Source organism: Neospora caninum, chromosome VIII (assembly GCF_000208865.1).
Source record: "Neospora caninum Liverpool complete genome, chromosome VIII".
NCBI classification, from domain to species: Eukaryota; Apicomplexa; class Conoidasida; order Eucoccidiorida; family Sarcocystidae; genus Neospora; species Neospora caninum.
Window position 1 is genome coordinate 4573056 of NC_018395.1, and position 68816 is coordinate 4641871.

At 55.1% G+C, this 68816-nt stretch overlaps 6 protein-coding genes across 6 annotated transcripts; 4 read left to right on the forward strand and 2 right to left on the reverse strand.

The window, feature by feature from the left end:
* Window positions 1-1089: 1089 nt before the first annotated feature.
* NCLIV_035790 (conserved hypothetical protein) lies at window positions 1090-24975 on the forward strand (the record flags this gene model as incomplete). The annotated part of the gene is made up of 15 exons (XM_003883781.1): window positions 1090-1338; window positions 1876-8827; window positions 9748-9786; window positions 10747-11255; window positions 14505-17273; window positions 17631-17754; window positions 18294-18364; window positions 18895-19014; window positions 19721-19873; window positions 20710-20773; window positions 21147-21700; window positions 22457-22552; window positions 23643-23786; window positions 24225-24305; window positions 24937-24975. The coding sequence occupies 15 exons, from the start codon at window positions 1090-1092 to the stop codon at window positions 24973-24975; spliced, it is 11964 nt and encodes a 3987-aa protein (XP_003883830.1).
* A 1314-nt stretch (window positions 24976-26289) lies between these two features.
* NCLIV_035800 (conserved hypothetical protein) lies at window positions 26290-31372 on the reverse strand (the record flags this gene model as incomplete). Its single annotated transcript, XM_003883782.1, has 9 exons — window positions 26290-26486; window positions 26874-27000; window positions 27223-27587; window positions 27921-27968; window positions 28622-28752; window positions 29250-29345; window positions 29880-30467; window positions 30911-30941; window positions 31249-31372. The coding sequence occupies 9 exons, from the start codon at window positions 31370-31372 to the stop codon at window positions 26290-26292; spliced, it is 1707 nt and encodes a 568-aa protein (XP_003883831.1).
* A 4450-nt stretch (window positions 31373-35822) lies between these two features.
* On the forward strand, window positions 35823-42721 carry NCLIV_035810 (hypothetical protein; the record flags this gene model as incomplete). The annotated part of the gene is made up of 4 exons (XM_003883783.1): window positions 35823-36611; window positions 40203-40840; window positions 41698-41815; window positions 42467-42721. The coding sequence occupies 4 exons, from the start codon at window positions 35823-35825 to the stop codon at window positions 42719-42721; spliced, it is 1800 nt and encodes a 599-aa protein (XP_003883832.1).
* A 6275-nt stretch (window positions 42722-48996) lies between these two features.
* On the forward strand, window positions 48997-55766 carry NCLIV_035820 (hypothetical protein; the record flags this gene model as incomplete). Its single annotated transcript, XM_003883784.1, has 7 exons — window positions 48997-51432; window positions 51923-52171; window positions 52748-52858; window positions 53258-53797; window positions 54419-54516; window positions 54972-55072; window positions 55408-55766. 7 exons carry the CDS (start codon window positions 48997-48999, stop codon window positions 55764-55766), a joined length of 3894 nt encoding a protein of 1297 aa, XP_003883833.1.
* A 1917-nt stretch (window positions 55767-57683) lies between these two features.
* Window positions 57684-58891, reverse strand: NCLIV_035830 (conserved hypothetical protein; the record flags this gene model as incomplete). The annotated part of the gene is made up of 2 exons (XM_003883785.1): window positions 57684-58717; window positions 58843-58891. 2 exons carry the CDS (start codon window positions 58889-58891, stop codon window positions 57684-57686), a joined length of 1083 nt encoding a protein of 360 aa, XP_003883834.1.
* Window positions 58892-63870: 4979 nt separating this feature from the next.
* Window positions 63871-68766, forward strand: NCLIV_035840 (conserved hypothetical protein; the record flags this gene model as incomplete). The annotated part of the gene is made up of 6 exons (XM_003883786.1): window positions 63871-64386; window positions 64580-64654; window positions 64988-65083; window positions 65619-65801; window positions 66106-66231; window positions 66511-68766. 6 exons carry the CDS (start codon window positions 63871-63873, stop codon window positions 68764-68766), a joined length of 3252 nt encoding a protein of 1083 aa, XP_003883835.1.
* Window positions 68767-68816: the final 50 nt, after the last annotated feature.

The following is a 68816-nucleotide window of genomic DNA, read 5'->3' on the forward strand; positions in this document are numbered from 1 at the left end:
GCGAAGGAAAACTCTCTTGCCAGCGACTCGTCCGTGGAAGAAACCGAGACAGGACGAACCGAAGCGACTTCTGTAGTGACACAGCTGACGGCTCGTCCACAAATTCCACCAGAGCCGGCAGCTACGGGAGTGTCTCGTCTCGCCGCTTCCGGCTCCGCATACGGAAACAGCGGAGGAAGGAAGAAGACGTGCCTAGAGGCTCTGGAGGAACAGAAAGCTGGGACACTACCGCAGGGAAGCGAGGATCCGGATCTGTGGATACAGGCGGGGCACACCGGACCAACGGAAGACCCTCCACCTCTGTCTCCCACAGACCACTTGCGCGGGGTTGCCGCCAGGCAGTGCCAAGAGCCGATAGAAGTTGGGAGCTTTGTAGACGGCGACACGGAGACAGAACCGGCACTTCCAGGCGCCGTCCCTCTCCGGACAGCTCCTAAACACCCTGAAGGAGAGGCCGAAAGGATTGCGTCACAGGCGTCAGCAACGATTCGCAAAAACCTTCGACCTCTGGACGGGACCAGTCTAAAAGACGACACAGTCAGCGAGAACCGGGGCGGAGGAGACAGGGCCTTCGGCGCCACCTTCACTGAGAAAAAAGGAGACAGCGATGAAACGCGCGAGCACCGGATAGTGACAGAACTGGGGAAGAAGGGACAGAAGGAAGAAGCCAGGAATTGTAATGAACCAAACTCAATTTCAAGACAAGCAGCCTGCCGGAGAGAGAAGAGACTTCTTGAAGTCCACACATCACAGAGCTCAGGAGGCAAGGCGAGAAAACAACCGGCTTCAGAAAAAGGAGGACAGGGAGACTGCGGTGAAGGGGAACGGCTGAAAAGGAACGCGAGAGAGGCGCTGCAGGGGGCAACGCCTCTGGAGGCCAGGCCGACAGCTGGAGGCACGGTAGGTGGACATCCCGAAGGAGAGAAGAGGGCTACCACCAGCGAGGCAGAACATGACGAATACGAAGGCGCATCGAAGAAAGCCGTTTGCAGTTCGACAGGGACACAGAGCAGTGAAGAGACTGCGACTGGCCAGAAAGGCGAAAGCAACTGCAAGACCCGTCAATCGTCTCCGCAGCCCCGTCCCACAATGCACGAGGTTTTTGTCGCTGACTGTGTATTCGACAAATTCCACCTCGACAGAGTGGAGAACGACACAGGGGAAGATGGAGAAGACTCCGGAGGTGAGGCGAGACTGAGGGAAACGGACGGTGACAAAGGGGAACCGATGGACGCGGAGAACAGCGACAGCTGCCTGCGGGCTGAAGACTGCATGCATCCGGCCACCAACCTCCTTTCGTCTGCGGTCCAGGCCTTCTGGCTCGGCATCGCCAGGGAGGTGCGTCCCAGAAGAAGCCTTGAGTCCCACCCCAGGAAATGGGGGTTGCGGACACTTCACCGAAATGCCTACCTCTCCAGCATTATTAGTTCCTCGCTATCGAAGCTGAAGAAGTCTGTGCAAACACTGATTGCAGTTCTCTTGCTTTCTCCCGTTCCTCTGTCGTTCTTATCTCTGTTCAGCCTTCATTATCGTACAGGATCTTCGCACGCTTCACCTGCCTTCTTCTCTCTGCCTCCGCGCTTTCTAACCCCTCGTGTGTCTTCGCTTCACCCCATAGCTGTCTCTACTCTCTCAACCCTACCGTCTGTTTCTTCTTTGTGCTCGCGGTTCATGCTTTCTCTTGCTGTTTCTCGCTCTACCCATTTCCTGCGTTTTCTTCTTGCGTCATTCTCAGCGACGCGCTTCTATCTGTGTTACCTCTTGTTTCGTGGTGTCTCGTTTTTCCTCGTTGCGCTGAGCCTGGGGCCGTGGTGGCTTGTGCCTGGCTTTTCACTAATCCTTCGCCCTCGTTCGCCATTCGTTGTTCCCTTTCAGGTTGCCCCACATGCAATCCCTCCTTCCCTGCTGCCGCTGTGTTTGCGATTACCATCTGCCTATCTCTCCTTTTCGTCTTCTGCCTCCAAAAAGTATCGCGGACGAGCCACAAACGCCCTTCCGTTCTCTCTCGTCGACCAGAAAAAGAAACTGAGCCGGAGGCTGTCGCGGATATCCTTTCGATCTCTTCTCCCAGTGCCTGCTCACCTCAAGGAGTACCCCCCAGCAGAGCTACACCTCGCACCGTGTGTCCGAGGTTCTCTTGCATCACGTTTTGCTTCCAAAGATCGAGCTGCGAAATGCACAGCTCGAGATCAAGGATATCACCTTCCTTCGTCCGACTCCTCGTCTGCTTCCTCGTCGGTGTCGTTTCCGACTTCCACTTCCTCTCTCTTCTCCAACGCCTCGTCTCCTGTGGTTTTGCCTTCTTCTTCTAGGCCTTTCACGACAACCGCGGGGCATTCTCACCGTCCATCTGCACAGACAGCAGAATCTGCAGCTCTTCTTGCTTCTCCTGGCCGGCCGCTAGAAATCGAGAACAAAGGAACCGTCCAGCCACCGGCGCTTCACTCGGAGTCGGAGACCTTGCATGGAGAAGGGCGGACCGAGAGAGAGATCCGGATACGGGAAGGAGACAGAATGGCGGGGCATGAATCCGGTCGGAAGGACAGAGGCACGAAAGGCAAAAGCGAAGGCGAAAACGGCGAAGACGGACCGCAGACGCATGGACAAGGGAGCCTTGAGGTGCGCGACGCTCCCGCACGTTTCGACCTTGACACACAGACGGAGAAGGAAGCAGCGTGCGCAGGAAGAGGTCAGAGAGGAGACGGAGAGAGGGGAACAGACAGAGAAAAGGAAAACAAAGAGAAGCCAGGAGCGACAGATCAAGACCAGCAGAGAGAGGACGAGGTAGGTGACGAACGGAGACGCAGGAGAGGAGAGAGAGAAGACCACGTGCGGCCGAGGGCCGCTCACCAAGGAGAAGAAAGAGACTCTAGTGGAGACAGGAAACGGCTTCACTGGTCATCACCGGTTGCAGGTACGGATCTCGAAAACCTGCCGGGGAAGCCGTCTGAGCTTTCCTCCTGCAGTACCGAAGCGCTTCATCTTTCCTCGTTGGTGGGCACTTGCGAGCACGAAGCACAGAGCGAAAACGAGGAGAGCCGGAAACCTGGCTCCACGCATTCTTTTGCCTCTCTTGTTCCTTTCGCTTCGTCGCGTTTCCCCTCGTCTCCGCCTCGAGCTTTGCCCGCCTCCGATGCTGCTCGCGCGTGTGCAGAGTCGCCGTTGTCGTCTCGTCGCGCGTCTTCCTGTCTTTCCTCTTCCTCCCGTTCTGCTGCCTCATCGTCCTCGTTCATGTCGTTTGCTCCTTTGGATCTTTCCGGTGCCTCGCCAGCCTTGCCGTCAAGTGGACAGAGTCCTCGAGCTACAGCTGTGCCTTCCGGATCCCCTGCTGCGCTGGGCGAGGCAGCGGCGGACCTCGCGCTGATTCCAGGCGACCACTCCCCCAGGCCTGCTACGAGGGGAAGCGGCGACTCATGGAGGCTCTGTTCTTCCGCGCCACACTGTGCTGAGAACCGAAACAGCCTCCAGACAGGTCTCTCCCGAGAAACCGCCACAACCAAGATGGATACAAAAGAAGAGACAACACAGCTCGTGTGTCCATCGTCGTCGTGTCAGGAGACGCACGACCAGGGAGACGCCAATTTTGCAGAGCCAGAGAGAACCGAGAGGGATCTTCAGAAGCAGGCTTCGCAGCCCTCTCCTTTAGCGGATTTCCTTCGACTTTCGACAGCAGACTGCGGAGTGCACTGCTTCAGCTATTACCTCCGTGGCGGCGTCTCTGCGAGCTTGCCCCTCATGTTGGGCGTGCGCGAGCGGCTGTGGTGTGCGGACGCGTGTGTCTCTCCCGTTTATAAGCCGCCTGCTGCGGCGGCCGCCGCGCCACCGCAAACAGGCGGGAGAGAGGCTCCTGCCACAGACTGTCGCGGTGAGGCTGCACTGGGGCTTAACGGAGACAGTTGCGTTCCGTCTCCGGAGACAGGCGCCGATCCCGACCTACTGGGAGGCGACCATCACCGCGTTCTCGAGCCGTCCCGAGGCGGTTTCGACGAGCCGTCTCGCACGAGGGAGAGAAGTGCTCAACGGGACGCGGGACCGGCAGACGGCTCGAGGACGCAGTCTTCTTCGCCTTCGCAACCTGCCGCCTTTTCGTCTTTGCGCACAGTGCCTCCTTGCCTTCCTCTAGGTGGCCCCCCGTCACAAATCAAGCATGAAGACGACTCTGAGCCTGGAGCGAAGACTGCCGGTGTGCGGCCTCCGGAGCGCGGTAAAGCCGATTGTGGGTTGGTCCGTTTCGCGCCTTTCCAGAAGGAACAAACGGAAGGGCGTTTTTGTTCGCCCCCGCCTTGCGCACTCGCGCCTGCTCAGTTTGAGTGTATACAGGCCGACCACCCGACGATAGGATACGAAGGAGAGAGGAAGAGACCGGTGGAAGGAGCGCACAGCGAACGCGCAGACGCCCCCGCGCAAAGACTGCGGGCTCCTGAACAGGTGCGTTGCCTCGTGGGCGACACAGAGCACGCGTCGGACCCCATGGCGCCTGCGGATGTGAAGACGGGAGGAGACGATGGCCATGCCTCTGGGCACTTTTCACCCTCTCGGAATGGTGCTTCCTCTGTTGTCTCCTCCGGTGCCCCGGCTTCTTCGGTTGCACAACCACTTCCGTCTTCAGCCTCTTTTTCCACGTCTGCAATTGCCTCCTCTGCAACTTGCCCTCTTCCTCCCTATTTTCCGCCTGCCTCGTCGTCCGACACGTCCCCCCTTTTGAATTATGTCTCCCCTATCGCGCCTGCGTCCACGCGTCTTCCGCCTTCTCACACTTCCTTCCTGCCGCCATCCTCTCCTTTCTCTCTCAGGCCTCCTACCCCTTCCGCTGTCCACTCTTCCTCTGTCCCTCCTCCCCCTGTCTACCCTTCTTCCTTTCTCCCGGCATCCTCTGCGCCGCACTCTTCTTGCTGTTCTTCCACCTCTTCTGGCTCTTCCTTGTCGCGCGCCTCCTCCTCGCAGCTGCCTTCAAGGGAGGCTGCCCTAGCCGAGAGGTTAGGGAGCGTGGCGGGCACGCGGCGCCTCTTTGATCTCGCGACGACGCACTCCCAGGCGGGGCGCGCGCATGCGAAGAAGCCGTCTTTGGGGAAGCGGGCGCGCGGGTGCGTCGATCGAGCGAGATGCCTTGAGGACAGGAAACTGAGGCACGAAGAAATGAAGAGGCAGGAGCGGAGACGCAGACGCCAAAAACGCGAAAGATCCACATCGGCCTTCCGCTGCCATACGTACTTGGGCGACGAGCTCCGCCGCAACTGCCGCGCGCTTCTCCGGCGGCGGCTCATCGACGAATTCTTTGCCCGGATCGAACGCGAACGCGAACGGGCGTTTTCGCGTTTCGCGATCGCCTCTGGAATTGCGCAAAATAGAAGAGTCGACCGAGAGAAGGCACGCAGTCCCTCAATCCGCAACGGCCGCAACGGCGTTTCCTGTCCTTCGCGTTCCTGTTCCACTCGACACTCCGCTTGTCGTGCCTCTCTTTCGACAAGCTGGAGCCAAACAGCCTCTGAGCCTCAATCCTGCGGCGCGTCCTCGCCCTCGCCACCGACGCAGACAAACCTACGAAAGTCGACAGCACAGAAAAACGAGGAGAGCGTGGTGCTCTGCACATGCCACGAGGAAGAGGATGGGACGCCTCCTCTAAGGGCGGAAACGGATCCAGCCTTCGTCTCGAGGCAGCGCCGCGCAGACGCCGACAAGAAGTGGGCGGCAGACGTGGCGGAAACTGAGAGCGACAGCGAGCGCCGCGCCGCGGGGCGCTCTTGGGGCTCGGGCGGCGAAAGGAGAATGAACGCGCCGGCGGAGAGAGAGAACCTCGAACAGATGCTCACCGGAAAGAGGCCTCAGGCTCAGCCGGAGGCTGCAGCCAGATCAGCAGAGAAGGCCACGGTCGGGCAGGAAAGGAGAGACAGGTGCCCTCAGGGGTTTACGAAAAATCGCGCAGCCCACGGGGTCTCGGCGCCGCCGCGGATTCGCCTCTGTGACTACTGGCTGAGTTTTGACTGGTCCCTCGCGCCGACGACTCTGGGGAAAGGAGACGACAAAGAGACGAAACGTGCAACCGCTCAGGTCAGAGAAACGTCTCCGGGTGTACGGAGAGAGAAGAGACAACGCGACGAAGAGAGCGGGTTAAGGGCGAGGCTGGTTAAATGTAAACGGAGAGTTCCTATAGGGGCCAGCGAACGATCGGAAGATGACGGGTCGACGAAGGGAGACCAGGGAGACAGCAGCGGGGAGGAACCGGATACCGAGGCGAAAGACCGAGGACCGGAAGAAGAGTTTCAGGGAGAGGAGAGAAGAGATGGGAAAAGGAGCGCATATTGTGTGGCTGTGAGGCAGAAGGTCGGAGCTCTTGGCTGGAGTAGAAAGACCGTGGAGGCGGACGAGGGAGAGAAGGACAGGCGAGAAACAGAAGCAAGGCTGGACTTTGAAGAGGCCGGGAAAACGGAAGAAGGTGAACAACACACGAGGAGGGAGACACATCACACCGACCTAGACACCTGTCCCCAAAGGGGAGACGGGGAAGTCGACAGACCACCTGCGGGAGAAAGGAACTTAGGAGAGGCGCACACACTTTGCAGCAGAGAGAAGACAGAACTCTCGGTACAGCGACAGGGAGACAATGGAGAAGGTGGGGAAACCGAGGAAAAAAAAGAGGAAGGAAAGGAGACGAAAAAGCGCCGTGGTGCTTCGCCGGAAAACCCAAGAGCCTTGCTGAGCATGGCAACTCCTCGTCCGCCACCAGAACGAAGAATGGCAGCCTCCCAGCAAGGGGGACAAGGGGATACCGACTGGGAAGCAGTCGAGAGTGAGCGAGAAGAAACGGAATGTGAAAACAGAGACAAAGAAGGCGGATGGGAAACCGAAGGCCGCCAGATCAAGACCGCCGAAGGCCGAGGGCAACATGGGACAGAAGGCCAAGCACCGAAGCCTAGCGAAGAGGAGCAATGCATCAGGCGGGTTACGTTATTGGAGGAAGCGGGACGAGGACGAACAGCAGACAGAGGAGAAGAGAGAGATCCAGACCAGGAAGAGAACACAGCCCCTCCGCAAACTCGGCTTCGTTCTGCTGACGAGTCAGTACTGACATCTCCGAAAGATCGAGCAAAAAGGAGAAAGCTGGGGCCCAATTTCATCGAGGGAAGGAAGAACGAGAAAGAGAGATTGGGAGACGGGCATGGCCGTTTCGGCCTCGACCGGACACAGGGAGAGGGCGGCGTTTGTGTTTCCCGCCGTGACCGGGATCAGCTGGAATGTGAAGAAGCCGAGAGAAAGAAGCGTGGAGACAGCCCTCGACTTCTGGAAAAAGAGGAGGAAACTCGAATCGAAATTCCGACTTGGGACAGGACCGAGGCCCTCGCAAGGCCAGGCGAAGACCCGGCGGTAGGAAACGTCTCTAGCGGGAGCAGAGCAGCCTTGAAAACAGAAGAAAGTGTAGAGATGAATATTGAAGCAGGGGAGCTAGAGCGAGGCTTCGATACGAAAGCGGAAGAAGGAATGCCGTTGCCGAGTCGGTCTCAGCGCGGCTCAGAGAACGGCTTTCTCCCGACTGCCGCCTGTTCTCGAGATTCTCTCCCTTTCTCGCACATGGCGTCTTCGGCCCTCGACTGCTTCTTCTCTTTCTTCTCTCTCGCTCCCGACATCGGTTGTCTGTCTGGTTCCCCAGAAGAGGGCGCAGGACGCCGCAGAGACAAAGCAGCCGGTTTTTCAGACGCGCGGGGGACGGGACTCCGGCGCCCGTCCTGGTGTTCGGCCCTGCAGTCTGCGTCTTCTTCCTCACTGCCTTCTTCCTTGTCTCTCCCCTGTTGCAGCGGCTCTGCGCCGTTGCCAGAGGAGACGATGCCAGCCTCACTCTCCCACAAAGAGGAAGACGCGCTCGAGGCGAGAGAGGAGAGGAGGCAGCAGGGAGAAGCGCACCGTGCTGCGATTCCCGAGCGCGGAGGTCGACGGAGCGACACGGGCAAAAGGGAGTTGACGGAGAGTCTGCGCAGTGGAGAGGATGAGGCATCCACAGAAGAAGGCGGAAGGCCGGGACGCGAGGAGGGAGAGCGAAAGAACCGAGACCGAGAATCAAAGACGGACCCCTGGGGAACAACGGAAGGCCATGCGTCTGAGCGACGGTCTCGGGAAGGCTTTACGAGCTCGGGACAAGGGAGCGAGGGGTGGACCGAAGGATCTTGGAAAGCAGCAGCGGAGGGTTGTGAAATGCGCCAGGAGGGGAGAACCCACAATGGAGACGAAAGAGCGCGAGAGACAAGGCAAGATCAAGAAGGAAAGGGAAGGCGACGAATCGTGTGCGCGAGCGGAAGCAGCGACGAAGCAAGGCATACCGAAAGAGACGTTGGAACTAGCCTCGTTGATAGCGCAATCCGTCAGTCACTTTTGTGGGGTGTCCTGTTCGCTTCTGGGTTCGAAGAGCGGCGGGCTGCAGAAGAAAAGAAAAGATTCACGGCGGCGCGTTTCGCCGGGCCAGAAGGCGCACTCGTGCGTCTCGATCGGCGATGTCCTCGTTTGGTTTCCTTCGCTTACAAAGCCGCCGAAACGCGTCGGAGGAGAGTTCGGAACCTCCTCGACAGGGGCGTGCAGGTGCTGGAACGCGAGATGGATCACCTGTATGACGCGACAAGCCCTAGGGTCAGAGACAGTGAAGCAGAAAAGGAAACGACCAGAGAGGCAGAAAAAAGAGTGAACCGAAACCAGAAAGAGGGAGAAGAAGGAAACGAACACAGGGAACGCGCAGACGCGGAAGACAGAGGCGTGTCGACGGAGAGAAACATAGAGGAGCACGAACAGCCGGAAAGCGAGGCAGGAGAAGGGACACGGGCGCAAGATGCTTCATTGCCAGGTGGTAAGGAAGCTTCAGGCAGTTCTGGGTAAAACGCCTCTTAAGTTTGCACCCGCTCAAAGGGCCTTTCCTGTATCGTCCTTTCTCGTCTGAGCCTCTCGCTTGGGCCATCCGTGTCGTGCGCCTTGCTCTCTCCCCCGTTCCCCGTCCGTTTTCCTCGCTGTGCCGTCTTCCATCTTTTCTCTCTCCCTGCGTTTCATCCTTCCGTTTCCCGGCGTGTTCTCGAGTATTGCTCCGTGGCCTCGCTCCTACGCTTTGGCATCCGCGACTTTAGGGCGCCCTTCGTGAGCTCCCTCCAGTTCGCTGCGCTTGCCACTTTGCGTCCTTCGTCCTCGTCTTTCTGCGGTTCCCCCTTGCCTGTGTTTTCTCAGCTTCTCGCTCGTGCGCGTCTCGCTTCCTCGTTTGTAGGATCCTTCCTCGCTCGCTCTACCTTGCTTGTTTCTGGACGTTTTCCCCCTCCAGCTGCGTTGTCTTTTCGCCTTCCGCTCTGCTTTCCTTTTCGCTTCCGTCTTTGTTTTCCTGACGTTTCAGCTGCAACTGCGCGACATACCTCTGGTGGATGGCTGGTCCCTTAGCCGTTCGCGGGCGGAGTATCGCAAATCATGCCTTGCGTCCCCCTTTCGTTCGTGTCTTAGGTGCTGTTCTAGTCGGGCGCGTGTCCTTAGAATGCCTGCTCTGCCTTGGCACCCCGGCACAGCGTCGAGCGCCTCGGCTGCCGGGTTGTTTTTTTAACGTCAGAAAAATTCATGTAAACCCGCAAACATTCTCGAGACTTTCGCAGTCGGCTCCACCACGTTATGAGCCCAAAGCGTTTGTTCTGCCGGTTCCCTCTCTTCCTCTTGACAACGGGTCGAGTCTCCGCTCCCCAGTTCTGCCTGAGACTTCGCCGCATTCGTTGATTCCTTTGGGTGGTTTGCATGCAGGCCAGGCCAGAAACGGGGAGTCTCCCGTGGAAATGCCCAGTGCGTTCTGCGCAGTGGAGTCGCGTTTTCCTGCATGTTCTTCGCTTTCCTCTCCACTCCCTGATGGCATAGCCACAGGGACACGCGCGGTTCCTCACGCAGGGCAAGCCCAGCGCGTGGGAGTTCTGTCGGATGTCAAAGCGTCCTTCACTCTTTCCCCGGCGTCAGTTCCGCTCTCTGCTCTCGCGTCTTCGACGCCGACTTGTGCTGCCGTGACCTCAACGACGCTCGCTTTGGCCTCGTCCCCTGCAGGCGCGGCCGTTCCCTCGTCTGCAGCAAACGGGATCTCGACGCCAGGAGTCCAAACAGAAGAAAAGGAAGAGATGGAACGCCGAAGGGAAACCGCGCTGCAGGAAGAGAACGCCCAAACAGAAGAGAGCGATGGGAAACTGCGAGACGCTTTCCCGCCGCATGCAAAGTGTGACGCGAAGCATACCATCGCAGCCGACGCAGAAAGACCTAAAAGAAACATCTGGCCGCACTGTCCTGCCCCGGGGGGAAGACCGCTCGAAGCCTCTCTTTCGAACGAGAGCGGGAACCCCGTCGCCCCCATCTCTTCTGGGCCTGAGCAGTCTTCTCCCTTTTTCTGTGTACCGGCGTTGCGGCCAGCACCGGGGGAGACAAAGATAAAATCTCCTCTGGACGCGACTTCAGCCGCAAGACTCTCCCACCCCGCAGGCAATTTGCTGTGTAGCTCGCCTCCCCCTTTCGGATCCTTCGCGCCTCCGCCAAATTTCGTCTCGCCGCCAAGGGCGCTCGAACAGCCGACTTGTGGCGCTTCCTCTTCTGATCCACGCCTCGAGAGTCCTCAGGGTGTACCGCCTTTCTCAGGTCGGAAACCTGTCTCCCCGCAGACTGCCTGTTCTTCGCCTTCGTGGACTCCAGCTGCGTCTCTTTCCAGTGCTTCTGTGTCGTGTCGTGCTCTTTGTGCACGCTCGCTCGCCTCCGCTTTCCCCGCAGAGATCTGCGCTCGTTTCGAAAATGGTCTCCACCCCCCTCGGGCGAGCGATGTGCCGCGGGAGGGGACAGGCACCGAGTGCGAGCCTGAAAGCAGACGCCATCGCGGATTCCTCCAGTTGGAGGAAGGAGACGATCGACGAGAACAGGACGGGGAAGAAGGCGCGAAGGGCGAGAGGAGTGCCCGGGGCGGCCGGCACGCGGGAAGGTTGAGAGAGCAAAGGCCGGAAGACAGCAACGGTTGCGGAATCGGAGACGGAGACACCTGTGGAGAAGGCGGAGCCGAGAATCACAAACAACAAGAGACACAAGACGACGGGGGAGACGAACAGCGCACACGCCAAATAGGGGAGTTCGAGGAAGGCACAGCCAGATTCCTCCCAGCTTTCGAGGCCTCGGAGAGTCGCCACACGCCCAGCGAATCTTCCGGCCAGGCGGTGTCGACCGGCAGCACGGTGACTGGACGGCAGCGCTGTGGGTCAGAAGAAGAGAACGAAGACAACACTCTGGGGGTAGGCACCGCAGACGCAACGCGTCTCACACACGTTCTTCCCTCGCGGCGCGGGGACAGCAGAGCGTCGGGTCCTCTTCCGTTGTGTTCTGCCGACGCCGAGCGCAGCTCTGTGAGATTAGAATCCGTCTCTTCGGCTCGTCCTGCGCCATCGTTTCCTGCCTTGCCTTCCTCCACCTCTTCAGTGTGTAGCTCAGGGACGCTTCAGCTGATTCATGGGGTTAGTGAGGGCGGGGGGAAATCGGAAGGTACACGAGACCTAGGAGAGGTCTTCGCTTCACAAGCGGCTCCTGAGCAGTCGATTTCCCCCTTGCCTGTCGGGCATGTGACGCTGCAAACAAACTTCCAGCCTAGTTCGCTCGGCCTGTCTGCGATGGAAGGATGTGCCTCGGTCAACGCGACTTGGCCAGAACACAGAGGCGGCAGCTGTGTAGAGAAGGCACTTTTTGCTGACAAAAAAACAGGGGTCGGCCAAGATAGAGTTGAGTCCTTTTGTGGTCAGCCGTCTTCACCTCTACCCGACGTTGCTTGTTGTGGAGAGAACACATTTCCCAGAGACGAAGAGAAAGAAACCGCAGTGGAGGACCTGGCACCTTGGGCGCCTGTATCGGCCCCGACCGCGAACCCCGTGGCGATCGCTTCTTCCAGACGTATTCCCCTGTAGCGAGAGGGGAGGGAAAAGGCCGGGAAAAGGAGTAGTTCTGCATCGCTCGTTTTGCACCCGAACGACTAGGCGAAGTGAAGGGAAAACATTCTTTCCCTTCCGAGAAGCGCCACACTGCGGAGAGCGTTGCTTGCAGCCCACAAGATGCGTAGACAACAGACGCTTCAAGAAAGAGTCGGACCTCCCCCGCTTCCAGCGGATTCCCTGCTCAAACGAACTGTCCCCACAAACCCCTAGTTTCACGTAGTGCTCAAGGAAAGAAGTGTGTAGCCTTTTCCAAGCCCGACTCGGAAGCGGCGGTGTTGTCGCGTCAATTTTGATTCACAAAGCAGATGGACTCGCCGTGTTCCGAGCACCGCGGCAATTTTCACCTGAACAGGGGGAACGGGCCTTTTCTAACCAGGTACTCCCACCCAAACTTCTCGGTGGGGAGATGGGATATGCCGCTCCTATGAGGAAGCGGGGAGACGTCTACATTATTCTCATAAAATCTCATAATCCGGCCTTACAGACACACGGTGTCCTGGAACGCGTGTGGGGGACAAGTCACCTTTTTCTGTTTTTTTGGTCTCCGTATAAGGTATGTACAGACACGTGTCCACTAGGATGCGCTGTGGAAGGGATTTGCATCATGGTTCGGGAACAGAGAAAGCGAGCAAAACGACACCGCAACCTAAACGAGAAATTAATCCAGGTGGACCCTGTCTTCCGCGCCCGAGGAAGTGCCCGCAGACACACAGGAAACGAGGCAGTCTCGACCAGCGGGACAACGCAGGAGATTCGTGTAAATAGACGTGAGTTTTGCCAACCTCATTTGTGTGCCTTGTTGGGAAAGCCGATCTCAGGCAGCTGCACAAACGTAACCGGCAGCATAGACCGTTTACATGGAAATCGACGACAATACGGGGAAGAACTGAGACAGTACGGACTTACGTATCTGGGGAAGACGACGTATATGCAATTATACATATATATATATATACATACATATATATTGTAAGCGTCGAGCAGAACCCGCGCGCATAGAGAGAAGGTGATGCGGCACGGGGGGGGGGGCTATGGAAATTCACGGGCTTTCTCTGCCCCGCCATCCAGATGCGGGCTGTTTCCTAAGAGTGCTTTATACTTTTTCTCGTCTTTTCAGCCCCATATTTCCCGCCCCTACCCTTTCCCCCCCCCCCTACTGTCTCTCACTCTCGAATCGTCCTTTTCCGCCTAGTTAAAAGGTCGGACTTTCGCGCTCCCAGAGAAGTCCAGAGAACCTCTCAAGAAGTGACCTCGTATTCCTTGCGAAACCAGTCGCGCGAGTGTCCGACTTGCGTGTTCGCAGGAACCGCTTTTTCTTTGCAAACGGTCCTGGAAAACAATTTCGCACCTCGCGTGCTTTTTTTGAGAGCGAGGACCCATTTGTTTCGCAAAATCGGAAAACCTAGCTTTTTCCCGCATCGCGCTCGCCGCTGACGCCTCTGTAGAGTTTGCGACACGCCCGGCTAACTATGGTATTCTCGTTTTGTGGTTGGAGGGCGGGACTTGCTCTTTGCTTCCCGCGACTACGTGGAGCGAAAAAAGCGTTTTTCGCCTCTCCCAAAACGGGGCGGAGTCTCGCGTCCTTCGTTCTTCAGTGAAGAAAATCCGTTCCGGGGAAAGCCGAGCGAGAGTCGCATTTTCGAAAATCCGCTTTCGCGCGTGTCTTCGTCTCCCGCCTCCCAACCCCCGCGCCGTTCCGCGCATATCGCGTTGATGCGAACTCAACTTGACTCTTCGTTTGCACAAGGCCACGTTGCCGGTTAAAAGCGCAGTTTGACCAGTCCTTTTCTCCAGACCAAGAGCTCGAGAAAGCCATCCGCGTTTTTACTGGCGCCAGAGTTTCGCAGTTTCCTTCTTTTTAATCCCATTTTTGCTTCACTTCGCGTTTCAAAGTGCCGACCCCGCCGCCCCAGCTGTCCTCGCGGTGTCTTGTGAGCAGCCAACGGGGCGCGTTTTGCAGTGCCGGTCCTCTCTCGACGCGTTTCGTTTTTTTGCTGCCGGTTTTCTCTAATCCCCAAGCTTTTTTTAGTCGAGGGCAGCACACATTTTTTCATCTCTCCGTTTCCACTGATACATGCAGCCAGCAGGTACACGACCAACCGCCAACCATACGCGCAAATGCCCTGGTATACAGATGCGTAGGCGCATATATATATATATATATATATATATATCAATATATATATATATATATCACGTATGCTTACACGTGCCTATATATACGTCGGCGCATGCTTTTTTCTCAATGCCGAGTTGGCTCTGTGCCTAAATCCCTTTGCTTCTGCTTCTCTCTTCAGTCCAGCTTCTGGGTTCCTACCGCATGTGCGTCGGTCCTGTCGACTGTCCTGAGCGCCCCCAGCAGAGAAACGCGACAATGCCACGTGTCTGCCGCAGTGGAGATCTCATCTCTGCAAAGTTCTTTCTTGTGAGAAGCGACGCACAAAGGCCGTGAAAGCATATCGAGAAGAGGGGTAGCCTGGTGAGGACAAACGCCCCAACTCAACACGCACAGAGCACCCTCAAATGGCGAGCATGGCCCTGTCGCTCTCCCCTGGGCAGGGGCGCTCGTCCCCCGCAAATTCCCGCTCTTCGCCTTCTGTGACCTACCGCTTTCCCAGCTTAGAAACGGCTGTCGGGATGGCTGCCGAGGCTGCTTCCGGTGAAAAAAAGGAGACAGGACACACGCGCGCGCTGACCGCCGAGAGCAAAGCACTGCGAACAGGGGTCGAAGGAGACGGCTCTTTCTTTGAATCCGACGCCATGGACGAACGACCGAATCTGAAAAAGCTCCTCCCGGAGGAACCTTACTCAGGCGGCGCTCTCGATCGGCGCCTTCTCAATTTCCCCGGAAAATTTCGCACTCTTCGAGACCAGGGAATGGCAGAAGAGGAAGAAGATGGCGACGAATATGAAGAGGAAGATGACGAAGAGGAAGACGAGGACGGTGATGAAGAGGAAGACGAGGACGATGATGAAGAGGAAGATGACGAAGAGGATGGTGATGAGGAGGAAGACGAGGACGAAGAAGAGGGAGAGCAGAGAGGAGATAGAGGCCAACCGGGTGACGGGATGTCGATGTTTGAACAGCTTTCGCTATTGCACGGGGTGGACGAGAGCGCAGATGGAACGGTTTTCAACGCAATGAGTTGGATGTGTAAGACGAGGAGTCTTCATTCCTCGTCCCTCTCCTCTTCTCTTTCGCCTTCTGGTCCGTCCGTCTCGCCTCTAGTGCCGGCTGCAGACAGCCGCTCTGGCTCGTTGAGTCGTCAAAGCACCATGGCAGACGCGGCTCCGGTCCCTGGACCGCCGAAGGGCCTTGAAACCCCAAACCCGCCTCCGACCGCGGTCGCGGAGACAGACACGTCTCTGTCGCAGCTAGCCACGCAGGAAGGAGACCCCAGCATCGGCGCCAGCATCGGGAGTCTCCTTCCGTCGGAATTCTCGGCTGGTTCGTCAGCCTTTTCCCACGCTTCCTGTCTCCCGTCGTCCTTTCTCTCCGTGTGCCCGCCGCCGTCTCGCGTCTCTTTCTCGGCGTCCGCTGCTTCGGTCTCGCCTACGGCTTTGGGGCTGCTGCCGGGTCTTCCAGCGCCTTGGCAGCGTGAAGGGAAGGGAGAGTCTGGCGGACCGCCCGCCTGTCCAGAAGCAGATGGAGACGATCCAGAGGAGACAGAGGAGGCAGGAGAGAGCGCGACAGTGCGGCCTCACTGTCAGTCGTTTCCGGTCCACACGGGCGACCCCCGGATGCAGTTCTTCCTGGCCTCTGGCGCCTCGCTCGAACGCACCGCCCCCACCACGTGTGCCGGAGAAACGGGGATCGTTGCGCAGCGTCATAGAGAAGACTCTGCGAAAAGGGGGGAAGCAGGAGGCGTGGACGCGGCTGAGGAAATCGAAAGAGTGGACGAGAGCGACGAATCCGCTGTCGACAGGGGGGCTGAAGGACCGCAGAGTCTCAAGGACGGCAGCGAAAAAGAACGGGCTTTGGACAGGAGAGAAGGCGACGCGGCGGAAAGGGAACCAGGGAGAGAAGGGCGGGACGTTCGCGAAGAGTGGATTGCCCAGCTGCTCGAAACGTATGGGGACGGAACAGCCGGGACGCCGCCCCTCACAAATGCCTCTCGCTCTTCTTCCTTCCCTCCCACGTCGGGTTTTCCTTCTTCGGCATCGATCGCAGCGGCGTTCCCAGGCCAAACTTTACCGATTCTTCCGGCGCCTTCAAACGCCGAGGGCACTGAGGCCGCAGACCCAGCAGCCTGGAGAGACAGCAGCACGGATTCCACATGGCTTCCCCTCCACACCGGCGCGCTCCCCTCCTCGGCTCCCGGCCTTTCTTTGTCCCCTTCATCCTCTTCCTCGGCGGCAGCTGACTCGTTTTTAAAGTCCTCTCCGCAGCCTAGCGCTGATTCTGCGCACCTTCGGGACCGGAGCATTGGCTCTGAGGACAGCGGCGCGAGGGAGCCGGCGGAGGGAGAGAGAGACTGTCTCTCGCAAGACAAAGCTCGAGGTGCGCAGGAGAGTTTCTCGCTCGGCGAACACGGCGCTCTCGGCGAAGGACCCCACGTCTCCCCAGAAGAAAGTGCCTGCCTGGCGGAAGGAAGCGGAGTTGCGCTCAGCGCCTCGTGCGCGAGCGAAGGCCGAAGTTTTTGCACCGTAGCGCATGCGTCTGTCGAGCCAGAGGACGCTTTGCAGTCTCCTTGCCGGGATCCGGAGGCGCCGGAAAGGCCCTACACTGAGTCGTGCGGTGAAGACGTCGGCCTGGCGCAGGCGCCGCTGATGCGGAGCGGCGAAAGCGGAGAAACAGAGATGCGAATCGGAGAAGAGGAAGCGATCTGGGAGGCCAAAGAAGCGGGGGAAGGCACAGCAGAGCCGCAAAGGGATGACGCAGGCGAAGAAGGAGAAGCCGCTCCAGGAGGAAGCTTCGCGAAAGTCTGGCAAGACTGGACGGTCACGAGTCGACTCGTGTTTGGAGCGCGCCGCCTCGCGGTGTATCGACAGCGCGTCATTTCGGCGACTCTCGCTTCCGAGGTCTCGCTTTCTGACGCGAGCAAAGCGGGCGGCGACGCGCGAGGAAATGCGTCTTCTTCGGGACACGCCAGCGCGGAGCAAGAACAGGACGCGCAGAGCGCCCCACTGCGAGGCGCAGCGGCGGAGGAGAGACCAGACAGCCATCGAGGCGCAGAAAGCACAGAAAAGGACAGCAGCCGCGGCTGGTGTGGACCCGCGAAAGAAGGGAGCCAGGGCGAGCATCGGGAGGCAGAGGGCGAAGCGGACGCCCGGCAGAGAGAGGAAGGTGTGAAGCGAGCGGTCATTTCGTACCGAGCCTTCAAGAGGGTAAGAGCAAAAACAGCACACGGCGAAGAGAGACAGAAATAGCCAGCCGCGGGAAATGGAGGGAACGCAGAGAATGGAGACCTCAACAAGGTGCTCGGTGATCCCTTCCTCCTTCTGCGCTTCGTTGCCTTCTTTCGACTTTCTCCCAGCTCGGCCACACTCTTTCTCTCTCTCTCTTCCGCGTGCGTCCCGTTTTCTTGCTTCGCTTTCTCGAAGTCTCCTGTTTCTTCGTTGATTTGCGTGTTCTTCCTCGTGTCGCTTTCTTCTCGCGTTTCTGCTCTTTCCGACGAACTGTCTGCTGGATCGGCTCTGCGCCCTCGTCTTTGGCGGATCCTCGCTTCGGTGTCTCGCATTCAGCTGAGAGAGAAGGTGCCGGCTTCCTTCGCGTCCTTCTTCACTCCGGCGACGTACGCCCATCTCCTGCGCGATCTCGGCGGGCACACGGACTGTCAGTTGCTGGTTCGGACGCTCCTAAACGCATGTGAGGAAACGGGGAGAAACGAAAGGACGAGGAAGTGGGGAAAGGACTGCGAAGGGAAGAGAGGGGGAGACAGGCCTGTCGCGCCGGGGAGACGTCAGGAACGGAGAAGAGAAGCCGCCGCGGGATCCCGGCGACGGGGGGGGGGACGGTCCAGGCGGGGGGAGGGAACGAGACAGAGGGAAGGCGCCGACAAACTGGAAGAAAAGAGGCAGCGACGCAGCAGAAAGACCCAAGTGGAGGGGAGCTGGACCGCCTCCCCCCCGCCCCGTGGGTGACTGGGAAACAAACGGCAAGCTGGGTCTTGACTACGGACTGTCGAACTCGTGCCCGTTCTCCTCAGGCGTTTCCCTTCTGAGTCGTTCCTCGCCCCATCTACGAAAAAGAGCTCTCCGCCGGTTCCGTCGCGAGAGTTCGCACTGTTTCTTTCTCGTCTTCTGTTGCGCGCCGTCTCTGTCTTCCTCTCTGTGCTGTGGACTTCGCTTCTCAACAAAAACACCAAGCTGTCGGCAGTGTTCGTTTTCGTTGTCCTGGTTCGGCAGCCTTCAATCGCTTTGTGAGGCACGAGTGCGAGGCGTTCGTGGATCCAACCACCAGACGACTCACGAAGGCTGTGAGAATGTGGATGAGGGGAAAAAACGCTAAGAGTGAAGACGAGAGTGAGAGGGGGAAAAGAGAGCGAAGGTGACGGAGATCCAGATCTGGAGTCGCAACATACAGGAGAGAGAACCAAAAGGCAGACGCGAGGCGAAACGCCGAGACAAAAGAGAGCCTAAAACCCTAATTTCGTAAATGTTTGCGATAGAACCCTAACGCAAATGATATTTACGCAGTCCAGCCCTGTATTATTTAACCCAGTGTTCAAGGGAGAAAGAGCCAGAGAGAGACAAGGAGAGAGACAAGGAGAGAGAAAGCAGCGAGTTACGGAGAGACAGGGAAAGACAGGGACAGAGATTGACACAGAGGGAGGGGGGAAAGACTTGCCAGAGGCGGGAGCGGGAGAGGCAGGAGGCAGTGTTGCCTGGACGACGCCCATTTTCGTTTACGTCCGTCATCGAGTTCTGATCCAGGGATTGGCTTGGGAGAGCAGCGACAGCCGTGTGGACTGTCACCTCTGTCCGGTTTTTATTTTCTTCCTTCTAGAATTTCAAACGAATGCTGGAGGCGTGGAGCGACGACCCTACGCGCATCGCCCTCGCCGCGCTCAAGCAGCAAGACGCAGAATCGCAGCCTGGTCTCTTTGAGTTCTTCACTTCCTACATCGTAAGGCCTCGACACTCGCTTTCCTTGAGGGGTTGCCTCTTGCGTCTCGCGTGCGCTCCCGGGGCATGTGCGCGATCTTCTCGCGACGCTCTGCTCAATTGTCGGTCCTTCTATTCCACTAACTCTCTTGACTGCTTCCATGTACACGCCGGTATCTACATTTAAGCGATGCGGCCTTCCCAGTGAAGCGTCCGCTTTCTTTGACGCGCACGTGTTTCGGCATCGAGTGCACGTCAGGTCTTGTCCTCAGTTTTTTCTGCGTTCTCGCCTCTCCGATGCCAAGCGCCGCATCATCCTTTCTTCAGCAGCTTCGACTGCTGACCTTCCGCCGTTCCTGGTGTCGCTCTGGTGCGCATTTTCCAAATGTAAGCGGAGAGGTGTTCTTTGCCTCCTCGCCCGTCTCGGCCTTCACCCGGAGACCATGCGCCCATTTGTGCGGGGAAGGAGGACCGACGTGGAAACGAAAAATGCGGGGGGATCCAATGATCTTGAAAGTCTTTGCTTACCGGATCCAAGTTCTTGCCATTCACTATGCGACGGCATCGACAGTCCACATCGACTGTCTGAGTCTCAGAACTGAAGCCACAGTGGGCCTCGACGAGTTCTGCCTCCGGGCGCCGCGCGCAGGCTCTGGTAGGACACCGCGTCGCCGAGTGTTCTCTTCATTGACGCGGCTCGTCGCTCGTTTTTCGCTTCTGGTCTCCAGGCAGGCCTTTCTCCGGCGTCCGATTTCAATTCCTCCTTTCAGGTAGAGAGACTGTTCTTCATGCTCGATCCAGACGAGACAGGCTGTATCAAGGTAGCGGAGCTTCTCAGTCTCCCGGAATTCGAAAAATTCATGGATATCGTCTACAGGCCGGTAGGCAGCCAACGAGTCGCAGAAAACCCCGTCTTGGCTACGCGCGACAACAGGAGCTGAAAGGCAGGCGCTTGCGCATGCACAAGAAGCAAAAGGGACAGGGTTACGCAGACACGTTTGACAAAAAACATGACGCCCTCGAGTTTCTCGCTCCATCATCCTCTACATCAATTATATATATATATATATGCATATGGAAACTTATGCATACATGTATGTGTATATGTATATATATATATTGGAGAAGAGATACAGGATATACGCGGATCCGTAGCGTTGTGTGGAAATCATGGGAAACAAGAGAAATCTGGTGTTTGAGCTCACGAACGAGGGGAGGCCACACAGGGAGAACCGCCGGCGGTCTGTGGTTTCAATTTATTCCCGTCGTCGTCGCTGTGGAGGGACAGGAGTGATGCGTAACTCGGTTTTCTGCGGGAGAGACAAGGCGATCGCTGGGGTGGAAAACGGCAGATTCCTTGGCGGCGTGTATCGTTCGCAACTGGAGGCACGTACAGTATCCTAGATACTATAGGGCAACCTCTCGGCAAAGCAACACAGGCAACGAATGACGGAAAGCGCATTGCTGCGTTATGCAGACAGATCTATTTCCAACCCTCCAAGATAAATTTTTCTCAGGTGTTTCGCGTTTTCGCGTCGCATTTCCTCTTTCTTCATATTTCATTGCCGTGTTCACTTCGCTCTGACACACGATCCGTTTTGGATTCTGGCGTTTCCCCGTCAGCCCGCGAGGCCGGTCTTTTCCGGGGATGAGGAGAGGCGACGGGGACCGCCCCAGGCAGAGAGATGGTGACTCCGTTTTGCTCGTGTGTGATCAGTTGGGCACGGAGTTTGCAGATTGCGCGCAGCAGCTGCAGCCGCAGTTCGCCTTCGACATTTTCTGTAAGGCCCCGCGGGGCGGGAGAGAGCGGAAAGGGGGAACGAGGCGCGAAAAACAGAAAGAAGACGGGGCAACCGGCAGACGGAAAGAGAGGGAACAGGCAAGGCAGCGGGCGGGAGATGAGGAGAGAAGACACACAGGCCAGCGCAGAAGGCTGCGCGGGTTGTGTGCGGTGCTGGAAAAGGAAGGGCGAGAGCTGCATAAGACAGAACCTTCATGGCAAAGTGGGGAGCAGTGGCGGGAGACAGCAAGCGTTTGAGAAGAGACCCGAAATGTCCTTGGAAAAGCCGATTCAAGTTTCTTTCACGCGTCCCGTGCGGCGTAACTCTGCACATCCCTGTTTTCGTCTGTTTCCGCCTCGCCTTTGATCTTTAGGCTTTCTCCGGGAAGAAAACTGCGTCCTTTCAGCAGGAGTTCTCGCTTCCCTGTGCGACGCCCTGAGGGTGCACATTTGCTCGCAAACCTATCACGTCTCTCCAATCGTCCTCAGTCGCCTGTTTGCCTCTTCGAAGATTCGGACGCGGTACCACGCCCTGGCGCCTTCTTCGTCTCAGGAATCTGAATCGAGTGTTTCCCCGGAGACAACTGTGTCTCCTGCGTCTTCGCCTTGCGAGACGAGCACGAAGAGCTGCAGCGAGAGAGCGCCGGACAACGCGCGAGACAAGGCGAGCGGCCGAGAGACGACGAAGAGCGTTGTGCCAGATTCGGAAGCACAGATTCCAGAGAGGCAACAGGGACAGTCGGCGTCAGCAGACGGCGCAGCTTCGCCCCGGCCGGCGACTTCCCCTGCGCTCTCTGCCGCCGAGTCGCGAACAGCGGGAGAGACGCAGTCTGAAGCGGACCAGAGAAGTCAAGCCCAGCGGGAGGAGACGGGAGAGAGAGACGCGCACGTGAATGGAGACCAAACGCGCCCCGTTGTGCCTGTCTTGGTAACCTAGGGGAGAACAAGGGAAACGGATACGAGGCCGTCAAAAAGTCACACACTATTCAGATACAGGCACAGGCGCAGTGTTTACGAAAGTCGAGAGATAATTCCAGGGCTGTGTCCAGGGGAACAGCTGTGCGTTTCAATGGTCAGGTTCGGAGTTCCTTAATACGCACACGCGCGCGGACACTTAACTGCCGGACCGAAGGAGGGACACTCGTGCTCTATCCATTTCTACATATAGATGGAAACATACCAATACACACATATTTATGTATGTATGTATATATATATATATATATATGTTTATATACGTTTTCCATGTTAATATATGTTTGTATACATATATATATATATACATATATATACATACATATATATATATATATATATATACTTATATACATATATATATACATATATATACATATATATACATATATATATATATATATATATATATATTTGCGTGCACCTGCGTATGCGGGAGTAAATCCGTCGATGGTCTGCCGTCCGTCCCCCCGCGGGCGTCTGAACCTTTGGAGACGGAAGCGTCTTTTCGCCTGTCAGCGTTGTTTTGGGAGGGGATTTTTGTCGGTCTGGGGGATTCTGTGTGGCGTCGTTTTTTGGCAGTTTCTGAAACGCGACACGCGCAGTGTCTGCGTCTCATGCACCCTCGCCGGCTGCTCCGTAGCCAACCGTTTTTCGTCCACGGCTGTCTGCGTCGTCCCCTCCGCGTTTCGGCTTTGTTGGCCTGTAGGAGCGAGAGGAACTGTTCCGTTTTCTGTTCACTTTGGAGTTTTGCTCCTGCGTCTGGGCTGAGGACGCGGCGAACATTCGCGCTCTGCCGCCTTCGGTAAGGAAAAGCGCGAGGAGCGAGCGCGAACCCTGAAGCGCAAAAACACCAGCGGAAGTTCCCGACAACAAGCAACCACAAAGCACAGGAGAGAAGAGGAGGACAGAAAGAAGGGAAGTGCAAAAGGCGCGAAAAGGCACGGGGGTGGAGAGGCACTCAACGAGTCGTGAAGACGGAAGGCATCGCGCGCGTCCACGAGACAAAGGAGGACACGAAACAAAGCAGTTGCCACCACCTAGAGGAAAAGATCGGAAGCATCGATGGAAGGATCGGGCCAGCGGCGGCAGCGAGAGCCTTTCGAGAATGGAAGAGCGAGAAGAGTCGTGGCGGGAGTGGAGAGCCGGAGAGCGGAACGAAGGACGGGAAACAGAACTCGAAGAAGAGCTGCCTTCTCTCTTCCAGCGGGACCTCTCCTCTCATCCCCCTCTTCTTTCTCTTCCTCCACTCTCTGAGGCATGCTTGGTTTGCGAACTTCTCGCTGCTCCGGCTCTCGCTTCTGGTGCGGCTCTGCTGCGCAGATTCGCCTGTCTCGGCGTTGCCTCTGCGTCTGGTTTTTGCTTTTGTGCATTCGTCTGGTGTGTTCTGTTTCCTCTGCTCCCTTTCGTCCCGTTGGGGTTGTCGCTTTTCATTTTGTTGGCCCTTTCTCTCCGCTCTCTGTCGCAGTGCATTTCCTCCGCGCTCGCCTTCGTGTGGAAGTTGCTCGACGTTGACGGAAAGGGAACTGTGGGAGTGTCTGACATTCAAACTCTCTGGAAGGCAAGTCTCCAACAAGCAGCGAAGAGGCGACAAGAGAAAGAGGCGTACAGGGGGAGATGAGGAACATCAGAGAGAGAGGAGAGAGACGGGGAGGAATAGGAAGTGGGCGGAAGAACGAGCGTTTTGGTCAGAGGTGCCGGAGGATGATGCGGGAGGCTCTAGGTGTGGGTTTCGAGTGTTTTCTTTTTCGTCTTTTTTTGTTTTCTGCCGCAAGTCCTGACTTGTCGCTCCTGGAACGGAAAGGCTTCCCCGCGCCTCATGTGAGAGATCTTTCTCCTCTCGCCATCTGTCTCTTGTCGCCTTTTTGCTTTTCTTTCACGCGACTTCGGTTTAGGCAATTTGCTTGGAGCTGAGAACCACCGGTCTCTTCCCCTTCGTCGACGAACTTCCGGAAGGCTCCGTGGAGCTGGAACTTCTGGACCGTCTCCAACCTGCTGGCAAATCCTTTGTGACAAGAGAGGAATTCTTGCAAAACCATGTAAGATCCCACGGCGCTTTCGGCCTCTCGAGTCTCCGCATTCTTCTGCCCAGTCCATCACGCTTCACGTTTGCTTTCCATATATATATATATATATATATGTGTCTCTTACATCCGTGTCGACAGTGAAGCGGTGTCGGAGCGTTTCACACGAAAGCCGTTGCGCCTTTCCTCTTCTTTTTTTCCTCTCGAGTCACCTTTCGTTGCGTCGCCTCCCCACGCTCTGTCTCTCGTATTTGGATCTTGCCACCACGTCCGTCTCTATCTTGATCTATGTCGATCTATCTATTCACCTGTTTCTTTTTCGCTCGCTGCATTGTTTTGGCGTGGTGCATACAACAGTGAAAAAGGGTGTTTTTTGTTGTGGAAAAGATCGTACCCAGCTGTTGCTCCTGCTTGCTCACGTACCGTCTTCCCCATGTGTCTCTGTCTTTGTAGACCGAGGCGAGAGTCTTCGCCATGTACCTCCTCTCGCCAACTTTCTTCTCGCTCTTTGAGCAGCGCGAACGGATTCCTGGGGTAAGAGGGCGTCTCTGCTAAAACCAGAAGATGTCGCCGTCTTTCGGGCTTTTCGCCTACCGCGTCCGAGCCGTCGTTCTGTGCACGACTCTCCTGTGTCGGTTGTGGGACGCTCCGATCGCCTCTCCGAGATGGTTTCAATTCCTCGCAAGAGGGAGAAGACAGGAACGATACGCGTTCTGCAGACTCGCGCGACGAGCGAAGACGGGGACGAGGGCTTACAAACTTTCCTTGAGAAAGACCCGCACTTGCGTAGTTGCGCCGCGGGCCTTTTAAACCAAGGAGGCAAAAAGGAAAAAAGTGAACGCGCAAATGACAGACGCTCCTCGCGTATGCATCCAGTACTATGGTATCTGGCCTTCGCACTTCGCTCCATATATATTTATATATATGGTATATATATATGGTATATATATGGTATGTATGTATATATATATATATATATATATATATATATATATGGACCTCATTGTGCATGATCCGATATCTGCAGACGCGGTTGAAAACTACATGCGTATGTCGTACATCTGCATTTGAGTGCGTGGTGGTTCGTGTCTCCCGTTGTCCCTACCTTTGTTTGCTCGTGTCGTTGCAGAGCGTCACTCTCTCTTTTCCTTCTTTCTTTTTTCAGGCGCCGCTCCTTCCTGGCCGGTCTGCTTCCCCGCTCTAGGCAGAGGAGAGTGCAGGCGTTTTTTGAACTGAAAAGGCGAATGGGAGGAATCGACGAGTTTATGGCTGCGCAGGCGCAAGTGGGCGGGGAAGGTGCGCGAGGCTAAAAAGCAAGAAACCTGCGGAACGGGCGTCTCTTTTTTTTCGGTCTGTCACGCGGTTCCTCGTGTGTCTCTGGAAAATAGCGATTTCCTAGCCTCTTCTCTCTTCTCTTCACAAATACACACACGCGCGCATCTCTCTTGTCCCTTTCTCCTCTTTCGTCTCTATCGCCTCCAGCTCCGCGGCCCAGTCCTTTCGTAGGCTCTTTCCTCACGCCTTTCTTCAGCCGGTCCCCTCGATGATCGTCTGAGCCTGGAACTCCCCTCTTCCTTCTTTCTTTTCCTTCTTCGTTTTCTTTCTCCCCACTATTCTGGTTCTTGTTCCCTTCTCTTTTGTCTTCCCCTTCTTGTCCTTCATCCTTCTTCCCTTGCTTCTTGTTCGTATTCTTGCTCTTTCGTCTTCATCGCTTTCGTTCGCCTCCTTCTCACCCTTCATCGCCCTTCAGCCCTCCGCCGGTTGCGTGCAATTTCCGTCTATCTTGACTCGCCTAACGTTCCGGCGCACTGCCTGTTTTTGCCTCCAGTGTATTTGCCTTCGCCCTCTTGGCGCATTTTCAGCGGCTGCGTCGCACGCTGACCCTCGACTGCTTGATTTGTTTGTTGTCGAAAACGGAAAGATTGAAATCGCGTGTTCTACGCAAGACGTTTTCGCTCATGCATGTGACAAGAACGCGACAGAAATCGCCCTCTGACTGTCTGCCGCCACCCTGCAGCCTCTGTGCACCAAGTTGGGGAAGCGAGGGAGAAAAGGGAAAGGCGATAAATCACGCCACAAACAAGAAGCCGCCTGAAACCGAAAGCGAATCAAAGACAATGCTACGAGGCGACAACGGCTACAAACAAGGAAACCTCTGCACGGAAAAAAAAGAAACGCCCTTATTCCCACTCTTCCCAGAGAAAACCCGTTGGGGAAAAGCGACGCCTCTTGCGCGTCCTGGGCAGTAAACCCCTCTGTACATTCAACATCGCACCCTCGCGTATCTTTACGCAAACGGGAAAAAAACGAGGACGGCCGCAGCCGTCGACGGGCGCTGAGCGTCCTTCGCTTGGACAGTACGGAACGAAAGCTGAGTTTGAGTTTTCCCTTTCGCCAACCGACTCGAAACGGCGAAACGACACCTGTCCCACATGCACACGCATATGTAGTGACGCTTGGAATGCCCTCGGAACGGGCTGAACCGACAACGAACAAGGAAAGTGGAGAGGTGAACAAATCACAGCGACAGGATGTTGAGTCTGTACACCACGTCGACGCCTGACGTGGACGGAAGGAGATTTGAGCAGATGTCGAAAATCTCCTCTTCCCGTTCTCTTTCTGCTGTCTCTGCCTCTTCCGGTGACTCTGAAGACTGGCGGTTGGGCGGCAAAAAGGCGCCTGCCGTTTCCTCGCCGGCGCTTGGAGACGAAGGGGCTGGAGACACAAGAGAGAAGAAGCGAGAGACGCGTGCATCGGACTTGAGAAAACCACAGACCTAAGAATGAATGGTCGCGAGGAGCCGGGACAGAGGTGCACAGTACCGAGGAGCAGAGAAGTGGGAAAGAAAAGAGAGAGAAAAAGGATTTGAAAACGCTGTTTTCTACGGGGGAAGCACTTAAAAAGGCACGAGACAGGCTAGGCCCCTCGTAACGAAGAAAAGGAAAGAAAGTCGAAAAATCGGAGCAAAACCGTGTGTTTTTTGGGGGGGGATAGCGGCAGTGGATGGCCTTAGCTGCCCTGGTCTCTGCTGGTGCGTTCGGAAGCTCGGTCGCGCGATTTGAATCTTTAGCGAGGCTACTGCAGCTTTCTCCGGCGCCTCACCTCCGGCTGGTGGGGCACACTCAGCGACGTGACGCTCCGTCGCCTCCACCGCCCTGGGGAAAACGAGGAGGAGACATGCCTGCCTGTGCACACGTTCCTTTGCCACGACTTCCCACCGGCCAGTTTCCTGCAAGAACACACACACAAATCGACCGAGCCCGCCACGCGGAAACCTCTCATTTAACTACATATATATACACATATAGATACATATATATATATATATATATATATATATATGTCACAGCATATGTGTGTTCGTTAACCACATCTATGGACGCATCCCGCGTGAGTTGAGGTGTACATACACCCTGGTACAGTGGATTCGTGTCCCCATTTCCTGTCTTACCGTGTCTTCGTTCACTGGCCTCAGGCACATTGTGGCATCTGTGACAACTTCTCTTCTCCGTCCTTCTTCAGAGTCGAGCAGTCTCAGCCGCGCGAGTTCTTCTTCCAGCTGGCGGCGCCTTTCCGCGAAGGGCGGTGAGGCCGCAGTTTCTGTTTGTTTCCCGTCACTTCCTTCCTTCCCTTCGCATCCCGCTGCCTCGCGTCTGTTCTCGTTTGTCCTTCGCTTTTTGCCAAGCTCCGGCACGTACTGATGCAGCTGGGACCACGCCCGAATCGCCTCCTCTGCGCGCCTCACAGCGAGGCTCAGAGAGCCGCGCGACATGGCGGAAGGCGCGTCCTTGCATGCGCGGTCGCTCGCCACGTCCACTGCGGCAGACGGCGGAAAGACGAGAAGCGAGAAAGGATCCCGTGGAACCGCGTCGAGAAACTCCGCGAGAGACGGAACCGTCCGTGTCTCCGCGATGCCGCTCGACTCCCTGAGAGACCCCGCAAGGAGGGAAGGAGACTCGGAGGGAGACGACGCAGCTTGGAGAGAAAGCGGGAAGCGACGAGGCCGAGCCAGAGAAGCCGGCAACGGCGGGGCTGGCGGGAGGCAGACCTGGAAGCAAAGAGAGACACGGAGGGGACATGCAGCGGGAAAAAAACTGTGTTTCACTCAGGGCTGAAGCCACTCCCTCCGCCAAGTCATCGCGCCCTCACCGAGACGCCGACAGTCATCTCTGTGACCGTCCTCCTGCTTCGCCGAGGCTGGCGTTTAAGGGAGAGAACGCAGACACCTCACACGCGCTTCACCTTCCACTGCATGCGCGACAGAGCCTGTGGGTCGACGGCGGCCGCCCGTCCTGGAACTATGTACAGTCTTCTAATTAACCGCAACTGCGTCTCAGCGGCGGGGGGCGGTGCGTGCGATTTGAAAGCGTGTACAAGAGCAGAAGGGGTGAGGCAGAGCCTGTGTGTTTCCTGTGGCAAGCTGCAGCATTCGCTCCGAGAAACGCGTGTTTTCAGAGACGCACATGTCCCGCACATACATGTCCCTATCTGAAACCACCCGTCACGCGCTTGCACAAGGAGTTCCCGTCCCCCGCCTCCACAAAACCGCTAAATGCCACAGGCACTCTGCAGGTGGGCCCGGAATAGACTCATGGATATACTGAGTGTTCTCGAAACCATGCTAACACAAGAGAACTTGGATCCGGTAGGCTGGTTTAATAAGTCAAAGATTAGCCGGGAAGTTAGCGTCTAAAATATCGAGCCAGCAGTCTCTCTCGCGCGTCCCCGTGTTGTCGCCGCCGTTCGGCCTTCTCTTCGTCCCGGCTAAAACGGGACGAAGGCCGCAAAACCCTCCCAAGTGGTTTGGTCGCGGCTCGTCGCTTGGCCGCGAAAAGAGACAGCGGCCTCACCTTCTGCAAAGCCCGACGCAGCTTGGCAACAGACGTGGAGATGCGACGCCATTCGCAGTTTTTTAGGCCGCGCTCCGAAGGGTCGAACAAACCCAAGGCTGCCAGCAAGTGCCGCGTCCACGCACTGTGCACTACGCACATGACATGCAACGGCGCAGGAGAAGGCGAAGAAAACGAGGAGAGAGAAGAAAGAGAAGAAGAGAGCCGGCGTCTCTGCCGAGGGCTGTGTGGCTCTGAGGCAAAACCAGAAGGAGAGGCAGAAGTGGAAAGCGAAGGGCACACCAACGGGGACGTCTCCGTTGCCAGGGAGACAAGAAAGCGAAGGAAGGCGAAACAGCGGCGCTCGACGTCTGCGCGAGATTCGCGAGGCATCGACGGGGGAAGAGCGTCTTCTGCGAGCCAGACGAAAACACCGAAAAAAACGCGCCAAGAAGACGGATGCAGAGGAATACGCAGATACGGAAATCGACACCCTCAAGCAGGACACAGATCCCACCATATAATATATATATATATATATGCAAACAAGTATGTACATATATACATATTGAATATGCAACCTGTTTGTATCGAACTAAACGCGTGTTGTTTTCCTGGAAGCTGAGTGTTAGCCTGCTCGTGCTTTTACTTGCTTTGTGTTCGTTTTGAGGCCGCACCATCTTTGTCGACAATGAAGGAGAGGTTCGAGAAGCGCGGCGCGCAGAATTCTCGGAGTTCGCGCGTGCTGCGGGCAGAGCATACAAGCGAACGCAGGAGGAAGAGAGAGAATGCAACAGAACGCGCGGCAACGCTAAAAAAGGCGAACGTAAGCGGAGGCAAATCAACGATCTTGTTGTCCTCGCTCGCCGCTGTTTGCCACGGTCGCTGCTTACGGACAGGAACAAGCTATATGGACTCGTCTCCACAAGAGACGAACGCCCCACTCCTTCTGCTACACTGTCCAACGCCACGCGAAACAATTTCTTTGCGAATCGGTGAACTGCACATAATATAAATATATATATATATATATATATATATATGGAGCATGCAAAGTCACCTCGCGTCCAGGATCATACCCCACACGCTAGTCGTTTTTCGCATGCGCCACAGGGCGAAGATCATCGCTTAGCATTACTTCTTCTCGAGTAAGAACGGCCTTTTGTCTCGGGTGATATGTAGAGAGGGTCGGAAGTCACACGGGCCCATTTCGTCAGGCTTGCTTCGTTCTTTGTTTCCCCAAGCGTTTCCTCGCGCTTCGAGTTTGCTGTCTCCTCACCTGTGCCTGCCGTCGCAAATGTGACCGCCGCCGCTCCACTCTCTCAGGTCCTCGATGGCAAAGGTTGGAATGGTCTGGACAGTCAGCCCCCCTTCGCTTTCTTCTCCTTCTGTCGTCTTGTCTCGCATCGACTCGGCGTCTCGAGCTCGCCCCTCGTCCGTCTTTTGCTCCTCTTCGTTCCTCAGAATGTCCACGGCCCTCTGAACCACCAGATGGCCTGTCTCCAACGCTCGCCGCAACGTTGAGGTGCACAGAACCACAGAAAACTTCTCCAGGTGAACGCTCTTTCTCTCCCCCTCTTGCCCCGCCGCCCCTGCTTCTTCGCTTCCTCTGTCAGATCCCTCCCCTCTCGCTCTCTTCTCTTCTGTGTCATCTTCTGTGTTGTCTCCTGTGCTGTTTTCGTGCGATTCCTTCACGGCTTTCCCCGGGAGATCGGTGGTGTCGCCGAGTCTCGCCGCAAGTGCGGCACGCAGCGGAGCGGGCATCCGCGCGGCTGCGTCGGCGCACTGCGCCTTTCCTTTGGCCGACAGGCGCGCGTCGAAATGTTCCGGCGAGCGAAAGATGCTTGTCCGACTCTGTCCAGGCTTCCTGAAAGCGAAAGGAAACGCCCACTCCGGAAGGAGAGGAGTTCGCTTGACCAAGTCATATACCAGCGATATCACGGGCACACACGGAGCAAAAAGACCGCCTAACGAGTATGCAAATGCACATATATACAAATGCATAAAAAAAATATACACATCTATAAACGAGATATACAAATATATAAAATCGATACACAAATATATATATATATATATATATATATATATGTATATTGGCATCGAGGAGCATGGACCGGAATGGGTGATGGGCGCCGACAGGTTCAGGTGGAGGAAAACGGACACGGATGTCTTTTTTTTCGGGGGAAGGGAGAAAACGGAAAAGGAAGGAGATTGAAAGGCCACGGAGGCGGAAGAAAACCTGGCAAAGAAGACACCTGCTGTGGAACGCAGAGGGCGAGAAAGGCGGCATGGAGACAGAGCGCTTACCGTTCCTTTGCACCCTTGTTGTGGGAGCCCTCTGAAGCAAAGACAGAGAGGGAGAGAGGCAAGAGAGAGAAAGGCTGAGGGGAAAACGCCTTCAAATCTGAGAACTGAGGAGGTCCGCACCACGTCACCTTCACCTCTCATTTCTGTTTTTTCACGGAAGCAAGGAATAGGAAAGAGCGAGAGAAAGAGGACGAGCGAGAGACAGACGGCAGGGGGAGCGGAGGAGCCCTACACCGTGAGAGGACGAGAGAGAAAACGCCGCTCCGTCTTTGTTTGAGGCGAGACACGGGTAAAAAGTGGTGGAACCCATGGCGGACCCCTAGCGACGTTCTGCTCACCGGCATGGCGGAGGAGATAGAGATAGATTGGACGGTCTCCCTCTTCCGTTCGACCAGTTGGAGGCGAAGACAACGAAGCCTGTTGAGAGGCCCCAACCGGGGACGAGTGCTGCTGCGGCGTCATCGTGGCAGAAGAAAGAAAAGATGGAAGAGTCAGAGAGAGAGAGAGAGGAGAGGGAGAGGAGGGAGCGGCGGCCGATTCAACGAAGACTTGAAGAAAAAAGGCAAAGAAGATACGGCCGACAACAAGGGCGAACGATGGTTTTGGGTCCCCTGTGGGGAAGAAAAGGCGCGAGAGTGGACAGGGAAGTCGAAGACAACGACAAGCAAACGAGAGCAGAAGCGACATGGAAGCAGGGGAAGGAAAGACCCGAAAAAACAGAACGTGGAAGAGCGAACACAACGCAAAGGAAAAAGGAGCGCTTTCAGCGGATTGGAAAGAGTCGAATGATCACTTCGATCCTCTCTTCCGGAGGGTCGGAAAACGGTGGAGAGGAGATCTCTGCGACTGCGTCGAGTGAGAAACACGTTCTTCGCTTTCTTCGGTGTGCCGCGCAGTCTCGCCTCTTTTTTCTCCGTTTACTTGAGCACAAGAACCTTCTGTTGTGTCGCACAAAAACGCAGCACCCTGGCGTGTCTCAGCTCGTTAGTTCCGTGTCTCCCCCGACGCGCTTTTCAAACGCCTGCCTGCGTCGATCGCTCAGATGGTCAGCATTACAAATGAAGAACGAAGTGAACAGCTCAGGCGTCGCGATGCCGATGCGTTCCGCGAAACTTTCGCTCGCGGTGGCCTGTCGGCCGTTGTCTCCTTTTCCACTAAGCGTCCAGAAAAAGTCGCCGAGAAATGAGAAAGAGGAACGAAATTTGCAGTCGTGGTTTTCAAATGAAACTTTCTTTCAGACAAAAGAACGGTATTCGCTCGGCGCCTTCACACCCTCCGAGCGACAATGCGCATTCACGCCAGCTGGTGTTGCTCCTTCGTTCCTCAGAAATGATCACTTCTTGTGGTTCTTTTGTCAACGAAGAAGAAAATAGCGTGTGCTTGAAAGGAAGAAGGCGATGAGAGGAAAGAGGAGACGTGGGCGCGAAAAAGGCAAGCAAGCAAAAGCAGTGCCTTCGCGCCGTGCGCGTCGTAAAATCGAAGCTCAGCGAGTCTTTCGACGGTCTTCTCGCGGATTTTGCTGCTTGCATCTTTCCGCTGACGACGTCACGTTACATCTCGCCTCCTTGCGCCTGGTGAAAAGGAAAGGAACTAAATCTCGAGGGAGGCTTTCCTTTTCGCCTCACTCATCTTGTTTTCCCTCTCCGCCGTGTCTCACCTCTCTCGCCTCTCTCGCCTCTCTCGCCTCTCTCGCCTCTCTCGCCTCTCTCGCCTCTCTGCCTGTTTCCTGCATCTTGTGCCGCGCCACAAGGCCTCCGCCTCGGGCAGGGCGTTTGTCTCTTCATGTCCACTTTTTCTTTTCCGTTCTCTCCTTGTCACAGTTGGCTCTCTTTTTCGTGCCTGTTTCTGCCTCTCTCGCCTGTGTGGCTCGTCCCTGCGTTTCGGCTGTTTTTAGAACAGACTGCCGAAACAGAAGCGGAACACCTGCGACAGACACTCAAACGCGTCTGGAAGGCGAGACACTGTAGCCACGCAGAGAAGCTCCATGAATGCAAACTCAGGAACAAGTCGCGCGTTAAACTCGTCTCTTTTCACAATGCATGCAGAGAGGAAGTCTCCGAACTCGCCAGAGGGGACGGCCGGTCACAACCTGCCTCGCGACACAGAAGTTCGAGACCACCCTCTTTCCTGCATGAATCTGAAGGCGGAATCACAATCTGATTCGGCGGCCGTTGTTGCACTTGAACACCGCATTCACACACAGCAAAGGACAGAAAGGCACAAACAACGCTGACACGAGACACGCGGACCTGCGCTTGAAATGCCCGGAGGTCCCCAGGAGTTTCACAGTAACGAATCTTCTAGTCCGCCACCAGAGAGAAAACGGAGCGACCTGCGGCCGGAGGAAGAGGCAGAAGAGAGAGTACTTCGGGGACGATTCGAGCGCCGTACCCGTGTCTAGGTATCGTTTCGTGGATCGAGGGGTTGTGGTAAACGCAACAGACGGCAGCCCGCCTTCCGTTTTCAGCCAACAAAAAGCACACACAAGGAAGAGCGCAGAGCTCGCTTCGATTTGCTTGCAGAATCATACCCGACACCCCGTCGACTTCCCCTTACTTTCTACCTTCAAGAACGCTTCGCACGCGATAGGAGCCCCGCTCCACCTGGGTTGTCTTCTCGAATGAGTCGTGCCAAAAAGGACACTGGCGGATAGCAAGAAAGGAAGTGAAGGAGCTGGGAGGCAGACGAGGACTTCTTTAAAAAGCGAACACGCAGGAAGACCGTTTCTTTATTGCATTATCTTTTCCTCCGCCTCGATCTCTGTGTGTAGTAAAGGAAAGGGAAGACAAACCTTATTCCGTAATGCAAGCGAACTTTGAAACGAAAGCCGATTCAGCCGCGTGGTCCGCTAAGATGTTTCGCTGGTAGCTTCTTGAGTTTCACAAATGGCCAATTCATCTTTTTGCCAGAGAATCGAGCTCGACGGGCGTACACACACACACACACACACACACACACACAAAGACAAAACGTCCGCGAAGTTCTTTAGGCTCTTGCGTTTGCGTCCGTCACTCCCGCAATGCGTTTCCAAGGCCATAGTGAATCCCAACGAGTGGAGTAAGACCGTTTTCAAGACTTGAACCTGTCAGTTCACCGCCTGGAGACTGTCACAAGGCGCATACGTGAGAACCGGGGATGCCTGTGTCCACATGCTTTTGCGGCCCACGAAAGGGATCCTCTGCGTTCACTACAGTTCCTGTACCTATAGGTTGACTGAACACCCCAACCCCCCCTCTGATGAGATTCGCAGCGCGTGTTAATAACGGAGCAGCACACACTCAAAGACACGCCACCGTAAAGAACGGAGTGCAACGCTCCGCTATATCGCGGCGTTGTGCTTAGAGAGGCTTGGCAGGCTTGGCTCAGAGTTTCAGAGGTTTCTGCTTTTGTTGAAAATCCCCTAGACGGCTGAAAACGAAGCCGTGCGGGAATTCAAAGTTCGGCTGGCAGGCAAATCTCTCTCGTGCTTTCGCGCGCAAGCGAGATGTTCTCTGGCTTGGCGAGCATAGAAGTTGAATAAAAGAATTTGGAGACCAGGCAAAACTGAGACTTAAACGTGTTCTGCAAAACAGTAGGCGAGGCATGACAGTTTGAGCGGTGTCTATTCAGTCCAGCGTTGGTGATGAATTGGAGGAAAAGAAGACAAACAGGGAGGCTTCTTGTCAGAAGGATTCGGTGATCTTTCAGGGAAGTGCCGTGCGCCGTGGTCTCGATTCTGTTCGGCTTTCGATGTCAGACACAGCAGAGAACGTGTCGGTCCGTCGTTTGTGTCAGCGTGCCGGTTCTAGGCACGTACCGATGCTGACGTTGCTAGAATTCAAGTTGTTTCAAAGTTCACAGAGGGGAGTAAAAAAATGGACACTGGCAGTCGCCAGGCGGGTGGTTACAGGTACGCTCTGTCTCTGGTCATCTCTTCCGCGCAAGGCGATCGCCTTGTTCTCTTTTCTCGTCGTCACTGCAAACTCGTCAACCAAAAGACAAAACGTGTTTTGGCAACGTGACTTGGATCAGGGGGTCATCCACGGTCTATTCGGCTTTAGACCCGTTTTTCTGACTTGCATGCAACTGATTCCAGATCCACAGAAAACGGGACACGCTCAACCCTCGTCCGCAACTCGAGCGTTCTTGCAGCTTCTCTGGCTAGTCCCTTTTCTCTGTTTCTGCCCCCCCCCCCCCCTATGGTGTCTCTCTTCGCCTCGACAGAACAGTCAACAACCGACCAGGTCCAGTCCTCCGCTTTTTCTCTGCATTTTCAGAAAACCTGGGTCGATTCACTTTCCTGGCGCATGTTTCCCGTTTCTGACCCTCAAATCTCCAGCTGCAGGCGGTGTCTGAACCTTTCTCCCCTCGACCGGTCTGTGCGAGGCGGGTTCCCTCTTCTAGGCGGTTTCTTTTACTCCTTTTTCCCGGTTTTTCTCTTTCTTTCTTTGGACGACAAACGGTTTTTAGTCCTCGTCCTCCCCCCTCCAAAGTAGACTGGTTCGCGTTTCCTTTTTCGCCAGTGAGACCGGTTCTCGCAGTGGGACAACGCTGTGCGCGCTTTCTCCCGTGAGCGTATTTGGGGGCTGACGCGTGTGTCTTGCCGAATCCCCGAGGAAAAGCAGCGACGGCGGAGAGGAAGGACTGTGCATATATTAGGAAAATTTCCCGTTACTTGTTAATTTCCGGGGACAACGTAGAAAGACGGGGAGGGGTGAAGGCAGCGGTGAAGAAATCCACAGAAGAATCTGAGAGAGCGCGAGAACGGGGGAGCTCCTCCGCCTCTCTCTTCTTGCGATGGCATTTGCTCCTAGGCAGAGAGCCGAGGAGTAACAAAAGAGGAGAAAGGGAAGGGAAAAACCAAAGCCGAAGGAAGGGGAAAGGAGACACAAGCGAACGCGGAGGACGTAGGATTCGTCGTTGTCTTCACAAGATGTCTCCCACGCTGCCTGAGCTGCGTAGCGGCGCGCCTCGGCCCTCAGAGAGTCGCGCTGCCAAGACCGTTCCGCGGTCGTTCATGGCAGAAGACACTGGCGATCAGCCTGCCTCTCCTTCGTGTTCGTTCTCTCCTTCGTGTTCGTTCTCTCCTCGTTCGTTCTGTCCTTCTTCATCTCTTGCTGCGATTCCCCGGAGGCAGGCCCGCACGACGACGCCTGCAGGACTCGGCGGCAAGACAGACAGCAGAGGGGAGGGAGGCGAAAGTGACCGGGGCGCGGTCGCCCTGACACAGACGGCGACGGACAGAGGAGAAAAGGAGACAGGCCGGCCTCTGAAAAAAGGTTCGGCTGCGCATCCGGCACAGGAACTGAAACGGCGAGGCGAGAAAGACACCTGGGGGTATCCAGCAGCCGAAAGCGACGGGGCAAGGGAGGCTGGGAGTACATCCGTGTCGCGTAGTAAAGAAGGAAAGAAGGACGACAAGGCCTCGCAAGACCTGAAGAAGAAAGAGAGAAACATGAAGGGCACGTCACCAGGAAAGGCTCCGTCTCCAGGCGCCAAGCGCGTGCCTCCGCAACCCACTGATGAGGAACGCCCACAGGTGGTTCCTGAGAGCAGAACTCGGGGAGGAGCCAGAGAAAGGGAGAGAGAGGAGAGGAAGACGCCGTCGAAGAGGGTCACTGAAATACCGGAACTGGCATCCTTTCTCGGCGACGTGTGGTCTCCTCAGTCGCCGTGGAGCCCCGGCAGCAGCACGCGTTGCAGCACAGTCGGCCGTGAGACGGTGAGCGGGTGCACAACCTCAGAGGGCTGTGTCAAGGCACAGAGAGACTCTCGAGAGAGACGTGACGCGGGGAGTGTCTCGAATAGGCAGGAAGAGACGCGCGAGACCCGCGGGGGAAGCGCGGCGGGTCGGGAGTGCTCTCCGTCTCCTTCCTGCGCCTCGTTCTCTTCCTCTTCTACGCGGTCCGCCTCTTCTCTTTTGGCGCTGCTTCTGGCTAGACGGCAGAGAGAGAAGGAGAAACGGAGGGAAGCTAGGAGAGCAGAAGAGAAACGAGGACGACTCGCGGGGGACTCAGCGGAGACCGGACTACGCCGAGGGGCGAGAGGAGAAAGATGGCAGGAGGGGACGGTCTTAGCATCAGAGGGAAGGCGCGAGGAAGAGTCACGTGATAACGCAGAAGGCCGCAGAGAAGAGGCGCTGCGAATCGAGACAGACCAAGAAACGGGGGACTGGAAGTCAGGAGAGACTCCCAGCATTCTCTGCAGAGCAGCAAGGGAGGAGGAGCGGCCGGCACCAAACCAGCAGAAAAAACACAGAGGACGGGAGGAAGGCAGCGACGCCCTTTCCTCCAGGCGGCGAGAAGAGTCGAAAAACTGGATCGTTCACGGCGGAGGACCGCAGCCCGGAGACGAGCGAGACGTGGTGGCCTGCGGAAGCGGCGTGGAAAGACTAGGCAGCTGCGGTGCTTCAAACGGCGGGAGAAGACACGAGAAGAAAGGGAGGATTACGCGAAGGTCAGACGAGGACGAGGACCCGAGGGGAACCTTGCGAGAAACAGAGACGCAGGAAAGAAGAGGAGCAAAAAGCACATCGCAAAAGACAAGTACAAGAGAAAAGAACTGCGTTTCAGACAGCGAAGAAGGAGCGAGAGCAGAAGGCTACTCAAATCGAGTTGCGCCTCCCAGTGCGTACTCGACACGCCGGCACGTGGGTAAATTCTCATACCGCCTGGAAGAAGAGGAGGAACAGACAGAGGGCGGCGAAGAAGACCAAAAGGGAGAACGCGAAGGCGCGTTTGACCCGCACCACCGCATGCAGCGGCGGAGGCTGACGACCCGCGGTAGCCTTGCTGAGGTGAGAAGGAGAGAGGCGCGAGAACATGAGAGTGGAGAAAGTGTCCACGGCGGAGAGGGAGAAAATGAGGAATTCGAAGAGCATGAAAGCGAAGAAGAAAAGGTCGACGGTGGACACTTTCGAGGAGGGCTGCAGCCTTTTCACCGGATTCGGGAGTCGATGTCGAGAGAAGCAAATGCCGCTTTTTCTCTTCGTGAGGCAAGAAAGGACGGGAAGGCTCCGAGACATGGAACGACCAGAAGGACGGGAAGCTGCGTCGAGCGCGATGAGGGGAACATGGAGAGCGACTTCTCGGATGAAGCAGAAGAAGCGAACAAGTGTAGGAGGTCCTCTTCGCATGGAGAATCTGGCAGCGGAAAGAAGCGAAGCATGCGTTCTCCGGAAGAACGGGAAAGAAAAGAGACGGGAGTTGGATATTTTTCTCGCGAGGAACACGCAGATAGAGATTTCGGTTCGTCCTTCGATTCGGAAAGGGCGTGTCGAGTCTCCTCTGGAAACGGTCGAGAGCGCAGTGGCAGGCGCCTGCTGAAAGAGTCTGAGTGTGCTGACGAACTTGGTCGGAGCTCGGAGCACTCACCGACGCATAGAGGCGAGCGTCAAGGAAAAGGTCGGAGAACGAGCGAGTCAAAGACGAGGCACAGCTCCAGTGGCCGCCAGTCTGCATCTGTTTCTTCCAACAAACTAGGGCGCGAGTTGGCGGCAAGCGAAGAAGATGCCTCGTTGGGAGAGAAGACTCAGACCGAGAGAAATCGAGAGAAGCGAGCATCGAATGTGGAGGCGGAACGATCCAGCTGCTGTTCTTCGACTGAAAGAAGCCGTCAGGCGCGCCTCGCTGGGGGCACACGCGAAGAGAACGGAGAGGATCGAAACAACGCGAGGTGCCCGGACAGCGCCTTGTCCTCCCCCCTGGCTCGGGTTCGGCGGATGGGGGAAAGTCTAGACGACGTTCTTGCTCGCCTGGAGGAGCGGAAAACGTTTCTGGATAAGGAAGGCATTTCTCCGCCATCTTCACCTCCCTCGGACTCCTCGTCGCGTTTCGGCGGCCTTCCACACGCGCCCCTCCATTCTTCGCCGTTCCTGTCTTCTCTCCCTGTTTCTCCGGATGCTCGCCGTGGTTCCTGTGCCTCGTGGTGTGCTTGCACTGCAACGGGGCTACATCCCAGCAGCCCTTTCTTTCGTCCTCCGCAGGTGCCTCCTGTTCCATTTTTTGGGTCCCCGGTCTCCCCTCCTGCCGTCCGTCCAGCGGCGCCGAAACTGCTCTCTCGCCCACCTTCGCCTTCGCTTGCGCTCGCCCCCCTTGTGCGGCGTCTCCTCACCTTACGTGGCCAGAAGCCGGCTTCTTCGTTCGCTCACGAGAGAGTTGCTCCTTCGCACGTTCGCGAACCTTCTCATCTTTTTCCGTGCTCGCCCTCGTCTCCGCTGTGGGGAAGCACGCAGACTCGCCGCCCCTCAGTCTGCCTGGAAGGCCAGTTAGACTCGCTGGCTTCTGGAGGGGATCCCAGGCCTGCGTTCCGAGAGGCAAGTCGACCCCCAGTGTCCAGCGGTTGCTCGAACACGCTTCACATGCCCAATTCGTTCGTGCAGATGACGGAAACAGAAAGAAGGCTGGGACACGGAAGGCATCCGCCGCTACCAGATTTAGGGTTTGGCAGCCAAGGGAACGCATGTGGATCTACCCTCTTTGTTCATGCGCGCCCCATCTGTTTCCCCCTGTATCCTCCTTCTTCGAGCTCTTCGGCCTGTTCAGAAGTCGCGTCTTTGTCGTCTTTTGCCGGCCACGGAAGTTCTCGCGGCTCGATCGACCGCAAAAGCAGTTCCTGCGCGCCTCAGGCATTTGTCGTCGAGCCGGCGTGCTGTCTACCCATGTCTCTCTCCCCCAGAGGAGAGGCGCTGGGTGTCTTGGAAGAAAGGGAGAGAGAAGGAAATCGGCGCAGGGGGGGAGGAGCAAGAGCAGGAAGCGCCGGCATCGAGAAGCGAGAACTCCAACGGGAGAAGGCAGAGAGGGAAAAGGAGACATGGGAACGAGAGGTGGCCAGGGACTCTGCGAATCCAAGGGCGCGGACACTGGCCTATCAGAGCCGCCAGGAGCCAGGCTCACGACAGTCCCTCCCTCTCTCTGTTCACTGCCCCGTCTGTGGAAAAGAGAAGGTGGTTTGTGTCTGTGGAGAGCACAAGGAGGGACAGATACGGAGAGACCATGTGTCTGCTTTCCCTCCGTCTCACACCCGCTGCATGCCTTCCCGGCCTCCGTCTCCCTGCTTCTTCGCGGCGACGGGCAAGAGCCGACAAGGCAGTCCTGAGAGTGGAAATGGAGTCCCAGACCCTCTCGCCACGCCTCCCTCGTGGTCAGAAATCGCATCTCAGCGTCGGAGAGAATCCGTTTCTTCTTTCCTTCCCTCGCCCTACACAGTTTCGTCTCCGCCCTGTCACGCCCCTCACGCTCCTTTACACCCTCCTTCTCCGGCGATTTCGTCTTTCCAGCGCCCTCCTTGTGTCTCCCTTGCCTTTCCATCTCAGTCTGCTTCTTCACATGGTCTCTCTCCTGCTTACTGTCCTGGTTGGGTCTCCGAGGCACGTGGTCCCCTCCCTCAGTCCGCTCCGCAGGCGAGAAGGGAGGGCGGAGCGCCGCGTACTGACCGGCTGCTTCGCATTCTTCAGCGACGCAGTGCTCACCAGCACGCTGAGAAGAGACAGCAGAAGTCGTCTTCCCCTCCGCCCGGGAAACGAAGCATCGGGGCGCCGAGTTCGTCTCTCCCCAGAACTGAGGCAGCCTCCGTTTCTGGCTTAAATCGTCCTCTGCCGCTGTCTTCTTGCCCGAGCGCTTTTCGCCTCGCTGTCTCTCCTGGAGGGATCCAGGTAGACCCTATCAAAAAGGGGGGCGAGGCAAATGTCTCATTCCAAGAAGATGCCTTTGAGGCGACAGCGGCGAGAGGGCGAGGACCGCCGGACGGCCAGTGCATTCCGCCTCATAATCTCGAGTGGGTGGGAGAGCGTGGCGTGGCGCCTGTCAGCAACGGAATTTTCCCTCCTTTTGGCGGCCTCGGCCAGCTACAGGGAGGCGGAATCGCCGGGTCCAGACTCGGTCAGTTCGGAGCCAAGCATCTGCTTCTCACCAAGCTCATCGACAATCTCGAAATCGCCAAGAGACAACTAAGGTAAGGGAAATGCCTTGAGTGCTTGGCTCTGTACCTAAGAGTCCTTGTCCACGTGAGTTGTCACTCTCGTGTTGTTTCTGGTTTGCTCTGCTTGCTCAGGCCACAGAGACACACAGAAAACCGTGTTTCTTCCTCGTCGCTTCCCCCCGCGTCACCTCCCGTAGCTCGTGTCTCCTCCGCAGTTGCGGACCTTCGCGCCGTCGAACAGCGAGGAAAAGACATCCTCAATGCGCTCAATTGCCGCTGGCGGCAATTCAAGACTTCCGGAGAACTGAGGACGTGTTTCAGAGAGGAATTCGAGCAGTGGGTTGCAGATTCGCAGCCTCAAAGTTTCCCGCACAGTGCTGTTGGACACAGCAAGACTTTATCGGGCGAATACGCGGACCAGGCCTACGGCTTGTGGGGAAGGAAATCAGACTCCTTTCAAACGCGTATTGCAAACTTGAATCAGAAAATGGTACTGAGGACTTTTGGGGGCGTTCAGCGCGTCTTGAGCACCGTGGCGGGCTTCTAATTTCGGCATGAGCAGAATGAAGAGCTAGAATTTCGCAGGCGTGCTCCGCGTGTAGACATGTGTCTCTGTTTCCCCCATTTTGGGATCCTCGAGCGTTCCTTTCTGCCTTTCTCCGCGTCGTCTCCTCCGTCCGTTCTGGGGCCTTGTCTCTTCGCCGCCGAAGCAGGTTTTTTTCGTTTGCCTCTGCGGTCGTCGTTTTTCTTCTCTCTTGCTCTCGCTGCCGCTCATCTGCTGTCTCTTCTTAGACGCCCGCTCCGTGCCGTTTTTTTCTCGCGGGGGCTCTTTTCTCTTCCCTTCCCTGATATGTTCTTCCGTTCCGCTTCCGGTTGCTTCCACTGCTCAGGCCACGGTTGTGGGGCGAGAATACCATCTTCTCTACGAGTTTGAACGGGCAAGGCAACAGTGGCACGCCGAGACGACTGTTCAAAGACAGGACAGACAAGGGGAAACGGCCGATCAAGGTACTGCTGCTTGTCCAGATTCCCAGATATAGCGGCGCGTAACCGCGAGGAAAAGACAGGGGACTCTGCGGTCAAGCACACATGTCTGCATTTGGATATCGGTGTAGCTTTCTCTCTGCCGCTGTGTACTCCATAGAGAGATGCGAATATTTTATTTGCAGGCCGCGATAAAGGTATGTGTGCTGACACAATGTATGCGTGTGTAATTGTGCGCAGAGCTGAAGGACTAGCGTGAAATGCCTGTAGATATGAGATAGAGAGGCATAACGGCTAGGGGAGAAAGGGAAACAGGGAGGGACAAACAGAGATACACATACACAGTTTCATGTTGAGTGTGTTGTGCCCGCAACTAACTACAGGGTTTCGCAGGATTCCCGATTTTCCCTGGTGAATCGTTACCACAGCAGAGAGGTGACACGCGATTCACCCTTTCTTGGATAGAGAATTCGCCTTTGCCTCGTTTCTGCTCTTACCTAGGCAGACCCATGTACAAGGGTGTACGTGCGTGAGGCCGTATATATGGACCTATCTATGTTTTTGTCTCCCTCTGTAGAGATGTAGTTATACGGGTGTGATGAATGGAGTACTCTCTGTTCCGAGGTACATCCACATGCGTCTCTAAACTGTGTTTTCCTTTTCTTTTTTTCCCAGCTTCGACCTCCGGAGAGTGCCCCCGTGGCGTTGCAGCGGACGCTCCAGTTGAGCGTCCTGCCTCGCCACGAGGAGAAGGATCCAGCTCGGCAGCTGCGCGTTCACTCGAATCTCCACAGAGAATGGAGCAGAAGCGCAATTCTCGGGTTGCGTCTGCCTGCAATTCAGTCTCTTCCAGACGCCCTTCAAGCGACGAAGAAAACGGAGAAAAAGAACATTCAACGTCTGGGGCGTCTGAGAAAAAGAAGTCTGTAAATGGTATCGGCCGTGTGCATGGTAGAGACCGAAGAGAGCGCAAAGACTGTAGGAAGAAAGGGAGAATCACAGCAGCGAGAGAAGACGACTCAGATGTGAGTCTCACTCCGAGTGAGAGAGAGATGTGCAAGATACCGGAGGAGGAGAAGAGACAAGCAAGAAAACCAAGTTTACTTGCGAAGGCGAAAGGCTTTTCTCGGCGTTCTTGCCGCGAGGAAGAAGGGGAATCGTTCCGTGGCTTGCTCAGCCGACGCTCTACCTCCGGTTTATTTCGGTCGTCGTCGGTCGCTCCTGCCGCTTCACCCCTAGAAAGAGGCGAATGGACCGAGCGGTACCCCTCTGGATTTCTGTACTCCGCTCATTCTGAGACTCCCCGTGGGAAACGTGAGGCGCTTGACAGGGACTTTCCCGATATGGAGCAAGCGTACATCATGTTGGAAGGCGAGTCGCCGCCCCACAGGAGGGACGAAATCGGTTCACTATCTTCCGCCGCTCTTTGGCACCCTTCTGCCAATGGACGCTTTGGAGAAGCGAGCGAAAAGGCGAGGACTGGCGGAGCAGATATTCAGCGACTACTACTCGCCCGTGAGGCACAGGCGATAGAGGACGTGGCGATACGAAAAACAAAACGTTTGGATTCCTTGCAGCAGCAGGAAGAAGATTTGCTGGATCTCATTGGACAACATATCGAGAAACATCATCGGGAAAGTAATCGCGAAAAATGACGTGGCTATGCCCGCGTTAAGCTATTCTATACCTTTGTCTATCTCTGGTTCTGGCTTTTTCGTTACCTTCGGAGGAACGCTGTTTTCTGGCAAACAACGTGAAGTCGATTTTTTCACCTCGTTTGATAAAACGACTTCGGCAGAAATTGCCGAGCACACGAGAGAAACCAAATGGCATTGACACGACTTTGAGTATGTCTAGTGTCATTACCACCGTTCTTCTAGATACTGCAGTAGTCTATTGAGACAACACAGAACCTACAATAAAGTGTTCACGTACAGATGTAAGGTAAGGGTTAGTCACTATCAGTCAGATCATCAGAAGATAGATACTGTTGCAGTGTTCCGATTCCCCTCGTATTACCTGTTTCCTGCGGAGACCTAACCGCGTGTATATGTACCCACAACTTGGTGTCTCATCCTTTTACAGGAGGAAACAGAACCAGGGGAAAATGTATGCGGTGCTGCCGCTCTACCGTTTCCTCTTGTACAAGCATTACTTCAGTAGGACGAGTCACATACGCATTTCGCTGTGGGAACGAGACAACCGCACAGAAAGAGGAACTCTGTAGATCTCTCGCTGTCGCAATCGAGTTACCTCACCGGATGTAAAAGTAGGCGGGGCCCCCAGTCTATTGCCGCGCTGGTGAAATTTATTGTTGTACTCTCCGTTCTTTGCACAGTAAGCTAACAGAGAGTTCGCACTACGATAGTTTAAGGTTCCCTGGCGCTGCTCGACGATCCTAGAGGCGGCAGTAGGACAGTTACCTCTTACAGACCCCAACTATAACTTTTCGAGATACCAATTTAGATGGGTATATGGGATGTATCTTTACGGCTACTTATACCAAAGGTACATACGTTTACGCAAAAGCGGATATATCCATGCATTGATATCAGTTTTCATACAGAAACGCCCTTCTCCTCTAGCATGGAGGCAGGCAGAGACGCTACCAAAATGGACGAGGCGTATAGCTTGTCTCTGTATCCTCTATGGTTTTGAACATATCGTGCTTTGTATTAAAACATAAAGCGAATATGAACAAAAGATCCCGGCATAAGTGCTCTACAGAAAGAAACATAACAAAGTTCAGCGATACGTTCGACTGTTACTTAGCACCACAGGCGTGTGACAAGCCAGAGCAGGAGAGGATGACACGGTGGGTAGAACGAACTACACCATTTCTCTGCCCGCACAGGTAGCCCTTTTTAAATGTCTGCTCTTCTGCAACAGGGTTCGGCCTGCCTTTGAGTCGTCAAGCATAATCAACGTCTGTCTAATAAAACGGATCTGACTTGATACATCTGACGTCGCCAACTGTTCCGCGCAATCAGCGAAAGCTCCGATAACTAGAACAGGTTCGAGTGGCTGAACGCGAGTTTGCTTTTCTTTCTAACAAATAACAACAACCCGTTGCTCAGCTCAAACGATGACGGCTCAATGCGAGGAACAGAATGGCGGTTCCGATTGGCGCCTCGTGTGTCGCCCAGGGAGGAAGCGATGGATTGCTTCCTCTATTCTCCTTTCTGTTCACAACCCAGTCGACGCTAGAACTGCTGACCATAACAGGTCTGTACGTGGGACGCCAGCGAACACTGTGAAGCAGGTGACGCTGGCTTGCCGTTGTTCGTGTCCAGTGTGCATTTTCGGGGAGTTTTTTCACACGATACTTCGCCCATGTATGCTGTTGATGAGGTGTCCCCCGTCAGAGCGTGAAAAAAGCCAGGTGTTTCAACACACGTTTCCGCATGCAGGCAAGCAGGGAAACAAACAGGAAAACGAGCAGGGACGAACGAAGGGTTAGCCGAAGCGTCCATGGGGCTGCCGAACCGAGAGTCAGCTGTCTAGTTTAGCAGATGCTTTACATGCCCGTGTATGTTAGCTCGTTTGTGTAGCGGAGTCAACCAGTGGGGATCAGCCGCACTCGCGCAGGATGGCTCGGCTGGCACTGCGGTAGCGCAGCGTTTTGATCTAATCAGTCAAAATGATTATTGACCTTTGATCTAATAAGTCTGAATCATTGTTGACAATGAACCTCTCTTGGCCTGTGTCGCGTTTGTAACACTTGCTGCTTCTTCGGGCATTTCGGTGCCCTTCCACACCCGTGAAAAGCTTTCTTTGGTAAAGAGTTGTTCAGACTCTTTTGCTGTTCGTTGTGCTCGTCCTTTGGGTCCGGGCTTCTTTCTGTCTTTTGCCTCCTGCTCGTTTGCGGTACTCAGCCGTACGAAATGGAGGTCTATGATTACGGTCCCGTTCATACGGCTGGCGTGTCTGCGCGTCAGCCGCTTGCAACGGGTTCCAGCGTGTGTGTTGCTCGCCGGTACAGCCGTCCGGCAATTTTCTTTATTCAGACTTTCTTCCACCTCGGTGGATACCCTCTGTTGGTGTTGTCCGCTTTTTCTGGGGAGTATATACTACGAGTTGGACTACTGGTTTAGATCTTGAATGTCTTTGTTTACCGGATCCGCCCTCTCGGGGCAACTGCGGTCTGCCGTCGCAGCAGGTGTCTCCGTGCTGGCCCCCGGCGCGTGTTTCGGGCCTGCCTCCCCAGGGCGCATCAAGACACGGGAGAGTCGCCGCTTTGCCATCTGGCGGCAACTCGCTTCTGGGGAGGCCACCAGTGCAGCCCGATTCTTTGGGATTGCCTCCTCTTTTGCCTCGTCCTGCTCTCAACGCAGCAATTCCCCTCAATGCTGCCAGGTCAGGGCGAGCAGCTGGTGGGTCACCACCCACGTACCCGTATGCCCCACCGCACCGTGTGCTGCAAAAGAGAGCAGCACCGGTCCCCTCCTTCCTTCCCCTCCTTCAAGTGGCCGCCGGCTTTTCGCGAAGGTGGTGGCCCCGCCGCGCCTGTCTCTCCCTCGTTCCTCCGTCACGCTGACTGAGGAGGAACACCAACGAAGAACCCCTGAGTTCGGCGGCGAGGCGTGGCCAAAGACACCGGAGTTCGGCACCGAGCAAACACGGCAGAGGGCGGAAGGACAGCGTGACGAGCGGAGCCGGCGGGATGCCACACGGGCATCCGTCGCCAGAGACCTCACGCCCGTCCTCCTCAAACGACGAACCCTCGCAACCGTGTCGTTTGGGAAGGACGAGCAGCGGTGGCCTCTGGCGTCCACGAAGGGCGGCCAGCACGAGCTGAGTCGTCACACGGAGAGAGGGAGCCGTCCGTGGAGATGTCGTGGTTTGGACCGCCGGCTAGTTACCCGAGGTCCTGAAGCTAATCCACGGGCGGTCCATGCTGAGGTGCCGTGCTCGAGACGGCCCGTCTGCGGAGAAGAAGCGAAGCCACAGAAATGTGGCAAGTGCTACCGCTTCTTGAAGGCGAAAGGCGCAAAACCACCTTTCTGTGTTTGCGCCTTCACCAGCAAGTGGGGGCGGGTTCCTTGAGCGGTCACACTGGTGTCGCTCGCTTCTTCTCTCGGCGTTCCTGGGGGACCTGTGCGGGGGCTTGTGGCGGTGTGTCGTGTTGTCTCGTCTGGGGCTTTTGTCTTTTGCGTGTGCCTGTGGAGAATCCTTTTCATTTCACGAAATCTTGAAGTGCTTTGTCGCTGAAGGCATATCTGAAATGCCTTCTACCCGTCTGCAGAGGCTCGCTCTTTGATCACAGTTCCTTCAACCAAAAGACGCGATCCGCGCTCAGGCGACAAGCTCCCAGTCTACTCTGTAGTGCCAGCCAAAGCAATGAGATAGCTGTATGGAAGACTCGCTTTTGCCGAACTCTCCATTGGTCTCCTTGACGCTGATCCATTTAGAGGCACACTCAGTCTGGAAAAGGTTGCTGGCGGTAGTTTTTCACCTCCACGACCGGCTCACCAGACACGAGGCGCTGTAGGAATGCTGGTTTGCTACTCGGTCCTCGCGCTTGCGTTAGGTGTAACTTTGAACGCTCCTCAGGTCACTGTCAGAGCAGGGTGTAGAAGGCAGTGGTCTAGTCTGTTTCCCGCAGTCGTCAAAAAGAGAGAGCAGAAGAAACCCAGTCTATGTCTTTAACAGCCAACTCTGTTGTCTACCGACAAGTGAACACATTTCCCTCGCGGGCACGCATAACCACGTCATCACTACTAGCCAGAGGCGAGGCAGCCGCCTTCCCTGCCAAGTAGGGACAGATGTGGGGTTGGGCGGGATCCTTTTTGAGGTGCCGTTGTGCGTTTGCCGTTAGTATGAGCGAGTTGAGGAGTCGGGGCGACGAAAGAGTGCAGCAGTGAACCCTGGCATTCCTGTGAAAAGAGGTGGGAGAAAAGAAGTAGAGAGGAGTTGTAGGGAGACACGGTAGCGTTGGGACGCGTTTGCGGGAGCTGCAGACCGGCTTCCTGATTGGGAACAAGGTTGTTTCAACACTGTTACCGGAGTCACCACAAAAGAGCTACGTTCCCAGGACATTGAGATAGTTAGCCAGGAATTTTTTAGCGTGCCGGGAGTGCGAAGACACCTCCGACGCTCCCTGCCTCCCTGCCTAGGACCTCATGTTTCGTTCTACTCTTGTTTCTTCCATCAACGCCGATGCAATGGGTAAAGCTGCCCCGTTTGATACATGCCACCGCTTCCCTCGTTCATTCATCCGATTTCTCCAGAATCGGACCAAGTCCTTAGTGCATTGGTATCTTACAGTCAGAAAAAAAGCTGTCCAGGTTGAACTGTCGAGGACACTTGTCCTGACTGGGACAGCCTCTCCTCGGTGTGGCACGTCTCTGGAGAAATCGACGGCAAGCGACTCCTCCGTCTCTTCCTCGAGGCAACACGCCATGGAGGCTGTTGAGTTGCCGTCTACGTGCTTAGCTATTTCTTTCAGCATTGAGTTTGGTGCGTCGTGGTCTTTTCCTACGGCCACTTCTCGCTTCGCCTGATGTCGCTTTCGCCTGCTTTCCTTTTCTCTGTCCGGTTCCTGCGTCGTCGAATTCTTCGTTGTGCTCCCAACGCATGTCTTTGGTGGGACTTCTGCGCCAAGCAGGTTTTCTCGTGACGATGTTACGTGCTCCTGCCGCACTTTCCCCCGTTCTGTGATTTCTGTACGTGTTCAAGTGTTGCCGATGCTCATTTTTTCACATCTGCGAATTCTCTGCTGCCTTCTTTTCAGTCCTTGTCCGTGGCTCTCGGCTTCCATGCATGCGCATGCACGGTGGGAACCGGCTCGCCTACTTGTTGTTAGCAGAAGGAAAAAGCCGACCATTCCATAGCTCCTCCTGCCTCCATCGTCTCTTCCCATCAGTCTCGCGCAAGCATTCCCGCTTGTTTTGTCAATTTTGGTGTCACGAGACGAGGAGGAGTGGAGAAAAGCACAGAAGCAACGGCACCGAGGGAGACTGGGCTTCTCTCCCTCATCGACTTTACTCGTTGCCTACGCTATTTCGTATTTTGTTTTCTGGAGCGAGTCGACGTCCCTTTTCTGACCGTTCGTCGACTCCTCTTTTTTGTCGCGTTCCGGTTCTTTTTCGTGGCCTTTTCCCCACGCTGGAAGGCTGGTGAGGATCACTTCTGGAGGTCTTCCGCCCCCGCCTTCTCTTCTCCAGCCTACTTTTCTTTTCCTCGCTCCTTCAGACTTCTTCTCGATGGGGCGTTCGTCGCGCCTTCGCGGAGGAAACCGCAGCAAGGGCGGCGCGCACAAGCCAAAGAAAAAGGGGAAGAAGCGCACACAGAAGCTCGACGTAGAAGACCTCTACTATGCCCGTTTGGCGGAAGAGGCGCGAATCAAGCAGGAGAAGAAACGCGCCAAAAAGTTAAAGCAGTTGGAGAAAGAGACACACGACGAGGAAGAAGATCCCAGCCAAGACGCGTCGCAGAGCGCGGGCCGTGCGTCTATCAGCGGTCTTCCTTTAGCACAAGGGAAAGCGAAGAAAGCCAGACTGTCGTCGTCGGCAGATGCCCAGTTTGGCGTCGGACAACGGCCCGCCGACGGCAGGCCTTTTCACCGGAGGAACGATGGCGGGAGGAAGAAAATGGACCCTTTTTCGCGTCTTCTCAGCACGCTGAAGCCTGCAGAGCTGAAGGAGGACGACTCAACAGAAGAAACGGATAGTGAAAACGAGGAAGAAAGTGAACGCGAACAACCTGAACTGAACGAAGAAGAGGAGGAAGAGGAGGATGAAGAGATGGAGGAAGAGGACGATGAAGAGGAGGATGAAGGGGAGGAAGGAGAAGAGGATGATGGAGTGCAGGGGATCGAAGAGGAAGAACAAGAGGATGATGGAGAGGACGACGAGGAGGAAGAGGCAGAGGAAGACGGAGAAAGAGAAGAGGATTTGGATGAAGAGGGAGCAGACGCTGCTCAAAGTATTGCCGAGAGTCTCGCCCGACACGACAACTCAGACATTGACGGAGAAAGAGAAGAGGATTTGGATGAAGGGGGAGCAGACGCAGCTCAAAGTATTGCCGAGAGTCTCGCCCGACACGACAACTCAGACAGTGACGAAGAAGAAGACGTGGAGTCTTCTTCTGGTTCTCCGTCTTCATCCTCTGGTGCGTCTTCGTCGGCCGCTGCGCCGTGTGAAGATTCGTACTATCGCTCCGGTTTCCTTCCGATTGCTGGACGACCTTCTCCGCTGGCGCCCTTCGACTTTTACTGGACGTTCGAGGAGAGCGTCGATTCGGAGGATAGCGCGGTGGCGCGCTTGCCGACACACCAGAGAGAGATGGTAGAAGAGAAAAAGAAAAAGACGCCTGTCGAGCTTTTGCATCTGCAAGCTGCCGCCTTTCTCCAGCACCAGGACGAGAAAACCAAGACCGCGAGTCGTCGGAAGAAGAGCACAACGCAGCCATCGGCAGCCGCCCTGCTTCTAGGAGATGCAGAGGATGGAGACGACGAAGAGCGAAGCGATTCCGAATCGGAGAGTGGAGACGAGAAGCGGCATGCAGCGACGCGCTGCACACGCGCTGTCAGCAGGGAGGCGAAGCTCCTCGTTCAGCCGACTGGATTCGCCTCCTACAGTGCCACACTTCCGTCCAATGCAGCAGACGCGCGTGCTTTCTCTCTCGTGCACTCAGAATCGCCAAGTCGGAGAGGAAGCGCGCTTCATGGAGAGGGGGGCGACGGCCTCGAGGACGGCTTTGGAGGCGCGAGACAGGATTCTCAGGCGCGAGGAGACTCTGCGCGAGCCGACAGCACCGGTCCCTCCTTCGTGCCTTCCGTTTCGTCGTCCTCTGCTTGTGCGGCGGAATCGTCGCTTTCGTCCGCGGATCGTTCGTCTTCCTCCCTTGCTGGGTCTGCCACGTCGTATTTTGAATACATCTTGAAGACGCGCGTTCCGGCGACCTCGTTCGATCCGAGCGTTGCTTCTCCGTACGGCCTTCCTTCCTCTCTCCTTCAGTCGCTTCGTCGTCTTCTCTCCTCTCGCTTCGCCTCTTCTCCTGGAGAAGTTCCAGTCATTTTTCGCAGCGCCAAAATGCGGTCGCTCTTCCACTATCTTTCGAGCTACGTGGATGTCTCGTTCCCGCACCAAAACGACGCTTCCTGCTCTGCTCTGCGGCTCCTGTACGCGTTGCATGCAGCCGCCCACATGTGGAAGGCGCGATACCGCGTAACGGTCCACTCGAACCTCATCAAGCGCGTGGCCAACAAGGCGCCGGAAGAAAGGCAACAGCTTCTGCTGCGAATGATGCGCAGGCAAGAGAGAGAACACACACAAGGGCCAGTTGAGGAATCGGAAGACGAAGAAGAACGAGAGGAAGATCTCGCAGAGGGTGGTGACGGCCCTGAGAACGGGGGAGGAGACGGGGACGACGCGGATGCAAAGAAACAAAAACACGGCGAATGCAGTGAGCGAGTCGGTGACGCGAGTCGAAAACAGAAAACAGAGTCTCAGGCTTCATCGCCAACGTTGCCGTGCTCCAGTCGCCCCCTAGAAGACGAAGGACCAGAGAACTGGCTAGAATCCCAGGTCCGAGACGGAGGATACACCCGGCCTCGAATTCTCATTCTTCTGCCTTTCCGATCGGCAGCGAAAGAAGTCGTCGACTACCTCATCGCGCTCATGCCCGGCATCCAACAGGTACGGAGGTGACGCTAACACATCCAAGGGCGCATAGCGGTGTAACGGCCCACAGGCTGAAGCTATATAAATATATATATGTTTGGGTTTGTTGTATGTTGAAATATTTATCTATGTGAAGCGGGAAGAAACAAAAATGAAACGCTTGAGGGTCTGCGGAACGTTCTGTTGCGAGCTTGGAGTCGACGGCATTCCCCGTGGGGCTTCATAGCTCCAAGTGCCCAGAATAAGTCGGTAAAGGAACGCGTAGATGCCCATCTGCATGTGTGCGTCGTTATCCCAGTGCGCGTGGCTCTCTCCCTTTTAGGTATGTATATATAAGTAATTGTGCATGTGTGTGTGGCTGTACCTCGGTGGGCGTGCTTATCGCTGCATCGACGCACCCTTACCTGTGCGTTATCTTCCACTTTTTCAACGTCGGTGGATTGCGTCGCCATGTCGAGTCGGTCTGGAAGCGTCTCGATCTCTCGACAAAGCTTTGCCTCTCCAGGTTTTGAATCGACGCCGGTATGAAGAGGAATTTGGAATCAGTCGAGAAGACGAGCGGGAACAAGAGCAGAACTTCGCAAAGGGAAAGAAGCCGGAAGACTTCGTAAACATTTTCAAGGGGAATGACAACGACCGATTTCGTCTAGGCATTCGCGTGGCGCAAAAGTCGCTGGTCCTGTATTCTCCGTTCTACGCATCCGACATCCTCGTCGCTTCCCCTCTGGGTCTGCGCATGATTGTCGGCGTCCCGGTAAGGCTGCGGAAACAAATCTAAGACCCGACGTCGCTGTCTTGTTTACGACTCGTAAACACCCTAGAGCAGCTTCCAGATTATGTTGTGCTTCTACGCTGTGACTGACGTGTCTCCTAAGCGATGTAAATTTGCACAGATGGTTGTCGAAATATAAGCGTACGCGTCCATCGAAGAGGAGGTTAACACATGCATACATAGTGATATATATATATATATATATATTTATAAGTGAATAAATATATATATATATATATATATAGTGACTGTATTAACATTGTTATGTAGGTATATGGTAGGATGTTACATTTCGGAAGACTCGCTCTATTAAGTATATGACAAAGCACAGGAGAAATACATTTTTTCGTGTGTCGCACGGGTGCCTCGGTACGGCGTAGAGTGGCCAACGAGGTACGCATGCCTTTAATGATGTAAACAAACATGATGACAGCCTCGCCGAGGCAGAGAGTGTGTCTCGTCTTGGCTTGAAGGTATGCTGATGTATACACGCATGTTAGTCTCCAGGATTTGCAGATTTTCTCCAAGATTCTTTATTCTTGCTCTGACGCTGTTCAGGGTGAAGATAAGAGAGAGTTCGACTTTCTTTCGTCGCTGGAAATGGTGATCATCGATCGCGCAGATGTCATCAGCATGCAAAACTGGGCCTTCCTGAAAGAATGCCTCGCTGTAAGACCTCGAATACGCCAAGGAGCGAAACATTCACATACGCTTCTCATCTCAAACTACTGCTGGTTATGTCTTTCGCACACTCGAAACTGAAGCGAATTGGCTTCATCCAAGGAAACTACCTGCCGAGGCGTGTCTGAGTCTACACGCGGAAGAGGTTTCTCTTTGCTGCGCGTCCCTGCGTGTAAAAAAAACGGACTCTTACTGTTTCCTCGTAGGCGATGGACCGTCGGCAGGTCGGGTGTATCTTCCTCTTCGCCGTGCCGTTCTGTTTGCTTTGTCTGTCGAGTCCTGCACTTTCGCGGTTCACGTCAAGAGGTCGTTTCGGGTCCATTGCTTTCCTCGTTCTCATGTTTCATGCGTTGCTTTCTTCGTGCATGTCGGTCCCATGTTTTTCAGGCCGTTAATCTGCCTCCAGTCTCGTACACGTCTTTTGACATTCGGCGATTGCGTCCGTCTCTGATGGCCGGTGTAGGCGCTTCCGACAGGCAAACGCTGATCTTCTCTCACGGCAGAGATCCCAAAATTCAAGGGCTGTTCAAGCAGTTTTGCTCCAACCGGCGCGGCCTTCTTCACCTGTTTGATCCGGAGCAGGCTGTCTTTGCGGCGTCTGTTTTGCCTTGTTGCTTTTTGGGAAGTGGGAAGGAGAAAGGCAAGCAAAGTCGGAAAAAACGCGGAGCGGCTGGAGAGGACAAAGTGGTGCGCGTCTGCAGGTCCACTCCCAGTTGGGAGATACTTTTGCGAGAGGAAGAAAACAGCCACGACGACAGTAGTGGTGTGGCGAGAGAGGGCGGGGGGAATCCGAACGCGAAGCCAGCGGAGGGAGAAGGCCAAAAGAAACCCGTTCTGTGGAAGTCAGTTGTCGCGAGAGTGGGGATGACGGGTGCCCAACAATTCTTCTGCAAGGTTGCCTGCTCTCAGTTCGCGAAATCGAATGGGGTAAGTTAAGAACAAAGGGGCGTCTCCCTTCTTCTTCGATCGTGACCGAAGTGTAGCAGGACAGAAATCCTAGGTCGACGGTTCTGTACCACATGCAAACGTGCAGAAGTAGACGGAAATCTTGGTGCCGACTCAGGGATCTGTTTCTGACATGTACGTGTTCCGGCACAAACACCATCGCCTGCACTGGAGAAGTGTCTTTCACTTTGCAGTCTCGATTCCGTATTCAGCCGCGTTCGTCCTCTGCACTATACGTGGGTGTGTGACGTTGATTCTACCAGGACTGATTCACGCACATCTTCTGGGCTGCTCCGGAGGTTGTCTCGCCGTGTGGCAGTCGTCGTGTCTTTCACCCGCCCTTCTGTTGCGGTCTCTTGACGCACATGCCTCGCTTTGTATAATAGATTCTCACATTCATTTATTCAGTTACATCTGCATATGCGTGCGTCGCGTACTCTCTCAAACTGGCAGCACACGCGGCGATACGACTAGGAATAAACACTCTGGCGGGTTTCATCGAGAGTTACGTCCACGCGCTTCCGTCACGAAAGGCTTGTCTTTTCATAGAAGCCTTCGTCCACTTTCCATCTCCCTCTTCTTGCTCTGCAATGCGTCTTGCAGTGCCTTCTCAAACATTTCGCGGTCCGAGTGCTGCCAACATTGCAAGGCGAGTTTGACCGTGCACTGATTGTGCTTCCTTCCTACCTCGACTACTGCCGGTACGTCTCGTCTTTATTTTCCAAAGTTATTTGTGCTGGGCGGACTTTATCGAGCTCTATCTTCTTCTGCGCTCCCGCTTTTATTCGTCATGCTTGCCTGCTGTTCCAGGTCTTTCCCCACTGGAGTCTCTCCGTTTTGCGACCGTGCTGTCTTGCTGCCTCTTTCTGGTCTGCGGGGCGTTCCCCCCTCTTTGGCGTCGCTGATATCTGATTGAACACCTTTCACAGGAGCACCTTCCAGCACAGCTAAATTGTGACGACTCATGCCACTCAACTACTACTCCGTGTTCCTGTCGTTCACTGCTATTGCCTGGTCACGTGACTAGCTCTAAACGCGCCCTCAGAATAGGTAGCGGTGTGTCGTAAAACGTTGGCGATGGCAGAGCCCCATGAATGACCGGAGATGCGCTACGCGCGTGGGTGGGTTGGCCGATCTCGAATGGTTTCTTTCGCAGGCTGTGGAGATCTCTAAAGGAGCAGAACGTGGATTTCGCCAGCTGCCACGAGTACACATCAAATCAAAATATAACTCGCGCTCGGCAAAGATTTCACAAAGGTGCGAGTTGTTCAATATCAAATCGACACTGGAGAGGGCGTGGGGCAGTTTCGTTTGCACGGCGTTCGAGGGGAACATGGAGGCACGCTCAACTTACATCCTTTCATGATGTGCTACCGGAAGTCGTACATCTCTTTGTACTCATAGTTGGGTATGTATCTGTATGCTTATATAGATGTATTTGTACAGCGATGTGGATCATGTATCTGCACGTATATCCACACTTTGTCTCATGCCTTCTGGGCGCGGGAACGTTGGCACAACATTCGACAGCATTGGTAAGCGTTTGTAATTAAGAGTCTTCGATTGCTGTGTGCCTCTGTTCCTCTCTTCAGGTGAGGTTCCTATTCTAGTCACTACTGTACGCTTCCTTTTTTACCGTCGATATCGGTTACAAGGAGCAGATCGAATTCTATTTCTTGGGCCGCCGTCATCGCCGGAGGTGTACTTACATCTACTGACGCACTCCCTTCCTGATGAAGAGGTCGCGAATAAAAAACGGGTTTCTGGACCCACAGCGGAGGTTCAGAGCGAAGAGCCAGCCATGGCCGAGGCTGACTACTTCAGAAAAACGGGCGCCTCCATGTGTTTTTTCACACAGTACCATGGTTATGCAATGGAGAGGCTGCTAGGAGTTCAAAAGGCCTTCACCCTTCTTCAGATCCCTGATGGCAAGGTTGTAGCTGTCAAGTAAAACTCCCTTTTTAACTGTGTAAATGATGAGTATTCAGCACGAACCAAAAACGGGTTCACTAACTCGCCAATTCCGACAACAAAGAGATGTGCCTGCTCTGGGTACATTGTGGGCTGACCACGCTTCACGCCGTACACATGTGCGATCCTATGGGCAACCTCCTGCATTGCATTTCCTAAAACGGTCGTCGCGCACATGCAACTGCTCGCTCAGCACAGTTGCTGTCGTGTGGAAGGACATCGGGAAAAAATGTATCTTCAAGCTCTACCACAGTAGCGAGAACACTGAGAGGCTACCGTCGCAAACTACAACCACGCTCTATCTATATAAAGTTAAAACGGGTTGGTAGAAAACTTTCACAGACACACATAAGCGCTGTCGCGCTACCGACATCTTTTTGGAGTCGTGGGTCTTCTCAGCTTGCAGGTGTTGGTACCTTCTTCTGCTAGATTAGTTCGAAAAGGCTGGGACGTCGTAACAAGCAATGAGGTGCGAGGAGTAAATGAACCGGTTCTGCACACTCACGTACAGTTCAGAACAGAGCGAGCTGGAACGCGAAGATGGCGATACAAATTGAGGATGCCTGGTTGACGCGCAACTCACGATTTGCGGCTTTCTATCCTTTCCTCACCTCGAGCAATTTCCGTTGTGTCATCAAGTCTCGCCTGTTCCACTGTTGCCACACGGGTTGCCCACTATTGAGCACGGCGGGCAAGAGAGAGACAGCTAGTTCATCTCGTCGAAACCGACTATGTTTCCGTTGAGAGTCGGCAGCCATTCGTTTCTGGACAGACCGGGGAATCACCGACGCTGAGGGCTTACAAATGACACCGGTTGTTCCCGGATTCATACAATACCGGCACTTTTTGGCTGATTGCTTGGGGGACTATAAAAAGCTGCCCTGTGCGGGTAGGGTAATTCGACGCTCTCAACGGGTGTTCATTCTTTGCTCTGGCTCACGGCTTCCTCACGAGATAGCAGACTCGCATATGCATGTATTCTCTTGAATGGCGACACCCTGTTCACGCAGACCAGCCAGACACTCCAGGTCGAGGAATGCGAGTTCTCGCCATCGAATGGCAAACACGTCCCACGGGCGCACAGCTTCGTTGAGACGTACCCGATAACTCGCGTCCGCTTTGTGATGTAACAGGCATTCCGAAGCCCACAGCCGTTTCCCAGATATATCGGACGGAGAACTTCGTTATGCGGGTCTATGTCGCTGTTCATTTGTGTCCCCTGGTTTAAAGGTGGAAGAAGCCCAATCGTCACTGCTCAAATCTTGCCGTATCACCCCGGTGAATGATTCAGGTTACTTGGCAAGAGCTGTCGACTGGGTAATTGGTGAAACCCAAGGACAGGGTAGCCCCTGGTTGCCCATAAATCACTGGAAGACGTCTTGTGCTTTTCGGCCTCGCTACAGCAGCCTCAGGATGAACGAGCACGGTCTACGGAAAAACATATGGTCGGGACAAACTTGTCCCCTAGTACATACGGCTCGGCGAGAGGCTTGTGCTTCTTACTGTGGACAGCTTGACTGGTACGATGGGAGGATCTTCGGCACATCCCATGAAGCCAACCAACGTATCAATACAAAAAATACAGAGAAGCTACACCAAGCCAGGCTAACGCCGAAAGAATTCCCCCACCGGTGGCAGACCGAGTGCTTACAGAGAGCGTTAACTGGCATCAGAAAGGGATTCGTGACGATCCAATAGAGGCACCAGTGAGGGCATGTGCATGCCAAGAATGGACAAGCAAACCGATTGCGAGGAAAATATTGCTGATTCATTATTTTGTCAAATGTGCGATTGCAATCCATTGTTCTCCACAGCGGAGGTTGAACAAACAAACAAATATTGAACCACACGGAAGCCTCACGAATACGCCATGTTAACCAGAACGTCGACAACGTGATCACTGCACCACTCTCATGTTGCTGACTGTAGGACTGACGTTGTTCTTCGCAAGAGTGTCACCAGTCATTGTTTGACAGATGGGAAGGGAAGGATCCGAGCCGCACTTCGAGACGTCAGCCATTACCTTCTCAAGCACCTTGGCGAAGCGTAAATCACCGTCACGCAGGATGATCACCACTTGTGTTACTCCGGAGCCTCGCGGGTTAACAGCGCCCATCTTCACGCGGTCCTTGGTGAAATCTGGATCTTGAGTCTCCGCATATATCGCTGTGTGAAGTGACTCTGCAAAGACCTGGGCGCATGCGTCACGCTGGCCTTGGCATATCCGGTTCAAAAGAGTTAACGGTGCCACATTCAAGTAGAGGGTTGTCTCGGAGTTGCCTCTGGGAGTCGGCGTGTTCTCCGGCGGAGACGGCCCCGTCGATGGACGTCCAGGAGCCTTTGTTGTAGTTGATGAATGACTCGGAGGAGGATAGGGATGGCCCTTGTGGGGAGGCATACGCGTAGTTGTCCTCACGGTTGATGTCGTAGTAGGAGAAGGGGGAACATATTGCTTAGACATCCTCACAAAGAGCCAGAAGGTTTCCAGGATCTTAATCAGCCTCAGCTTCTTTGCCATGTTATGTTTCAGCAGCAGTGCAACTCCTCCTTGCCCTTTGCCACCCTTCGCCCCTTCCGACTCCACTTCTCCAGCGAGGGATTTCCCGATGTTGTCGTTAACGAGACTAGCAATATTAGCCGCCAACCTGCTGAGTAGTTCTTCTCCATCGGCGTCATTGCTATCAGCGTCGTGTGCAGCGTCCTCGATCATTCGCTTCGCTGCCATCTTTTCCATCTCATCGGGAAACTCTTGGTCGAGAAGCCCTTCAAACATGATCTGAAGTTGGTCCACGCTGAACGTCAAGGCGGGTTCCGCGTTTACACCGCTGGCAACCTCCGCAGCATCGCCCGCCACATCGTCCACGTAGGCGGTCGCTTGCGACAGGAAGTCCAAGACGTCTGGAACCGCTACAGCCCCCAAGGAACCCGTACCTGAGAAACACGAGAGGCAATACCCGAACCGAATCGGAATGATAGGCTGCTTCTACGCGTGAACAAGAAGAGCATCGACACATAATTCGTGGCAATGGCTGCTGCCAGGCAGGTGAACGACTTACCGGACAGAAGAAGAGCGACACTTGTCGCCGCGACCGTTTTAAGAAACATTGTGGTTGAGTCTGTGAGATGATGGTTATTGTTTGCGACGAGGAGTGAAGGAATAGTACTTGCGAAGACAGTTAGGAAGGAAGAACGGAGAAAAGATAGAAAGACAAGTTATGAGACTGGGTGTAGTGTACAATTGAGAGCTGAGTGACATCGATGCAGACGACTTCGAGTGCGTCGTTCTTGTCGGGTGTGCTCGTCCGTGCCGCCGGGAAGCACCAAAAGTGTTGTAGGCGTCACTTAACATGGTGGTCGATGCTTGCATCTGTCACCCGTGTCTCTGTTTCCCGATGTGACGCCTACCGAAACGATCGCAGATCGAATTAAAGTGCCGCCGACGACTTTTTGCATCCACCATAAAACAGAGCACGCGGCTTCGTGCCGCGTCGAGCGGCATGCTGATGTTACATGTGATCAATGCGCAAAACACTGTGACGAGAATTCTACGAGTGATGCAAGTGTAATCGTTTGAAGGTACGGCGGAAACAGGTCTTCATCCTCAAGCACAAATGATGAGGCGGTTGGGTCCATGTCCCCTAGAGCGGTGGGAGCGCAGAGAGGAAATGTGGGTGGTCTCGGCTTCCCGTGGGCGGTGCAACGTCTTTGTCTCGTCACACAGTAGCATTACTGATAACGAGCTCAAAAGGCATCGGGAGCTCTCAATCTCACCACAGCCGTTTCCCCCCGTACATAATCCTGGCGATTGAAACCAGCCAATATTGACCAACAATATCACGTGCTCGTGCTACGATATATGGTACGTTAGTTGGATTACTCGCCCTCTGTTAGCACTCCTAAACAGCCGCCTGGAATGGGTGATCTCATTCCACGCTCTCTGCGACCTGCCTCGAATGTTTGCTGAGGCCAGACTCAATTTGAGAATCAGGCACCATCGACACTTCACGACCAGCGTGCGTGCGACGCTGCCGTGAGCTTCAGCGTCCTTGTTGTGACGCGACTTCGTGCAAGATCGCCAGGAGAAGCACCGTCAAGCGTCTTGCCACAAGCCACATTAAAATGTGAACTGAACCGGATGCCACTTCCGGACGGCTAATGTTCGGAAAATCGTTGCCGTAATCTGCAGTCGATATTGTACACTACCCCTCGTCTTCCACGCTTTAGTAGACTAGACAATCAAGTTTCCTATCGTACACCTGCTTGCTTTTGAGGCCGATGCTGTAATGCAGTTCTAGACCTACTACTTCACCGCTTCGGGTTACCAACGGAGGACTGCTGTTGAGACTGTTGCTCTTCTTGAGAAACTGCCACTTCTAGCCCACTCGTCCTCCATGAGTGTCCGTGAGCAGACTGGCTCTTATATTACGCTCTGTTCCCCAGTCCTTGCCGGGTACTGAACACGGGCACCTCCCTTTCTGTACTCTATAATAGCGGTTGCAGACGGGAAGAGCTGCCTCTCGTCGTGTGTCACTCGGTGTAGGGATAGGCAAATTTGCGACACTGCTGTGCAGACACCTGTTGGAGATCCGATTTTCGGGTCAACGTACTACCGCTGGAGAGGCATGTTTACTCTACCAAAAATCGTGAGGCACCTTTTGAGCTTTAGGGGAGATCGAGGTTTTTCATGCTTCGTAAGGTCATGCTTCGACTTGATTGAAGTATGAGTCATGTTGGCTTCGACTCAGAATGTATGCAAATCGACCGCCCTCCTTTAGAGCATCAACGATCGCTACATCTGGTCGAACCTGTTCCCAAGAGAAGTGGCAGTTGATCACTCGAGACGTCGTCTCTGCCATGCACTCGACGCCCACGTAGCGTATGCCTGCTTTTGTGATTCCCCACAACGCCATATCCAGCGCCAAACTCTGGTCCAGTGAGCAAACGACAGCGTTGCTACGCCAAGTTCTGGAAGCCCATTGTCTGGGCCCCTGGCGATGATTCCTTCCGCAAACGGTCCCTTCGCAGCATGAGCAGCAAACTCGCTCCGTTAGAAACGGATCAGAAGCCATCTGCACCCGCGTTCGTTACCGAATCACTGCAAAAGAAGCGTCATAAACTGTCTGGGGAAACCACGACAGAAAATCAGAAGTGCTGAACTAACGAGATTCCGGTGGAGCTAGATGTCCACGATCACGGTAGCCACTGGTTTCAGAAAACCATCTGCTCCACCCAGATGTGAATACCACCCGTGCAGGCATTCTAGTACGTACGTAGGGCGCGGTCGGAGAACGACCTGAAACAAGCAAGGACAGTAGGTTGAAGTTAACCAATCGCCAGAAAGGGAAAGATCTTCATGCACGCTGTGCTACATCAAATAGCCTGTAAACACGTGGGGTGTGTCACCGGTCCTTGCGGTAGCGCTGTCTACATGTATGCTGATTTTCCCCCTGCCAACCCTCCAGCGGACTGTCATGAATGCTGCCGCGAGCAACGAGGCAGTTGGCCTACGAAAGAAGTTCTTCAGGTGCATTCAACTATCTGGGCATTGAATTCAGGCAGGAGTATAATATTGGTTAGCAGGAAATCGCAATGGCACATGGCAGGAAATAGCAGTCCGTAGCGCAGCCACGTACAGTGCAAGCAGGAGGAAAGGACGGCGACAAGCTGGTGTGGCAACAAGGGGAGGGTACAACAGAGAGTTGGTGCTCAGGATCACTTGGACACAACGTTTTAGCGGTGAGATTCCTTAGCTCTCGTTTATGCCGTTTTCTAGGTGTGTCGGTCCACAGCAGGCCTCCTTGCGTGGTGCACAGTACAGATTCACTCCCGGCACAAGCATATTCAATCAAAAGTGCTGTCCCAGGCTCTCCACGGTGAAATATAGGTATGAAAAACGATTGAGGTCATTGTCATGCGGAAGAGCAGATGGGAGCAAATCACGTGACTCTCCAACGAAGGCTTCTTCCGTAATGCTCAGCATGTGCGCTTCTGCGTCAGTGTGCTGATTTCACACCGCCGCCCAAGTCAGTAGTAATGTGTGGCTCAGGAGCCCATGATTCTGCTGTTTTTTTCTGCAGACTTGAAGACTATTGCAGAGCTGAATAAACAAGCTAACCTGACCGTCCTCACATTACGATGGCACAGAAGAACTGTCGAGCAGTAGGGTTTCACCGTACTCTCGACGCCTCCCAGTCTGTGAAGGCTTTTCAGTGTCCTGTAGCTACCGGGGGCAGTATGACCGCGCTCCCTAACACTCTCTTCGCCTCCGATGAAGAAAAACATGAGTTATTCGATCAAACTACCTGGCCAATTGTACAGCTGAGAGACTGCTATAGTTTTCGCGACACGGTCTTTCGTCACTCCTCAAAAGGACTATGAGGCGTCGCCGCGTAAGACAGGCTTTGGTGCGACAGCCGATTCGCGCAGTGTATATGCGCTACAGGTTAAAAAAGAGTCTATGTAATGAGCAGGAAATTTGTGATGCAGAAAAAGGCTTTCGCTGTGAGGAGACACCGGTACGAAACCGAGTTTGCCGCCAGCACACCGAGACGACTTCATTGGGTCAGGACGCCAGGAAGCTCGTGGAACCTTACATCTATCGCCTTCACCTCAACTCATGTGTCTTTTTCCACAGCGAGGTACGACGGAGAAGCGAGTCTCTAGGAGACACGTAAAAACTTTCTGATCGGATGAAACGCTCTTCGAGAGCGAAAAAGGCTCCCCGTGTGATGCTAGCCCGTTTCGGACGACGTGCTGTCATGTCCGCTGTGTGATGAGCAGCCATAATTGTGGCTGAGTTACGGCCATTTGCTTTCACAGCTAAAACCGTTTCCGTTCGTACAACCTGTTCCTGAATTGATATATTTATGATGCGCAGAAACTCCGATTCGCAGAGCGCTGACAACACTCCACGAGCCGTTGCCTGCAACGGTTTCCCCGGGCCGGACTAGCCGCGCACGTCGCTTCTTCCACTGCGTGGGTCGCGCATCTGCATGCTAGGATGACTCGAGCCGCACATTCCGCTGGCAAGCAATTTGTCTGTTTGGAACGAGTCCCCCCATATTCGGCAGTTTTCCTTCTCTTTTCTGTCTAGCGTGGCTCCTTGCTTCGAGTGAACCATATCGTCCCTGTTTTGCCTACGACTCCACGTCAGGTCGGCGATGGTCTCGCGGAGACGCGCGCTGTCCTGTCGGTGGATCTTACTGGGGTCAGCATTGATTTGAGATTCATGCCGTGACGCTTATCTGAGACTCCTGACAGTTGGTACGAGACTAGGTCCAAACGATCAAACTGAAAGGTTCCTATATTTACATCCTTCGCGCGTTGCAGGCCCCTCTGCGCAATTCTTCGTCCGTATACCGTGTCGGCGATACTGAGTTTCTCTGCGATCCCGGCTCGAGTCTATATTGCGGGTCGGTGGGAGTTCGATGAGGCATTGAAGGACCTCGTTTTGCATTTGCGTAGTGCAACATGTAAGGCGCATGCGTGATAGGTTCGACTTCTTTTCCTTACTAAAAAAGAAGCCTTAGGTTCCCCTCCTCTGTGCATCTTCGGCCTCCTCAGCCGTCCACGCACGTTGGAGCCGTTCTCCGATTAAACCGTATTCTAAGGTGTCCACACCCACCGCCTCGACCTTCCATCTCTCGTTTTAGATGTATGACTGCAGGGAAAACGCCGCAGTGCCTCGAAAGATGCGTACTCCATCTGCCGATGTTGGCTCTTCTTCGTCGGAGGCGACCAGTCTCCCCTATTCTTTTCGTTCCGGTGTGTCCGCTGATGTCAACCGGATAGTGGATTCATCAGGAGTACCTACACGTCATAGTGAAACCCAGAACCGGTCACGTTCCCTGGAAGGCTTTCGCGATGAAACTTGCGGGTCTCAAGAAACTCAACGGCGGTTTCCAGGCGTTCGATGTTCCAAGAGCTTCGGGGACAACGCTTCACAGATGATTCCTTTGGGCGACGACGAACGTGTGTCGTCGTCTCTTCCTCGTCGATCCTTCAGTTTCTCATGTTTTTCAACAGAGGACCTGAGTCGCCCGTCGTTTTTCGAACTGACAGGCGGTGGATCACTCTCGGGTTCCATGGAGGCATCTGCGCCTCCATCGGCAGGCGAAGCCAGTGAGCTCCGATCCTCTGAACACGAATCGCCTTGCACTTTTTCGCCGGAAGATGCAACGAAGTCTCCGGAGAGTTCTTCATGGGGTGAGGTTTCAGGGGGGGAGGACTGTGGAGACGCTGGCGATGGACCTTCCTGCCTGGCGTTTCCGGGTCTCACAAAGGGACGATCCGCTTCATGGGATTTTGAAGCCCAAGGCGGTTCTCCTCCGACTCTATTAGGTGTCCGAGATATTCACCGTCTCGCGGGAGCGGCTCGTCTCCACCTTTCGCTGATAAAAAAGACAGGAGAAGCGGAGGGAGGGGACTGGCCAGCGTCAGCCAAGCCGGGCGCTTGGGCCCTCCATAAAATTCATTCTACGGCATCCGCCGACGGCCGGCGAGCACCACCGGGGACGGCCGAGGCTTCAGCTCAGCTTTTTGTAGATCTCCTGCAGACACTCGAGGCAGCCGGCGAAACGATGCGCAAGATGGAAGAACAGGTAAACACTTTATCGCGGCGCTCAGGACCCGTGTTAAAGAGTGGAGTGGAAAGGGACGGAAGAGACTACAATCCAGCGAACCGCTAATAGGAGAAAGCAGAGTCTGATAGAAACGAGAAAGAATGCTCCACGTTCGGAAATCCGTTGAACAGTTGACATGAAGGATGTGCGAAGCGCGTGTCTTTTTTTCTAGGTTGCCCACCACGGTAGACGCGCCGAGCAATTAAATGCGAGGCTGGAGAGGGCGGTTGCCCACAATGATAGCATGGTAAGCAGCCTCCTTTCCCACATCGTCTCTTCGTCCTCGTTTTCGCTTACGCCTTCCTCTCTTCATAGGATTGCCGTGTACGGTGCGTCTCCTTCTTCTTTTCCTCATCTCGCCATCAGTCTCCCTTTCTCAGTCTTTCGATTGATCTGTTTCGCTTTGAAAATGCCCAGAGATTCGGGCTTGAACGTTTCGCTACGCTTGCCTTTCCGTGAGCATAACGGTTCTGCTAGCTTCGTCACCTGTCCGTCTTGGCGATCGATGATTTACCCTCTTCCTTCCCTTTGGCGATCGAAGAGGTTCCTGCGTTCCTGTGGTTCATGTGCTCTCTCGCAGTATGCGGAATCCGAACAACTAGAACGGCGCCTACGAGAGGCGAAAGCAGAGGTGGAGGCTCTCCGAAGTCGATGTGCACGTCTAGAATCGAAGCCTGTAAGTCGGTACTTTGACTGGGATTCCGGGCAGAGTTTCCTATTAGGCTACGCCTGCGAACTGTAGTCTTGCTGTTCATTCACTGCCATCTCTCCGTGGGCTCGCCTTTTTGTTGCGATGGTCCCTTCTAACTTTGCGCCGTCAAGATTCCATTCCAGCACCGCCTCCTTTCCCATCCCAGCACACGAATGAACGCTTGCTCTCACGCTATCTGTATACTTGCATATCTATTTTTCACATTCGGGAATATGTCATCTTTTTTTCTTCTACGTATATCGCCTTCATGACTACACTTGCCTGCAAACCCGTTACATACGGATATATATATATATATTTATACATTCAATACAAGTACACGCATTTGTGCATCCGTGCAATGTATATGGAGAATGCTCCTAAACCGTAGTTCGACGGTAGACAGAATGCCGTTTCTGGAGCGAAAACCAATGCAAAGTTTCCTCGAGCATGCATGCTATTCGTCTATGGCCATGCTCGTCTAGCCGTCCTGTTGTCGTTCGTGATGGTTCCTGCGCAGGACTATCGTGAGCGCTATGTGGCAAGTGAACGAGGCCGAGCGGATCTGGAGCGTCAAGTGAAGAGCCTGCAGGCTCAGGTGGATGCGTTTCGCGCGGGCACTCAAAAGGAACAACGTCACAGAGAAGAAATGGAGGAGGAGGTCTCGGGAATAAAGAAACGCCTGGAGGAAAGGGAAGAGCAAGTAAGCCCTGTTTTGGCCGACGAGACAGATCGTATCCGAACGGGATATCGCAACCATCAGTCCATCCATCTCGACATCATGTTGACGATGTTCATGTCATACCTTTGTCTATCTATATACACACTCTTTCATATATATATATATATATATATGTATATCTATATGTGTACGTGTACGCATATACAGATATATACAGATATCTACGCGAAAGCGTTGTGTGCCCAAGTGAGAGTTGAGAACAGTAGGAGGAGCGCGTTGGAGCGACAGAGTGAAAGCATCCCAATTGGTACGACTGTGTCTGCAGCTTCTGCTGACGAGACGGAGTCTGCGGTCTGCAGTTGAGCAGAGCAGTCAGCTGACAGACGACCTCGTGCCTCCCCAGAGCTCCGGACGCCGGAGGCGCCGCTCGTACTTTATCAGCGGGAATCAGGTACCAGTCACTGAAGAAGGCGGTGTTTTTTTCAATTGTTTAACGGTCCTATGCAGGGGACATTTGCACACAGCAGCAATGCATAAGAAGGAGTAGGTCGTGTGATGCAGCCTATCACGTCCTTCAAAACCTTGTGGATTTACGCTCTGCCTGCTTGTGGAACCCCCGTTCTGGATCTATGGTGTCCATACACGGGCCATGCTTCCCTGCACGTGGACAATTCCGGTTATCCTCCCTCTTCTCCGTTTCTCAATTGTTTTGTCCCCGTGTGTGTGGCAGCTCCATCTCGGTCCTGCGCCGTGCACAGCGTCTCCGCGCCAGCTTTTCGGGACGCCAAGGTCAGAGGCTTTCCTTTCTCCTCGACTCTCTGGCTCCACTTGCGAGGATGCGCGCCGTCTGAAGTTTGGGTGCTTCGCAGTTCCCCCGCTGAACATGGAAGGCCTCTCCAAATCTGCGTCAGTTGTGGCGGATCAATCGCAGACAGCCACCAATCGTCGCAACTCGTCGGCGCGTTGGGGCGAAACGGGAGAACGAGGGCAAGGCGAATGCCTGGGCGAGGGGCCAGAGGCGCGGAGAGGGGACGAGGTGCGGGGACTAGTCGGGAAGGAGGTTGCCGGTCTGAATTTGGCATCTCTTGATTCCTTTTCCACGGCCCCGCCAACCGGTCGGGAGGCAGCGGTGAGCTCTGACCGAGTGCCCAGCGGTCGCGCCGGAATCTGCGGAGGCTGGACCACAGCTGGCGGCGAACGGAAAGAAAAGGAAGCCGGGAGCGCAGAGGTTTGGCGACACTGCGGACGGGGAGAGAACGATCAGACGAGCAGGGAGGGTGCGAGTGCGCGTCGAGACGATGCGGTCAGAGAGCAAAGCTCCCGGGCGTCACTGTGTGAGGCGGGCAAAATAGAGCGAGAAGCTGATCCGATGGAGAGACACGCAACCTCTTTGTCCTTCTCGTTGCTTGAGGACGGCGCCGAGAATAGAGGAACCGACTGGGAAGACAGCACGTTTCTGGGGAGAGCTCCGCGTGTGAGGGGAGCGGGATGCATGTGCTGGACCACCGAGACACGAGGCCGAAATGAAACAGGAGGAAGACAGCCGTCGCAGGCGTCCTCACCTACTGCTGCGACTCTCGCGAATACGCGTTCCGGCTCACAATGCTGTTCACGCCCCGTCTCTTCGTTTCCTTCTGCTCGTGTCCGGAGATGCCCGACACTGGCCAATAGCGACTCTACAGCTGTCAACACCCGCACCGAGTCAACCTGGCGGCGCCTCGCTAAGCATTCGTCGCTCCAGGCGTCAGACCCCCCCTTTGCGCTTTCGTCGCCTCCCTACCGAGTCGCGACCGCGGAACCGTGTCTCTCTTTCTCGTCTTCGTCAGTCGCCTCGTTTTCGGCGATGGAAGGTACCGAAGAAGGAAAAGCGAGGAGAGTCGGCGACGCGTCGGTTCGGCGCGTCACGAGTTTGTGTTTGGAAGGGAGAGCAGCCGTGAAGGGTGGGCGTATGGGAGTTGCAGGCCTGAATCACGGGGCGTCTTTTCCTTCGAAGTTTTCTTCCCGGTTTAGCGCAGATGGGAACACCGAGCAACGTGCACGGCAGCCCGGACTGTCCATGTTTGAGGAACTGCTCCAAATGGGTCAGGCGTTGACTGAGGAAGAAGAGAGAATGAAGCGAACCCTCGACGGTCTTCTCGCAGCCGTCGCGGCGTCGTCGGTTCCATTTGAAGACTTGGCCGCTAAAGATTTATCGAAAGAGTGTCTTTTGAAAATTCGTAAATTGAGACAAAATGGCCCGAAGAACGCACAAACGTCTCGCGTTTCCGGCGGATTTTTCTCCCCTGTTCTCTATCCTCTCCTGTCGTCGCTTTTCAATGCCCAGCGACTGCGGGGGAGCGACGCTCCTCCTCACCGCCCTCTCCTCGCTAGGGTGAAGGCCCTCCCTCGCTCCGTTTTGCAGTTTCTCCTTGGGACTGTTTGCCGAGAAACCGTCGATGCAGAGAAACAAAATGGCGAGATCGCGAACGGCTCAGAAGGAAGAGCTGCCCCCAAGACTCTCACAGACACCTCGTCGGAAACAAACGCGGCGGACGCCGCTTCCTTTCTTTCGGCTTTTTCTCTTCCAGCTTTTTCCCCTGCGCCTCGGCCGCCTTCTTCATCTCCCGGGATCTGGCATGCAGTGAAGGCGCTGCTGGGTCAAGCGCACCCGAGCGGCGCTGGTGCTGTTCCGGAAGGAGATGTGACGAACGCGCGAGGCCCCGAGGCTGCGGGTGAATCTCACGAAAGGCGTGCTGGCCAGAACCCGACGACTCGAGACGCATCGGACCCGACTTCGGCTTCACAGAGACCGCGGCAAGACGGAGAAGGAACCGAACAAGTCGATTCAGACCATCGACAAGCGTTACCAGTGGACGAAGACCATCTGCCGCCATCTGGACCGGCGAAAATGGCCGGCCTGGCTGTGCTGGCGGCGGTCCTCTTTTCAGCTTTTGTCGCTGCTGTCGTTCTGCCCCCGTCGCCTCTGTCGCGGTCTGGCCTATCTTGAACTTTAGGCCCCCGCGGAGACAGTGCCATCGCCTCCCCTGTCTCGGCTGC